This window comes from Sebastes umbrosus, chromosome 10 (genome assembly GCF_015220745.1).
Source record: "Sebastes umbrosus isolate fSebUmb1 chromosome 10, fSebUmb1.pri, whole genome shotgun sequence".
Lineage (NCBI taxonomy): Eukaryota > Metazoa > Chordata > Actinopteri > Perciformes > Sebastidae > Sebastes > Sebastes umbrosus.
Genome location: NC_051278.1, coordinates 22,285,345 through 22,357,433, shown reverse-complemented (window position 1 = coordinate 22,357,433; position 72,089 = coordinate 22,285,345). Strand labels below are relative to the sequence as shown.

The window sequence follows — 72,089 nt, the reverse complement described above, 5'->3', positions numbered from 1 at the left end:
CATATGCACAAAAATGAGTGGATACACACACGCGCGCACACACACCCCTACACACACATCAAAGATGTGTCCTTTAGTATGGAGATTCTGACTCCCCTTTTTCCTTAATTGCTCATTAATGAGATGGAAATATATTTCTGCCGCAAAGTTTGAAAAAAAAAAAAAAGACACTCATTGAGAAAGCCATAAATCTAAACATTTGAAAAGGATATAGTAACGGGAGCCCCCCATTCTTGTTCTCTGAAAAATTAATGCGGCGCATGTTATATTTATCACAAGGCCGACTGTCATTCATTTTGCCCGAACTAACAGAAATTAAAAGTGACAGCAACCTCATCAAGAATGAATGCCATTGTATTCTACACGGAGCAGAAAAGACAGGAGAGAAAAAAAAATAATAAAAACGCAGGCATCCACAGCGCCTCTGTAACGGGAAAACCAAAGCTCGGAGAAACACTGTGAATGAAGGAATGAGGGCAAAAAGAAATCATGAAATACGGAGCAAAATACAGCTTTATAACTTTTACTTCACTTTTTATTTCTGCAATTTTGAAGTTGAAGAATTCTGACACAAAAAGGCCATAAAGAAAATCATAATAATTGAACAAAATAAACAAACACTAACAGTGACTTGTATGCTGAAATATTATAAATAAATATTTTCCAAGATGTGTATAATTGCCGGCTTCACTCATTAAAAGGAGAGGGGTTCTGATCTGAATATGCTGCAGCTAAATGGTCAGGTTCCCATGTGAGGGAAATAAATGAAATATTAGTTTATTACATATTTAAATCTCTCTCCCCAGGCTGTCTTCCACTATCTTTTTTTTTTCTTCCTCGGTTGCTTTGCATTATAATGTTCACCAAACAGTTTCCCCAACTAATGGCTTGCAACAACGTGGTCCTGCTTTTCCCCCCTCTGCTTTTGGTCTAGATTTTCATAACAAATTACTGTGGCGAGGGAGGGAAGGGAGAATGCTCCAACTTCCTGAAGAGGCAAAAGGGGGAAATTCATCTTTAAGCGGTACAAAGTTGAGCGTCGCCTGCGGAACGCTTTCTCAGTGTGTGTCCGTTAAACATTGAGTAGACGGTCAACTGCAGATAATAAGTCAACGTCGTCAGGAAGATGACAGCGGCGTTTGGAAATAGAAAATCCATATTGCATACGGCTTCTTGAGAAGCGCTTTTTCACCAAAAAAAAAAAGAATGCACTTCTCTCTGACGAACAATGGTTTTATTAGTCTTATTTGCATGCCGGGTCCAAGGTCACGCTTAAAATTCCCGACTGCTTTGTAAGTTCATAATCTAAGTCCTATCCATCAAAATGCTGATGTATCAAAACAAACAGAGGGGCTGAGAGCAGAGATACGGCACGGGATGGGCCCTCTGAATAATCGTCGAGGGCAGCCCCCTCGCTCTCCCCATCTCAGGTGTGTGATTAAAATCAATTAAATCACTCCTCTAGTGTCAACCGCCCCAAATCTCCTGACAAATGAAACGCTGCTTTAGGAAGACGAGGATGTTCCTGGTCCTGTCGTGGCTCGGCTCATATTCACAAATGAGATTAAGATTGGGCTGCTGAGGGATTTCAAAGGCCTGTTTTCCATAAGAGCATGAAACAGCCTGTGAAGCCCGTGTAGGCTACATTAAGTAGACTTGAAAGTGTCTGGAGCAGAGATCAGCTCCCAGCCCACAGTGAGAGTAACTAGCTGGAAAAAAAAAAAAAAGAAGGGGGAGATTATTTACCTGCATCTATACGACTTTTTACGGAGGGAAGTTGGATCTGTATCACAGCAGGAAAATAATCCAATATTCCATAAATTCTTAAAAGCCCTCAATCTATTTCTGACACAGTATTATGATTTGTCTGATGCATCCAGTAATGAGTTGTTCATCTAATATTAATATGTATTAAATCATGTGTTTTGAGTCAATACAGATTTCACCACAGCACTGCCTTTGCTGTGTGTCTTCAGACAAATTAAGCCATTTACAGAGCATCAATATGGAATCATTAAATGCCCTTTGTGTATTGTTCTCTATGGTCTACGGACCACCCCTCTTTTCCCTCACTCTCTCTCTCTCTTTCTCTCACACATGCACGCTAGCTTGGCTCGCGCATCAGATGTGAGGCGAGGTTTGAGCCCCTCCGCAGGCTTCTTTATGACGACAGTCGGCGAGATCTGCTGATCCCATCTCCAGTGGGCCTCCGTTAACCCCCCTTTGTAACATTAGGCAAAAGCGCTAAATCAAAGTGTGGAGTCAGCCCAGTGTGTGTGTTTAACGTCCCCCTGCTCTTGTCACCAATGACCAGGGGCGGGCCGCCACGTGTCCTTGCCCTATCCCCCGGTGTCCTATCACTCCTTTATCTGTCCACAAGGCATGGCCGCTCTCCCAAAGACAACCACACATGCATGCTCAAGAAGGGCCCTTTTTTTTTTTTTTTATTCATCTCAACACCCACAGAGAAAATCAGACGTCCCAAATTGTTCCCCCACAGCAGTTGTTTTATTCATGGTCGCATTTGAGATCCTTTATTCCCCCCCACCTTAAGCATATATCTATAACAATGATCATTATTTACATCAAGCTGGGAGATTTTTGAAATTTGTTTAACCAGGTTCTGTATAAAAAAAAACACTCGAAACTAGGGCTTTCAATCGATTAAAATATTTAATCGCGATTAATCGCATGATTGTCCATAGTTATGTGTGATGAATCGCAAATTAATCACACATTTTTTTTATCTTAACAGATTTGTCAAGTATTTAATACCCTTATCAACATGGGAGTGGGCAAATATGCTTGCTTTATGCAAATTAATGTTTATATTTATTATTGGAAATCAATTAACAACACAAAACAACGACAAATATTGTCCAGAAACCCTCACAGGTACTGCATTTCGCATATAAAATATGCTCAAATCATAACATGGCAAACTCAAGCCTAACAGGCAACAACAGCTGTCAATGTGTCAGTGTGCTGACTTGACTATGACTTGCCCCAAACTGCATGTGATTATCATAAAGTGGGCATGTCTGTAAAGGGGAGACTCGTGGGTACCCATAGAACCCATTTTCATTCAAATAGCTTGAGGTTGGAGGTCAAGGAACCCCTTTGAAAATGGCCATGCCAGTTTGTCCTCGCCGAAATTTAGTTTTATTTAACCTCCTTCGCCGACAAGCTAGTATGAGTTTTTTCTGGTTTCATATGATACCAGTATCTTCACTCTAGCTTTAAAACTGAGCCCGCTACAACCTTAAAAAGATCGATTGCGTTAAAGAAATTAGTGGCGTTAAAACAATTTTATTATCATTTATTACCGCGTTAACTTTGACAGCCCTACTTGAAACGCTTTATAGTGAATTTCAAAAATTTAGCAAAACTTTAAATATGATGCAGGAATGTTTTCGAAAACTGCAGCAAACTTATGTAGGACACTGACCTGCATTTCATTTTGAAGAGGAAAAAAATATACTTTCTTAACTCTGAGGTTCTTGTGGGAAAACAATAACAGACAGTATGTTTATTTGCGATGAAGCTACACAGCACAAAGAAAGAGCAGCCATACCGAGGGGATTTTCCTGACTCTTGAGAAGGGTACAACCAATATTCCCAAACCCATGCCAGGACTTGTGATTCCGCTGTATGCTTTTTTTTTTTTCCTCCTTTATGAAGGATGATCAAATCAAGCATGGAAGTGTGTTTCATCAGTCTGTTGGAGGGTAAAGAGAGACTTTCAAAATAATCCCTTAAGTAGATGAGGCTTCTTTATGTATTGCTTTTTATTGTAAGATGCAGCGTGTTTCAAGATAGCAGAGGAAAAATGACAATTATGTTGAGATACTACCTTCATGAATGGCAGGACCTTGTTCTGGAACCGCGTGCACGAAAATATTCGCATGTCCACGCGTCTGATCCAGCTGCGTTATTATTCAGTCTCTTGACAGGTCATATTTTGTCAAATGAAATGCTGAATTGCTTCATGCTCGGCGCGGAAGCTGAAGTGATACATGTAAGTAGAATTAAATTACTCTATAGCATATTACAGCCTCGGTGGGATTGTGGCTGTTCCTCCATTTTTAATAAGTGCTTATTTCCCAGGGGGCCTTGTTGGGCACCGTGGGTCAACAGTGTCCAAGAGGGCAAAGCTTGTTCACCACATTCTAGAGCCCTTTAATTGCTTGAGGTTATGTGTGCTATTATCTTCCTTTTTCTCTTTCATTATGGAGGTGCAGAGGTTCGGATTGACCCATCCTCTCAATTTTGAAAGCGCTCGCCACGTTTAGCGCACTTCAATTAAGCGTGCAGAGGAGGAGGAGGAGGAGGAGGAGGAGGAGGAGGAGGAGGAGTGCAGTGATGAGATTTATTTAATTAATTATTCCAGTTCTGTTTTGGCCCATGCATATATTCCTTTTTTTTTTTTTTTTTTTTTAAATCTTTCCTTGGGTGTCCCGGGGTCCGCGCTCTTATTTATTCTGTTGTGATAATGTTACAACTGTAACAGCAATATTTTCGGCGCTCCCAGGAGTGCTTGGTCTGACTCAAACATAATAACCCACGGCAGTGTCTGTCTGACTCTCAGCCATTCTCATTCCTGCTTGCAGCTGATGCCGTAACCCCGGCCCCTTCCCTGCAGGCTGTGCTGACGGCTGGCTCAGAGCAGCCACACACACACACACACACACACACACACACACACACACACACTCACACACACACACACACACACATGCATAGAAAAAGACCTGTAGACCCGCATTTGCATGGACACAAATGTTCACATGCATATGCAAATATACACACATGCCAATGTGAGCACTAACGCACAAACATGTCTCCGTTGTGCTTTTATTGCACTCTACTCTCGTTTTACTTAATTTCCCCCCTTCCCTCTGTTTTTTTTAAAGGGGACCTATTGTGCTCTTCCCCTTTTCCTTTAGTGTGTTATATAATTTTTTGTGCATGTAAAAGGTCTGCAAAGTTACAAAGCCCAAAGTCCACGCCAAAGGGAGTTACTCTCCCTGACAGAAACACTGCTCCTGAAACGCCTCGCTCAAAGTCCCGCCTTTTCTTCTGTAACGTGGTGATGTCACCAAGTAACACACTTTGTTTAGTGGCTAGTTTGGCACGCCCTCAAACAAAGCAAGTTCAAGCGGAGCTAGAGCCCGAAGAGTTTGGTTCGGTTGACCAATCACAACAGTAGGCCGGGTGACCAATCGCATGGACACAAATGTTCACATGCATATGCAAATACACACATGTGCACATGTCAATGTGAGCACTAATGCACAAACATGTCTCCGTTGTGTCTTTTTTTTGTTTTACTTGATTCCCTCCTCCCCAATCTGTTTTTAAAGGGGACCTATTATGCTTTTTCCTGTTTCTTTAGTGTGTTATATAGTTTTTTTTGTGCATGTAAAAGGTCTGCAAAGTTACAAAGCCCACACCAAAAAGAGTTACTCTCCCCCACAGAAACACTGCTGCTGAAACACCTTGTTTGAAGTCCCGACTTTTCTTCAGTAACGTGGTGATGTCACCAAGTAGCACACTTTGCCTAATAGTTAGTTTGGCCCGCCCTCAAACAAAGCTAGTTCGAGTGGAGCTAGAGAGGAGTCCGACGAGTTTGGTTCGGGACCAATCACAACAGAAAGGGCCAGCTGACCAATCAGAGCAGACTGGGCTTTTTCTGTCTGAAACAGAGCGTTTCAGACAGAGGGTGAAAAGAGGTGCTGCAGCACAGCCGGTATGAGAAAAGTAAAGCCTTTTTTTTAACATTAAAGCATGTAAACATGTTCTAGTAGAAACCCCAAATACAAGTAGGTATTTGAAAATAAGCACAACAGGTCTCCTTTAAGTTGTTTAAAATTAAAGAGGTACACTATGGTGCGCAGTTGGAGCTTTACATGCTGATCAGTGGAAACAACAAAAAAAGCTGTTGCACCAAAGTTCAATGGTGGAATTTGTTTTGGTGCCCATTTAACTCCACAGTGTAGCACTTGCGGGCAAACATTGTTCCCAAGCAAAGGATTTCGCACTACAGAGCTGTGGCTTCATAAGGGGATTTGATCACTTGTTACCTGTGCTGACAAGTCTTCCCTTCAGTTCAAAAGGAGGGAAAGCGGATGACTGATCAATATAAACGCAGGTGTTTGGAGAGAAGCTGCGGATTGATCAGTAATAGTCCCTCAACCCGGGGAGAAAAAAAAAGAACAAATCACAGGAAAGAAAGTGAAAAGTTAAGTAGGACACTGTCAGGGATTCCCTGGGTGCGAGTCTTGGAAAAACTGCACAGCACAAATGAAAAAGAACAGAGGAGAGCTGGTTGGGGAATTCAAAAAAGAATAATTAAAAACTCAAATCGGGTTCTTAACTGTGAGAAAGAGAGAGAGAGAGAGAGAGGGAGTGAGAGTGGGTTTTTTAAATCCACCAACAAGAATATACTTGGATGATAACTGCCTCAGCCGTAGGCTATTAAAATATTAACCACCGCTGTCCGAGCTGGGACTTTCCAAGCGGTACTGAGCAGTATCCTCCCCGGATACTGGGCCTGAGAGAAAGGCTCTGCTCCCGTTCGCTGCCCTGTGGGAGGCTCGGGCTTGCATGAGGAAGTGTTTTAATGTTTCTCAGATGCCTGGCTCACTGAGAGAGCTTTGACAAGGCAACTATCCTGGGTGTGATTTAAAGGTGTGCACAGAGGGAACCAGGTACTGGAGCTGAGGGCCTGTTAAGCTACCGGGTGCCTTTCTAGAGGAAAAGGAGCAAACTTTTTTTTTTATTCCCCTGTTGCTGAGCAGAAACTCGGTCCCTTAAGTTTGAATCGTTATTATAATATGAAACCAATGTTGCTGCTACCTGACATTGCTCACTTAACACTTGAAAATATACAGTGAATACATTTACACTGCTTGTTGGAAGAGATAGATATGGGAAAGACTGCAAAAAAAAATGCTCAGAAAATGAGAAGCGACCACGGCGTTGATGTGTGAATTATTTTGGCACAGAACCAGACTGCAGAGTTTGTTTCCTTGTTATTTAGTTCAATGACTGATGCTTCCAATAGCCTGCAATTGCCTGGAGCTTATTACACTCATAATGTATAAGCAGATACTTAGTGAGTGTATATCTAAATCATTTAGTGGGACTTCGTTTAGGGGAACACATGGCAAAGGAGCGCACTCTTATCTCAAATTGTGCAATTGTAGAGGTTTTATTGACTCTAACAGATAACAGCAATTATTTCTCCGAGTGTGCTTTCTGGTCTCTGCCAAATGTGAGCTGGCAGATTATTAAAAAGACAAGTGGTCTCTTTGATAGCGAGACAAAATACAAGGGGGGTTTATTTTTAGCAGCCATAAAAGGGATGCCAGCTTTGTTTCAGGTGAAATTTCCGCAACAGAAAAATAATGTACGTTCATGTGCTTCCCGTAGCGAGAAAGTCACGGATTAAGACACGGCGGCGGTGGTGGTGGTGGTGGTGGTGGTAGTGGTGGTGGAGCGTTGCAAAGTTGCTGAATATTCAGAGTGGCAGGTTCTTTGAATGTTTCATGAGATTACAGAATCACGGCATGTATCATGGCATTGACTGAAATTGTTAAAGTAGCCTGAAGTTCATGGAAAGGGTGAGGTCTCTAATCTTTAATTCGCCGTACTGTACAGTAGTGTGTCTCTGTCTACCCCAGTCAAGTCCTGCTGTCCTGTCTGCGCCTTCATGTTTCTGACGCCCTCCCCTCGGCCCAACTCCCGCTCTCCGGGTTCATCCTCTGTAGTCCGCCTCGTCCCAGTTCTTCCCCCCTTAGTCCCGTCCTGCTTTGTCTCCTCTGTTGTCTCACATTCCCTTCTCCCCCTAATGTCCCATCCCTCCCTGGAATCAGGGAGGCTGGCTGGCTCGCTGGCAGGCAGATGGGACAGATGAGGATGGCAGGGATTGGCTAATCCCTAATCTGCTGTCTCCTTGCCACTCTGGACCACAGAGGAGAGAGGGAAGCACGAGAGAGAGAGAGAGAGAGAGAGAGAGGGAGAGGGGTGATGGAGCCAGCTAGATGGAGCCAGCTGTCAGATGGAGAGTCTTTCATGGTCCTGCGCACACAACAGCTGCACAGGGCCCGCCTGCACGGCTCTGCATTATTAAGCATCTTTTTAGTTGGTTCCAGATGCAGACCTAGCTGTGTTTACCCAGGCTTTGTGCTTTCTTGCACCCCCCCCCTCCCTCCAACCCCACCCCTTGCTCTCCACCTCCACTTCCTACTTCGCCGATCCCGTCATTTCCTCGTCGCTCCGCGGCTTGATGTGGTCAAAACCATTTGACTTCTCTCATGTGTCTTTGCTTAAGTGTAATGTAATGTTCAAGCACGTGACCTCTGCACCCGGAGGTAGCATTAGCACCTTAATAGTTTAGCCTCATTACGTATTTCCAGTCCAGAAGACAGAATCATTTAAACATGTGGGGACTTTTTTTTTTTCTGTCTTTTTTGAGCAGAAATGAAAGTTGAGCCGTGGTGTAGCTTTTCAATACTCTGCCAAATGGTTACAATGATATCTACTGACATCGGATGAGAGGAAATCTTTTTTGCTGTAGAACAGATATGGCAATGGCAGAGAAGTAAAATGTAATTACAACATAATTAAATGGCTTCATCGCTGTAATTACATACCATTTAACGTGTCATCACGACTGCACGCGTCTGCCTATAGAATGTGCAAACAGGCAAACTTGTTTAAACACAAATGCACAGGCGCGTGCAAACACAAACATATGTGCACTGCGCACACACCGCTTCACACCCAACAGTCACATATTCACGCGGCAACCTTTTGCAAAAAAGCCAGCTTTTGAGGGGGCTAATCTGTGCCTCGGTCCCGTCTCTTGTCAAGTTCAAGAGGGTTAACAAATCTTTACCTCCAGAACAGCCCTCCTCTTCCCCCTTTCATGTCCACATTTGTTCGCTGTATGTCCAAAAATCTACAGAGGCCCGTCCCGACTCAGTTGGGATTGGTTTAGCTGAAGAGCTGGAGGCTTTTCAGTTGCTGGCATCTGTTGTTCCTCTTCCCAGAGCTGCTGGCAGTCAGTTAATGGCCATGCTTGGGACCCAGAGAGAGAGAACAGTGGCTGATTTCCCCATAGCCATCGCACCAATCCCGGCACACCACCAACTGCAGATGAGCCACCAGCAGCTAGAAACATTCAGGCTAATGCTCCGCTTCTCTGAGAGTTCGGGGCAGATGTTCCTCACTTTGTGCGCTTCGTCACATAACTCAACACTGTCAAGTTTGCCTTTTGATTCAGGGTGTACTCCAGTGTTTAGAGATGCTATATTCTGGGTCACCTAATGAAAAACACGATTAAAAGCACATTTGAAATCTGAATTAAACAAGTCCCCCGTGACGGTGACAGTTTTAGTTTAAAATATGACTCAGATCAACAAGTTATTTTTCTGATTTTCATGACCAATACGCGGTTCATCTCGACTTAGTGCGGATCATGCATCTTATTATTGCAGCCACTCCAGGGCTCACTCCCCGGCATCTGCATAATACCGAAGGAGGTTGCTACAGTTTAATCAGTATCTTGTTACTCTAGAGAGCAAGGCTGGATATGTTATCACTAAGGAGGAAGTTCAAATGAAGCTCGATAAATAAATTAATGCCTTGATGATTAGCCGTCACATAAGCAATTAAAATGACTCCAAATTATTCATTTTCAAACAGGTGCAGCGAAAGGCAGGGTGTGATTGTTGTAGTAATTGTCAAAATCGAACAATTTGTTTTGATGAACCTTCCATATGCACCTCTTATGAAAAATTCAAGCTGGCGCGCGGAAAATAATTCAAAGTCATTTAATAATAGAATCCCATATCGCATGTGTATCAAGGGTGTTTTTGTCTCTTGTTTCAGTGTTGCCTGGGCCTTTTTTCTCTCTCTCTCTCTCTCTCTCTCTCTTTCTCACACACACACTGCTGAACGTTCTGGGCTTCTGGAAATCGCCACAACAAAACTGTGCATAAAACTCAATCACATTTCTTTTGGCAAATTATTAATTGTGACTGTCATAGTCGCAGCATCCTTCTGACAACCTCACAACTGCCTCAGAAAAATACACTTGACAGCTCAGGACCCCCAAATCCCACAATGAATTCGTCCTTGACACATCCTTAATGACGATCATCTTGATGATTGTAAATACATTATCATATCAGATCACGTCTGTGTTGCAATCATCACCTCCATTTCCTTTTAATTAAACAGCAAAGCTGACACCACATCTGTCAAAAAGGAAGTGAGACTTTTTTTGAAATCGGTGTGAACTTCGTTGCTTTCTTCCTCATTCCTGCTCCGCAGCACAACAATAGAGAGGGAAAATGGCTTTGAAAATAACAAGCTCCATCAGTGCCTATCTCCTCCTCTGCCCTCTCTCTTCCTTTACCCCCTTTTCTCTCTCCCTCTCACACTCTCACCCCCTTCTCCATCTCTTTTCTCTGCGTCTCTCCCTCTCTCCCACCACTTGAAAGGCAGGGTAATGAGACAGCTAGAGAGCAAAAGGAAGGTGTCCGCGGAGCATCAGTTGTGCATGGCAGAAGTGAAAATTTACTGCAAATGAGACGATGCCAGTAAATTCATTTTTATTCAGATTACTGTCATCATACATTACGGCTTCCCTTGTAAACATTTGGCCTCGGTCTTTGTGATGAGGTGTCATTATTTGCCAGATTACGTTATTAAGCTATTAACACGTCAAGCGCGGCGGGCAACAATGCAGGGGCACGCTTAAACAAGCTGAGGAGAATGGAGGAGGTGTCACTGGCTTGACATATGAAGGCACTTAATAGCTACTGCTCTGAGGACAGACGAGAGAAATTAAATAGACAGCTTTCAGCGGAGAATGGAGAGAGCTATTCACAAGTACTCAGAGCTGACTGAACTGTCTTTACAGGGTGATTATTTACCCGGCCAGTAAATAAAATGCCGCAATTTAAGTCTATGGAAAACATATTTTGTCGCACATGCATGTTTATGGCGCCTATTTACATGTTATTGGTGTCATTATTAAAAAGAGGCCTGTGTTTGTTTTGAATTCGGAGGCCCAGAAAACTGCTTTTATAACACTGTAAATGACACATTACAGACAAAATAGTTTTTAATTTCATTCTGAAAAGTTTCCGAAGATTTAAAGTTTGGAAACAGTGCGACGAACTAAAAAAAAGTTTCTCTTTGTGTGTTGTTGTTCTGGTGAACTTTAATTTTTCATCAAATCTCCTCAAAAAAAAGTCAGCATTATGAAATAAACAGGCGTCCCACTGGTGACATGAAGAGGCTGCGCGCGGACAGCCAAGTCAGCGGTTTTAGAGCGGATAAATCCGTGGTAACCTATTGAAATGGTTCAACCACAGCCAAAATCAGCCGCGACAGCCGACGGAGCCAGAGCCCCCCGTTCAGCCAGCGCAGCAGCTTAGCAGTCTTAACAGAGAATCCACCACTTATCATCATCGGCATCCAGCGCCACAACACTCCACCATGAAGAGGCTCGAGTTAAGCCGGTTAAAATAACACGAGACAATACATCAACAACAGCTTCCTCTTCCCTTTTGATGCCTGCTTAATTTGAATGGCACAATGGGCTGAATCCTGTTCTGGTGCTCGACCAGAGGACCACAGAGCTCTGTCCATCTCTCCCTCACATCAGAGGCTGCTGGAGGAGCGGGGGGCCCCCTGATACTGTGTGGGGTTGGCTGATAAAGGCCTTATTTCAGGGTCTTCCAGTGAGGGGCTGGATTCTACTCCCCAGCAGGGACGGCATGGGCCGCGCCGGTTAAGGCGGATGCTGGAAACTGCAGTCAGAGCTGAAACACGGAGAGTGAGGGAGTGAGAGGGGAGGGTGGGATGGAGAAAGTGAAGGAGAAAGTGGGAGAAGAGATTGAGTGAAAGAGAGAGAGGTGTTGACTGATAATGGAGGCTACCTAGAGAGTTTACCATGCATATGACACCTTTAAGCTATAAATTGGGGAGTTTAAAAGTTCAATCTTTTCGCTTTCCCTTTTGTTTTGGGAGGCTATAAATGTGGCCTCGTGGTATTTGACTTTTCTTCCAGGCGCTGACATGTGACTGAGGTCCCATTACCGCCAACCCTGTTTGCTATTGAGGCAAACGATACCCATTGACCGGTACGGGCCCTGCAAAGCATTTTTACCTTGGGCTCATCCAGGACTTGACATGACCCTTGAACCCGAGGAGCACAGCTGTCAAATGTCTCCCCTGTCATTCCCTTTGGAGGCGCACTGATTCTTCACACACACACTTTCACCACATTTGTTGCATTGAAGACGCTCACACACCTCAAGCAGCCAATTCAAGGTTACACACTCTGCTATCTCATATGGAGAAATAACTTTTAATGCCACGCTGAAATTCTAGGATTAAAATAACCCGAACACACGCATGAATATGGATTCACTTTTTCTTAATTCTTCAGACTATGTTGTAGTAGGGCCTCATGAATATCCTCCGTCATCTTATAAACATGTACATGTTGTGGGAGGAGAAGACGGGGATCAGATTATGAAAAGTGGGAGTGAGAGAATCTAAAATTAGTAACAGCAAATACAAGTTTCTATTGCAAAAGAGGAGGAAAAAGAAACAATTTCTCCAGCATGTCTTGATATGAAATCTAAATTTGCATCATTGTCTTGTGTTTTCTCCTACAGCTCCAGTTTCAGCCAAGAGTGGATTTATCTGAATCACAGAGAGAGCCCGGCTTGTGAATTCACTGTGACAGGAGCACCACCAACTGGTCAAAACATGCCTCCTCAACACTAAATACCTGCCTCCTCTCCTCCTCTGATGTGCATTGAAAGATTAGTCACATGCATCCAGTTGCAACCTCTACATTTAAACAGTCTTGATTTATTCTTAGTGTGATCTGAAAAACAAGCAGGGTTTTTTTTTTTTTTCCACCTTAAAAACCCCCTCGGAGAGGTTGACTTCATGGTATCCATCATCATGCATCTTTAATGACGTCAGGCCAGGAGCATGGGGTAAAATCACAGTAGTGGCCCGAGGCTAAAACCAGCTAAAATGAGGTTCCTCTTACCCCTTCCCACGCAGAGAGAGCTGCACACGGGGCCGAGAAGGGAGGGTACATCGCACCCATCGATCGCCGAGCCGGCTTGGCGGCTGGCGGCCACTCGGTGGAGTTGATGGATACATTTGTGCCGTAAAAACTCAAGAGTTGGAACGCGGCGGGCCCAGGCCGCGAGCTGGGAGACAGAGGTGTGACAAACGATGGATGCCTTGATTTATGGGTCCTTCTGCGAGACTGGGGAAAGGACAATCTCCTCTCACCTAATTTGGTTTAACTGTAAAGGGCCTTCGGAGACCCACCGCACAAAAGCCTTAAAAAAAAAAGTAGAGAAACTTCACTCTATTCAAAACACATGTCAGAAATTGGAGCAGCGGAGCAACACTGTGCTTTTGTCCCAGTCTAAACTCTGTCGCACAAATCTCCACATTTCCCATCATCTATAATTCTATTAGTCACGGCACATCTCACAGACTGAACAAATACTGTTTTTCACATTATAGAGATGAGAAATGGACTCGAGCTCAACTCAATTACATACAGTAACCCTCAAACAAATAAGTCAAATATAGCTCAGGGCCAAAATGCATTTTATGTCACAAAGAGCAAAACAAAAGAGCAAGCAATAAAAAGATCTCCCACATTTCGCAGCATACAGTATTTCTAAGCTATTTCCTGTAAAACTCTATGATGGTCTGAGTGTGGCTTGGAAACATCTTTCAGTTGCCGAGCCCCCAGCCTTGACCTCGGGGGTCAAAGTCAGTCAGGCTCTTCCTGTCTGTGGCTTTTCCCAGGATCCCCTGCCTGTCGGCATGTCAGCACCTCTCCTGTCTCCTCACCGACTCAGGATGTTGCTTTTGCCTTCCAAGAGTTTCCTGAAACCGGAGGAAAAAAAAAAAAAAAAAGAGCGCGGATCGGTTTCCATGCAGGGGTCACTTGGTGTGAAAAGAGAAACGCCATTAAATATTGCTGTTTTGTATATTTGACTCAATTTCGCAAACTCGCCGCCCTTTGACTTGTGCCTATTTGTGGATGTGAGGATGCGTCAGCCTGTGGGGAGCCAAAGAGAGAATCGTTTTTACGAAGGGTAAATACAAGACCCACCTTCCCCACTTTCCATCCATTTTTTTCTCCACACAATAGCATCTCATTCAGTCGTGTTTCAACTCGTAATATGCAATGCAAATCATTTCATTTTTATCCTGGTGTTTGCGACAGGATGCTTTGACATTTATTCCGATGAAGGCCGTGCAGAAAGCCTCAGTCGGGAGCAGCTTTTTCATCGCTAGCTGCTAAGATAATTAAAGTTAGCACTAAAACGGGGTCACGTTCTTAATGGTCTGATTAGAGGGCATGATGGACAATTAAGGGTGACGTTGCTAAAAAAGCGGACTGCTTTTTGAGCTGACTGGAAATGGGGCACATCATTAAATGACATGTAGGTGCCCCTCTCTCTCTCTCTCTCTCTCTCTCGCTTTCTTTCTCCAGGTACTGAAAGGAAAGAATGAGGGCTAAATGACAAGGTTGCACCCCCGGCAACAGACGTCCTGATTACTTTTTGTCTCAAGCCACACAGTAGCTCCAAATAAACCAAAAGGCTCTACACTCAATTAACATCCGTGTTTATGATGCAGAATTTAGCCATACACACACACCTTTGTCTAAACTTTGATATTAAGTCTGTCATGGATGCTTAAAAATTCCTCCCAGCCCCTGCAGTACACCCGTAACTCTTATTCCCTCGCCGAGCAGCCCAAAGAGTACGTGTGTATAAATGGAAGGCCTGTCTTTTCACATTCATTAAAAGTGAAGTTCCAAAATTAATAATGTAAAAATATGGGTTTTAATTAGTCTTCTATTCTGCCCAATGTACTTAAATTGGATCATCTGGTCCCTGATGCCCTTTCACTTAATAAAGAATTAGCCTGTGATGTTCTGAGCCTGACAGGTGGGATAAAGTGGAGAAAATCACTGCTGTTATATAAAGGATATATCCGTTTGTACGTAATTTGCAGCTTAGTCAATTTGACAGGGGGGAGGTTCCCCGGCCATGGATCCCGTGCAGGTTTCCATTTAATGCATTTCTATCATGTTATGGCGTGACCACACCATCGCCTTTCACCGCTCATTTCTGTCACATAATTAGTGACATTAATCCAATTTGATTGGATATCTGCCTCACTTTGGTCTGAGCATTACTTCGGAGTAGAATCCGCACCTACATAGTCAGCTAAGTGAGATCGAGTCCAATGAAGTTAATAAGTGCTATTTGAATTTTTACATTTCCTTTTTTTTTTTATTTTGCATGCTATATTATACCTGATCATTTTTTTACTTTAAAATTACATCTCTGTTTGTGATGTGCTTATGGGAGCTGTGCATTTTTTTTCTGCTTTGAACTTGTACAGATAAAAAACAGCTTTCCCTCATGATCGTCCAAAGCTCGAAGCTGGTTGTATCTTGGAGGTTAAATAGGGGGGTTTAAAAGGAGGCTTTAGTTGAAAGCATATGGCATCCATGAGTGATCCTTTACATTCAGTGGCCATATACTGGTGTTTGTGTGCGGTTGAGTGGGTGTTGTCGCGCTGTTCTCAGGCAACGAGCCCAGACAGCCCTCACCCTCTCTCTCTCTCTCTCTCTCTCTCCTCTCTCTCTCTCTCTCTCTCTCTCCCTCGCGCGGGACAGGCACAGCTGTCAGATCAAAATCAATCGCATTTTAAAGGACGTGCGAGCTAAATATTTCATTCTTGCCTTGGGAACCAATTAAGTGCTACATATGAAGTCAGAAGGACTGGTTGAGCCGGAGTCGTACTGGTGCGTACCAGCTGCTCCATTGCTTACACCAACCCCCCCCCTCCTTTACCCCCATGCAAATGTGTCAGTGTGAACGTTCGAGTTCAATTACCTAGTGATGTTTTAAAAATGCACCAAAGCCAGACTGGCAGTCCGGAATTGGAGGGGATCCACCCCAGGTATGTTGTTTATTTAGTTGTTGTCTGTTGTGCTGGCTGTAACCCATTTGCCCTGATTGCAGATGTAAAGGATCGCAGCGATAGGAGGGACCGGGGCCTTCAAAGCGCCATGTGTCAGAGAACACCTCACACCGGATGGCGGGGACAACTGGCATCTATTCCTCAAACTATGACCCCTGACTCCATCTCCCGTTACACTGCATCATATTCACAAAAAAAAAAAAGAAGTTATCTTCAAACTTAATCTTTGTGAATGTTTCCTCTGGGTGTCCTCTATATATTTTTTTTGCTGATTTGCGTTTTATTTGCTCTTTTGTCCATTTCTCCGTTTCCTCCACACTTGAATCAAGACTCCCTGGGTATGATAAATCACGCTCTATGTATTCCTTTTGGAGTTGGACCAAGGAATCACGTCCTTCTAGAGCATCTGCTTTGTCAATCTAAAGGACGAGTAAAAAACATTTTTTTTCGACTAAAAGTGTACTCTAAGACCGAAGGAAAAGGCAAGGGTGAAACAGATTAGAGGGCGGAAGAAAGAAAAACAGTCGCGCTAGGAAGGTTAAAGTGTGTATAAGCTGAAGGCGTGTGTAACTGAAAAGAGCTGAGTGGAAAAGAGGATATCAGAGAGAGAGAGAGAGAGAAAAGAAAAAAGTGAGAGGAAAACAAAAGCAGACAGAAGAAGAACAGGGAACGACAGAAAGTGAGAGACGGTGCAAAAAGGGAAACAGTGTGAAAGAGAGAGTGAGAGAAAGAAAAAGTGGGAGAGAGAGAGAGAGACAGGGAGGGAGTATGATTGATAACGGTGCTGACAGAACCCCTCTGGCCATGCTCTCTGTGGCAGTTTGGGGAGACAGGGCCTCCCCGCGTGAGACCGAGCTGCCCCTCGCCACTGTCCCAGCACACACTCCACATCTGGTGGGATCGCCCACGCTAGGTCAGAGGTCGCGGCACCATGGGGCTACTTTTCGGACTCACATCCCCAGAATGCTCAGAGAAAAACACAAGGCCTGTCGGGGTCCGCGCAATAATCAGCATTTTGGAAGTACAAGCATGAGCCTAATCACTCCTCGGGAATATTTTTTCGCTTTGCACTGACCTGGGGAAACGACAGAAGAAGAAAAAAAATATATTTTTTAGCTAAACTGTGATGACACGGAGTATCACAAAAACAAAAGCTTTGTAAGCAGAGATTAATGTGCTGAATGTGTGGTGTCCTATGTGTGTGTGTGTGTGTGTTCACAATCCGGATATGTGTGTGTGTGCATTATTGCCCGTGTGCGGGGAGACAACACTGATGAATTAGAGATAAATAATGAAGTAGCTCAGGGACTGATTTGTGATAGCAAGAGGGCCCATCAACAGAGAACACTAATACTTTTGAATGCAATGCCGTTTGATGTTGATCAAGTTCAACTCGGCTGACAGGGCTGAGAAGACTGTGGGGAGCGCAGGGACCGTACTAGAGAACCTACTCAGACAGGTGAAAGAGGAGAGGGACAATACCACTCAGACGCACTCACGTACGCAGCCAGTCACACACGCAAAACACACACCGAAACACACACTCCGAGGAACCCTGATCCAGTTCACAGAGTTATTTAAACATTTTACCTTTAAATGAGAGGTTAACACTATACTCGAAGGTATTGTATTCACTTTTAGAACCCACTTTTTTGATAATTAACTGGGTGAAATTTTTCAAGAAACACACATTAAATGACATACAGCCCCGCCAATTTGTGTCTATAGACATTCATGACATGCCACTGTTCCTCCATTGCTTGGGGCACGGGTCATTTTGAAAGTGTCACCATTTAACCGGGGGGAGGGTTGGGTCTCCATACCTCCAGCATTAGCCCATGTGGGCAGAGTTCGGGTGTGTGGAGAGCGTGGCCTCATTATGAAGGAGATAAAGACCGTTAAGGCTGTTTGGTCTTGGGCCGGCTCCAGCCCCTATGGTGAAACACACCTGCTCCCCTCTTTAAAAAGCCCTGCTCCAGTTTAGCTCTTGGCCACGGACGAGTAATGACCTATCCAGGGGGCCGTAACGCCCGCTTCGTTTAGCCTGTCGTTAAGACCCAGAGTCAGCAGCATACTGCGGCACAGTACCGTGCCAAAACTCAGTACAGGGTGTCCTTGCCAAAGATCTAACATCAAGCCTACTCCGTTAGAATATGGATAACTAACTAGCTAACCGCATTAATGAAATGGCAGAATGCATTTGGCAGCGTTGCTCTCCACTTGAAGAATTTCTTTTAGACATATTGTCAGTTGGGTTGGACACTTTGATAATTCAACTGAATCATCAACATGAGTATAAATCAAAAAATAAGCCCTTGTATCTTAGCCAATAGGAGCGCACTCAAGAATACAGTATCCACTTAGTAATTAGAGAACATAAAGTTGCAGCTTGACACTGCTTGGTTTCCCATTGTTGTCCCGTCTTTGTTGTTACACACACATACAAGCACTCGCAGACACACTCGGCGAAGACACGCAACATGCATGTGCACACATACAGAGGCACGCGCGCGCGCGTTCACACACACAAACGCACACATATAAAGATTTCCCAGTTTCCCAGTTATGTTTTCATCAAAGCTTTTCTTTGGCACTACAGAGCAGCGTCAGTATGGTAATGTGTTGTGCTGCCTGGAAAGCTGTCAAAAAGCTCCCACCTTGGATGAGAGACCACGGTAATTCAACTGGGCTCCTGTCTTCTGTGTGTTCAGGTCTCCTCATTATTCCGCTTTGCAGGGTAATGGCGTCTTGCGCTGTTTTATCTGTCAGCTCACAGCAAACTATAGTTTTTTAGCCCTGTATATTAGATGCTAACATCAAAGGCAGCTGTCTTGACACAGGAGAGAGAGAAAAAAATTTTTGTTGCGTAAAAAAAAAAAAAAAAAATGGAAACACTCCCGGTAGGCGAAAATTGAATCTCTTTACGTCTGGGGTGATGTGTGTATTGAGAATAGATTTGCTGGTTGGCGTCTATGTGTTTGTTCTCAAGTAAACAGCGAGGCTTGTTTGGGTGTAACTGTCAGGTATACGTGTGTGCCCCGTGTGAAAATGGGTTTGTTCGCAAAGTGGGAGTTAGAAAAAAAACAGCAACACAAATTCACTCTAGCTGTCTGATCAATGGGGATTTAAGTTACCAGTGACAACTGCACAGCAGATGTCAAGAGACATAGGCCCCCTCGCATACCGCAGCAATGCTAGCTGCATATTCTATCAGCAGGTTTTGTGACTTGTCTCTTTTTACCCAGCTGAACGCCTCTGAGAAGTGATTTGTACACGCACCGGTTAGATCATTTGAGCACACATTTTTTTTGTTTGGAGTTTTATTCAAGTTTCAAGAAAAGTGTGTGCTTCCACAACTAAAAGTCTGGCACCATCCTGTTTCCCCCCTCCTGCACTCACCTCTATTTGGGCATGTGGGGCTTTTGCCCCCTTGGGTGGTGTGGCAGATTTGTGTGTGTGTTTATTGCAAGTGTGTGTACGGTGAGGTAAGATCTGTGTTTATAGGAGTAGATGAATGTGTGTGTGTTGGGGGGAGGTGTGGGGGGGAGAGGTAGAGTTCTTCAGAAGACGCGGGTAGAGCAAATTAAAACTCACCGCAGGAAATGAGCGCCCTTGGCACTCCTCTTCCCAAGCAGCTGCACACACCCCAACCATCATCTGCCATTTTGACACATCCACGGGGCGTAGCAGGCAGCGACAAGGGGGGAGCGAGGGGTGCCAACGCGACACCCACGGCTGCGAGCATCGCCGGGCCGCAGCCTCCAGCCAAACAGGTGTGTGACATCATGCCGCTGGTTCCTCTTCGGGGGCCCGGGGAGCAGGCTGGGGGACCGGAGCGGAGAGGGGGGTGGAGGAGGAAACAAAGGGAGGTTAGGTCTCTACCTGACAAGCTCATTGATAACGTTTGGGACACGAGCCCTGAAGTCGATGGCAAATTGCCTCTAATGTCTCCCGGAGATCACGGGCCAAAGTCAGGTGCTGGGCGCTAAATGGGCTCATTAGTTATGATTTTTTTCCTTTCCCTTTTTTGGACTTTGCAAGGAGTTTTACACACACACACACAAACACCATGTCAGAGATGGTTGAAGCCAGAGGGCTTTTGCAAACTTGGGACGTCATCATAACTCAAGACAGGGTTATAGTTGAGACCCAAGTGTTGAGACCTTTGCCTCTCAGCTCTTGTAGCACATACAAAACAGGACATCTCTGGTTTGGAGTTTGACTATTTCAACAACTGAGACGTGCCGAGTTATCCGGGGAATACACGAGTCAAATCGAAATGATCTGAAATCAATCCCGCACAGACGATGAGCGCTGTAATTTTTTTCAAATCTGCAACCGGAACAAAACTTAACAGGGAAGACAACAGATGAAATCAGCACGTACATATTTAGAATTCTCTGCACGTCTCCCACATACACCCCTCTTCACACTTCAGTCGAATCCCCCAGCGACAGATCCTGTAACAGAGGAGAGGGAGGCTGTGAGTAGCCTGGGGGGTTCCTAAAGGCACCCGTCTGGGACCTGCTTCATAATCAGTGGACAGAGAGGATAGTGGTGGTACGGCTTCCCAGAGCCACTCTCTCCCCCTGGCTGCCCGAACTCTGGTAAGCACCCCAGGGCTACCTGTTAAGGTGTTCCCCCCGGTCCAGTCTCTCTTCCTGGGCAAAAAACTCACATGCAGTCTGCTGTCTCCAGACTGCGGTGAACAAGATCTGAGTGCTGATTGGACGGAGGGCGCAAGGAGTTATGTTTGTGTGCATTTGTACACAAATTGATGTTGATGGGCACATTATTCAAGCAGAACCACATGTGTGTGCATCTGCTAATGCATGCACACGCTGGTATGCATGTACAAACGTGGTGCACGATTTCTTGTGCTACTAAGAGGAGGTAATATTATTGTTAGTTGTCAAGGAGACATTGCAAGGGAGCTGGAATTACTCACCCACATGGACATAACTGTATGCCAAGTAACAGCCTGGACAATACGAGTCTCTCTGCAGACCTCTTTGGCCCTTATCAACAATAATGCTTGTTAATAATGTGAAATGCCTCTAATTAGTCTGCAGTGAAATTAACTGCTGTAGCCTAATAAGAAATTATCTTCCCGATAATAAAAAAATTTAGCAGCTCAGAGATAACGGGCGCTGAGGTGAAATACGGCTACTGATGTGTGTTGTTGGGTTTTCTGGCTTTTTAGAAAAATACATTATGACATGTTGTCTTGGATCTGTTTTATCTGTCTGAGTTTTTATTGTAGTTATTGTAGGTATATGTAACATTGGCTGTGTTTCTGTTTCCATAGTCAGGAACAATATTCCCCTGACTGTGCCTCGGGGTATATCTCCTCCTTTCCGCTGTTCTACAGCAGACCTCAACATCACCACTGCTGTTGTAGATGTAGAAAACAGCGTTGTGGGAAGCAACCAAGGAGGCAGGTCTGGGGGCTGCAGCCGTGGACTTTCTAATTCAGGCCCCGGCCAAGGGATCTGGGAGACATAGTAGATTTTAACAAACACACTGGCCATTTCCAAATCTGCCGTGTGTGCTCAGCCGTCCATGGTTCTCCAAGATATCTGGAGGAGAGGGAGGGTGGGCGGGAGGCTTTGGGGAGGTGGGGTGTACAAGGCGGAGAGAGCCAGGACTGTGCCGTCTCTCCAGTTTGGTTTGGTCCGAGCACAGAGCCAGCTGGCCTCATTAGGACTTGATGGGAGGCGGGCTGGCATGAGACGTGCACATGCATGCACACATCAACAAATGTAGTGTGAAGCGTGGCCTGATGCCCGTGAAAGACCCACACGAAAGTTTTTTTTTTTTTTTTCCTTCATTTTTTTTTTTTTTATTGAGTGCACTGTGGCTCGTGGGCAGAGGGAGTGTGTGATGTGGGAAAACATGATCATTAGTTTATGTCTCTCTTTAAGGTGCTGTCTTTACCTGGCTCACCTGAGCTACTTCAGTGCGCTCCAGTGCTCGTGTGAGGAAAGAGCGAACCATGAACGGGGGCAATGAGGGGTTGGGGGCTGGATGGAGTGGAGCGGGTATAAAAGGGACGAGAGAATATGATTCATGGTAGGGTGGGTTCATCACGAGAGACGGCCGCTGACCTACAGTCTGAGGGCCATTGGACCGGAACCAAGGCCTTGTTCCGACAGAGCGAGTGTAGCGTGAGCTGTGACGGATGGCGCCGGTCTGTTTGAGAGCCCCTGAGCAGGTGTGTGTCTCGCTCACATCTGCAGGCAAGCACAGTGAACCGAGACCAAATGGCAGACGCACGGGGCCCATCGGGTACCTGTGCACTGAGACACACTAATGATTATGGATGCAGGCCTATTAACGGTCACATCTGTAAGGGAGAACAACAACCAGCGCGCTGGGAGTGAGTCAGCAGTTTTAACTCCCCTCTGGAACATAGACATGCTGGTGTCAATGCTGGGAGAAAAAAACTCAAGTCAAAACGCCGCCACTCCCTCAGTTCGGGTCCAGCTATATGGACCTCGCCGCTCTGCTCGGGCTACATCGAAAACGACGAGGCGCTCCGGTTCCTTGAGGGAAGACTTCAGGAAGTTTACTTGTTGAACTTGAAAACTGAACTTGTTCTGGATTTCAGGACAGAAACTGAAGGACACTCTGAGACGAAAAAAAAAAAAAAAAAAAACCCTGCTGTTGCAGCTCAACGCTAAATTATCTAATGAATTCATCAACTTAAAAACAGCGTTAAATATTCATTCTAAGAGTATAGGTAATAAATTAAATATAACTCATTGACTTATTATTTAAAAATGCATAATATGATTTGCATAGTTTTATCCTGATAGGAAATAATAATGGGTAGTTGTCTTGTAGCGTCTTTCATGACGGATGAAGCTCGCGTCTTTTTGTTCCCTCATCATCCCTCTCTCCTACTTGCTTCTCATTAAAGTTTTAACAGAGGCTGTTTTAATTGTCAATCCTTTGACAGGTTGATAAAAGCAACTTGACAATTAAGTTCATTGGCTCTGCTATGCATATTAATTAGGTCTTATTTGGGTTTCTATTGTTATTGGAAGGAGCACTCGTGGTGTAGCAAAATGTCATCCATTAACTTCCCTCCTCTCAGAACTTAATGTAATTAAGCTTGCTATTGTACGACTACGAGCGGAGGCTCGAGAGAGGGGAACTTTTAGTATTCATTGTGTAAATGAGTAATGCCATTCCTGTGACGCCGCAACAACGCCGTTTCTCCCCAAAAATCTGCCATTCACAACTTTATTATCTGTAACAAGTGCTGCCTTCTCTTGTTTGGTTAACAGACAAAGGCTTTCATGTCGTTGTGTGTACACACATGCGTGTGTTGGTGTGTGTGTGGGTTTGTTTATGTATGTGAGAAGCGGAGATGAAGCGAGAGAGGGAGTGCGTGTCGGAGAGGAAAACGAAGCAGGACATAAAAGGTGCAGAGAGGCTCAGCGTTGGGAGGGAGGGGAAAGAAAAACGAAGGAGTGGTGGGGTTGGAGGTGGTGGTGGTGGTGGTGGTTGTGGGGGTGTGGGGGGTGCGTTCTAGCAGATTACCCAGTGCACCTTGCTCAACTCTGCAGGCCCACACACTCACATCAAAGTGGTACCCCCTATCTGCCCGAGGCTTAGTCGGCCCCTGTCCACCCCCCATGTCACTCCATACATCCTCCCGTTCATGTTGAATAATTGACAGTTCTGTTTTACATGCTCAGCATTTGCCAGGACATGGAAGTGTGACTCCAAACAGGGCATGACTCCGAGAGGTGCCGTGCGTTGGGTTGACTTCATTATTGTGCCCTGCTAATGCTCCGCGCGCACCCTGAGCTGAATACCACCGAGCATAATCCGTGGAGGAGTTTGTGTCTGTTGAAACAGAGAGGCGGTTGCGGTGATAAAGATTTTTTTTTTTTTTTTGCTGCTGCGGTTTTTATCGAAACTTAATTGTCCACATAGCTTAAAGAGTTCCCCTTCCCACGTGTGAGTCGACAGCAGGTTTCATTTCCAAGCCAGGTTTATGAAGGGATGCAACAACTCCCTTCGTTACAATGGGCTCCTTCTTTGAAGACACTATGTACTGTCTGGTGTGCACTTACATTCTGAATCTGCTGAACTTGTTGGATGTCACTCAAGACCAACAGAATGGCCGTGCATAGCAAAGGACAATGGCCGCCATGGGTATGTGGAGGGGCTAGAGTGTTTGTGCCAGGGCGATCTCTGAAGTCAAATAAGCCATTATCAGTCTGTCAAGCCAGGTCTCATTTGAAGTCTCTTAATAACAGTTAGGCAGTTTGGTGAAGTCTCTATCAATGCCCGGGTAATAGCTTTTTACAACGACTGTAGAGAAATTAGACAAAGAACTGAAGTGATAAAGTAAGGCTGCAACAGGGTGTTGACTTTTTATCGTTATAATACCCTTTTGTATTTGCGCTGGGATAAGGTAAATATCAAAATATGTCTTTGCACCACATAGGTTTGTATCTTTACTGTAGTGTAGTATGGTATAGTGCTTAAAGCAAGGGGAAGAAAGGCCTAGCTGTTCATTTGATAGTTTACCTTGACCCCTGAAGTGTGTCGCTCGCACCCTGAGGGCTTGGGCTGGCAAAACCTTTCTCGGTCCCCCCTGGGAATGATAATCTCAACGTGGGCGTTTACTATGGACACCAGACACAACACCATTAGCCACAGCTCCGCTGCTGCTCATTAGGACCCCCGATCGATACAGGCGGCCACAGAAATCGCCAGTGCTGCGGAACCAGCTATCACTCTTCAGAGTTATTATCGTAAACAGCGCCGGGCCAAGATTTAGGGCAGTACCCCACTTTTGCTGTTTCTATCGGAAATAGAGGGTTGGGAAGGGCAATAACTGACTGACTGGCTGACTTCTGAGGGCATTATATTGTATCGCTCGTTCTGAAACTTTGTGCTGTGTGGAGTCATTCCCTCGCAATAAAATTAGAAGCAGTCAGGAAGCATTACCGCGTGCGCTGCTCTGCTCTCTGGGGCTTGGTATTATGACATGGTCGGAGCAGAAAAAACACTGACACAGAGGAAGTTCACTCATTACTGCGGAGATATTTGAGTGCTGATGTCTCCCTTATTGAGTGTCAAAAACAAATGAGTAGGTTCAAGCACAGCTACAGCATTCGCTGAGCTTGCAAAGCAACTCTGTACACGACATAATAAAAGTGTTATGGTAAAAAATCTACAGGGTTAAAATGGGAGCAACTAAATGCAGAATGACCACACTGTTTTTAAAATGTCTCAGCGCACACAGCGGGATCTCTGCCTGATAAAGATAATTTAATTATTTTCCAATTCTTTCCCTCCAAAACACTTTGTGTGGAGACGTAAGTCACAGGAAATTGTAGATGAAAAGACAAAAAAAAAACAGGATAGTCCATTGGTTTCTGGCAGAGGAGAGAATAATATTGAGGCAAAATTGTGAAAATAAGAAAAAGGGGAGATGTATTGATTTTTGGTGGAGCCGGGGAAAGAAAAGAGAGGGAATAAAGAAGTGCTCTTTGGCCGATGTGTCCAAATGATGTCTCAGGGGAGGTTCTTAATGGTAGGGGGAGGGGTGGAGGGGGGTTAAGGGGGTGAGGTGGGGGTGACGGGGGCAGGTGCCTACCCTGACTAAGGCATGGAACTGCCCTTAGGCTAGGGCTAATGGTATTGGCTGAGCTTACTTTAAGCAGCTCTTTCCTAATGGCCAACTATGAGTGTGCCACAGGATAGACAGGTATTGATTGGTTCAAATGCTCTTGAGTTGACAAGAACTGAAAGTCCCTCAAGCATATACAATCTTGCAGCAAATTATGTCACACGAAAAGGTGATTAAAAACAGAGGCTCGGGGCAGGCACACTCATTAAAAGTGTATATGATATTTCTCTTGTTGTCCTTGCATCGCTCGGATCGCTTCTTTGAGTTTACTCCTTTTTTTTTTCTGCCGAAGCCTTTGTTTGTTTTTTCAGTTTTTTCCTGAGTGAGAAATGTCTGTTTACACATTGTGAAATTCTACCAGTCTTATTTTCCATAATAGAGATCCAGCGCATTGACTGTCCATTGCATCAGTCAAACGCTGTAGTTATGCACTTCATCAGTGGTGCAGATTTGCCATTTGAATAGAGTCAAATGGTCTGACATTTTTTAAAAATGAATACAGGCTGTGATGGTTATATTGTCTTTAAAAAAAAAAAAAGGTGCAGCATACGGCTATAGTATATAGAGAACAATGCCATATATTTGCTTTGTTGTCATGCCCCCCTTCCTCATACACACATACAAAAAAATGCTGTGTACAAGATTTTCTCTTATTCACATGGGGCGCTTTCTAGACTGCTTGAGGCATCTGCTTTGATTGCATAATTCCCAAGAGGCGAACAACACAAAACAAAAATACTGACTGAATTCAGACTTATAATATACCGAACAAATAACATACCAGCTCCACTCTTCAAAACCATAGTTCTCTAAAGAAAAGGAATTGGAGAGTAAATTCAAAGTTGAAAGCTTAGCTCTTTTTCGCGGCGAATGTAAGGGGGATGAGGGTGAAAGATGAAACAAACTTTTTTTTTTTCTCCTCTCCTGGCTGAAAATGTGCAGCATTACCGAAACAAATAGGCAATAGCATACGCGTTTAACGTACACTTTGACTTAAGTGGCACATATCGGAGATGCTATAAGCCATTTTTTAAGCCGTAAACGCTGCAGATATTTCAGGAAATGGCTGGCGAGGAAACGTTTTATTATGCGGCGGGTAATACAACAGGTCCCCCACGTCATCTGCTGCTTTGCCAAGTGTAGCATGACAGTTTCAAGCAAAGTTAACAGCGTTGAACAAATGAAAGTTAAATGAAATGACGGGTCCTTTTTCCTCAGGAAAACAACACGCACAAAAAAAGGGAAAGATTTTCTGCATCCAAATGATACGGCTGCACTCAAAGCTCACAGTTTTCTTCTCTTTCGATTAAATGCTCTTTCTCTGGCTGTTTGTGCTTTACAGTGGAGTGTGCTACATCGCTACTTTCTTCTCTACAGGGGCCCCTGGGCTCCCCAAGCAATAGGAGTAAATTAGAGTGCACCTGTTCCAGCTCCAAGATAAGCCATCTCCAGAGGATTTCCTCTGAGTAAAATGAAGTGAGTGAAGAATAAACAGAATATCACAGCATTACTCCGCCAAGGTGAAGTTGCTGCTGCTCTGGGGACACGGTTCGTTTTGCACAACACCCAGCAAAATATCCTCTATAAACCTCTGTATGTAAGACTGTAGGAATGGTCTCTGCTCACAGCGGAGAGAATAGGAGCTGCACTTTTGTGTTCCAAACCGAGTCTCTGCTTCTCGACTGCATCTACTCACAACCTTGACTTGAAATGCTCTTATTTGTGGTCTGGGTTTTGTGGTTTGTTTCCAGCATGTTTTGACTCCGTGTCAACACATCTGCGATAGTCAAACATCAAACCACATTACTTCCCCTTTTTCTTTTTTTTTTCCATTCCTGTGCCGCTGCCAAATATTTCTGAAAGTATCTAATTAAGTCAACTAAGGAAATTGTCAGTGCATTTCTCCCCTCTTCCCATCAGCGTAGCCACATGAGTAACTCCTTGTGTGTTTCTTAGCCGGAAATAAAAGATGTAACCCCAGTGTGATGCCCAAAGACCGCTGACCGTAGATGTCTAGAATGCAAAATTCACTCAGTTGGTTTACACATAAAAGGCACGGATAATTAGAGGAAAAATGTAATTCATCATACGTTTGATAATCAGTCTGATTTGGTCTCCTATCTGCACCAGAGCATTCAAATAACCCCCCTACTATTAGCACCCCACTCTCCCTCACACCAGTAGTCTGTTTTACCCTCTCTTTGTTCCCCTACAACACATTATCATTATTGTAGCTAATTGCATGGTTCGCCTTGAAGTTGTGCTGGAGACTCGTGATCTGGGGTTGAAACGTGGACAGGGATCCAGTCTTCTCCACAGCTTGCTTTACACTGCTAATTGCCGTTACCACAGGATAAGGCATGCGCCTCGCTGTGGCCAGCCGGACGAGGCTGGAACGGGCGCGGGGCGGGTTGGGTGGGGGGGATGCTATCACACAAGGGTGGTAAGACGTGGGAGGGAGAGCCAAGGGTGGCATAACTGAAGTGGGATGGGTAGGCCAGATTGGGGAGGGAAAGGATAGCGGTCGGGGGTAAGCGGGGGGGATGGAACCGGCGTTAGATGTAGGTCAGCGGGAGTGGAGTACCCTAAAGATTACAGTTGGTTAGTGCGACCCCTCTCTGACAGGATCTGAGCCCTTACTCCCAGCAGAGGTGGACCGTGGCATTTGGGAAACCCAGCTATTAGTGAGGCTAATAAAGCCCGGGCAGAAAGTTCTGAACCTCCGGTAGTCCAGAGACACTGTCCTGCCACAGGTCCAAAGGCTGGATCTTAGTTAATATAGTCCTAAATGACTACACAGAGCCTTTTAAATGACTGTTAATAAGACAGCAGAGCTGTGATGTGTTGTTAAAAGACATCTACATAGGCGCCCATTTCCATTTTACAATAATCTCTCCTAATGATTGTGTTTTTTACGAGCATATCTGTTTTATTATCTTTGTTTATTAAAGAAGTGTAATGCGAGAGATGAGTTCATCTAACTCGGAAAAATCGGAGATTTGCGCGAGCTCTGATAGTTTCTTAATTCAGATGGGAGTTTTACACCACAGTATCAACTTCCAACTTCAAAATGAGTCACGGCTCCCCGATGGGGTTTTAGAAAAAGGAAATGGAATCACAGACATAACTGGTGACAAAGCCTCCATCACCTCATAGAAGATCTCGCTCCATCTGTGAGAACTTTGGGTCTACCCTAGAAAAATAATAAATACCCTCCTCTCATGGCTGCCGCTCGTTTTTTTGTTCAAAAGGTGGTTTCAAGACCAAACAAAGGAAATGGTGTCATTAATGATATATATTATGAACTGGGGCCGCTTTAGAACAGCTTCCTCCAAATGCATGGATACGGGGTTGATCTCTCTCCTAACAAAGGATCTCTAAAATATGAAGTGAAAAGCTACCCAAGATGAAGCTGGTAAAGAAACAAGCGAGGAAGAGCCTATTTCCACAACACAAACAGATTTCCTGGCCTTTAGCAGTCTCTTACTGGGATACTTTGAGACATATCCATCAAAACACAGCTGTATTCATTCATATTTCATACCTCCTCCTTCTCCCAGTGCTTTAACACTGTTCTTTGATCAAAGGAGAGAAGTCGGATCACAACAGGAAGGTTCCCTGCCAGCCAAGAAGGAGAAGGAAGGCCAATCCGCTACTGTACTGTACATGCTACCGTATAGCTGGCTGTACTTCAACTTCAGTCACCAAAAAAATGAAATAAAATAAATTAATGCCTTGGAAATGCAAAACTAAGACCACGTGAGAAATTCATGACTTTTCCACAGATGATATGCTTTTATATGAATTTCCACATTTTATAATGAGCTTGGTTTCAGGCCATATACAGCTCTACTGCAAAAAACTGTACAAAATACTTTTTTTTTTGTTATAAACACAAACTCCATCAGTCAACGTGCAGGGAAATTAATTATTTTTTTGCAGAGCTAGAGATGATTGATTGAAGTCTTTGTTAGATTTAGTGGAATAACAGTTTCTGCAAACTTAAGTGATGGAATTGCTGAGAGAGCCGACGGCCAGGAGCAGATTCAGAACACGCAGCTCAAGAGTGTCACCATGTGGACGTGTGCGGATATGACAAAACAGTAACTGGAGAGCAAAACCTCAAGAACGCAGCTCAATAAGAGCAGTCGTATTTCTTCTGTGAACCCCCCTTCCTTAATTTTTTTTACATATTTTCTCCAATTAAATTCGATGTCAACTGCTTTACATTAAGCCTTCTGCGTCCCTCTTTACCTCACCTCCACCATATCAATTCCAAGACATAGCCCCTTCCAAAGAGCCTTTTCAGCAAGGCTCTGGGAGAAAAAAGTGTTTGAAGACCTCCCTGACATTTAGACTCTCTCTGAAGATGACTTTGCCTTCTACTATAGCCTGCGGGAACATAGTAAGACCCACACTAAACTTCAATTGATATGCAGGGCCAGATTCCTCCAGGGGAAATTATCATTCTGTTCATAATAAGAGCCACAACAAGCACCTGGAAAATGACTTTATTATACACTCCGCTTCAATAAAAGTTTCCTATGACCCGTCGGAAACACACACACACATGGTGCGCGGGAGCGTAATCGCGATGAAATGAAAACTGTATTATGCATATGATAGAATGCTTATTTGATGGTGGGCCGTGCGAGGATGCACATCTGCTCGGGCGCGCTTGATTGGCAGGTGTGTTAATGCAGCGCCGTAGCCTTGGATGGAGGTGCTCTGAGACCTCGTTTTTTTTTCCTGAAGCCATTATCCAAATATGTTCTGTTTTTCAAACAAATGAATGGCACGAAAATCAAAGTATCAAAAATGTATTGCCCTTCATAATGGAATTCCCTCTGAGCAAGGACACGTAACAATGGGCCATTCTCGGCTTCCTGTGCTTTCCCTCTCTATATGCCAATGGACGTGACCTCCACAGCTCCAACAATGGGGCATCCAGCCGCATAAGCACTTGGCTTCTCGCCACAGCCACATACGTGCGGCGGGGTTTGCTTTCATCCTTGTTGTTATATTTAAGGATGACATCCTAGCCTGTCGGCCTCTGCTATTGTCTTCGCCGTGATTATTTTCTACCGTTGTTTAGCCCCAGTTGTGGCTCTTTGATGAAAAGGTCGCCACTCAATTGGAAAACAGTCATTAAAATGCGGTGGGTACTATTCACCAGAGTGCATGGGGGAACCAACTCAACTGAGCTGGTTAATCAAAAGTTAATTATATAATTTTCATGCAGATGAGGGGAACATTCAAATGAATCCCAACTCTACAATCATTACAAAAAATAAATAAAGAAATAATTCTAAAATGCTATAAAATGTTCAGGGACCGGGAGGCTGTAAACAATATGAAGTTTAATTTGAGGTAAACAAAGTGAATATCCACCAGGGGGTCTGGGAAGGAGAAAGTGAGGTTAAATCAAATTTGGAAACATAGATACCAGCAGGTTTTGTTGTCCTGATATACGTGCAATTAGGCAGGTCCTTGATGAGGACACTGGGAGGGAGAAAGTTTGCTTTCACTGCAAATGCTTTGGGATTATTTAAAGGGAATTTATGGGAGTTTGTGCCTTTATCTGTAAACATTAATTATTCTCGCACAAGTATACCAAATTGAATTAAAACCATATTTTAGGAAATGTTATAAAAACACAATTATCCTTTATGGGGATGCTGCAACATTATTGAAACCTGCATAAAGATAAAGATAAATCAACTCAATGAAGAAGAAAATTACCTTTTCTTCTGTAACTTTGTCAAAGAAGGTGAAGTATAGAATATAACACTTTAAAAAAAAAAAAAAAAAAAATTCTTTCCTCGTCAAAGGAAATGATTGTGTTATGCAAATTGCAAGCATGAATATTAAACCGACGATGTGAAGTATCACAAATGAACAAGCATTGTTCTGGAAGTGCAATGGAATGTGGTTTAATTTCTTTTTAATTCTATGTGCTTTTATAGTGTTCACCTTTTCCCAGTTGTGCCAGCGGGTTTGGGTTCATTGGCGTGCATTACAACCGCGCTCTAACAATGCGGGGCCTCCACGGTGTCAGCACAGTTCATGAATCCTGGCCCCTTATGCACCAGGCGATTAGTATGGTGCTCCGTCTGTGGGGCTTTGCCAGAAAATGAGTTCTCTTTAAAACATATGCCCCCTGCTGATTCTTTTCCTTTCCTGATATGAAATTCCAATTTTTTATAATGAACACCAATTTCCTGTACGGAGAGGAGGGGAGGAAAAAAAGTTTTCTGTTTTTTGGATGGTTGCAGTTAGATCCTTAAATTAGCGGAAAGCCATATTGTGGACATCACATAAGCAAAACATATTTAGATGTTCAGTTTTGGGGGGGGGGGCTAATCAACATTCAGGTAGGAACACAAGAAATCATCTGGTGTAATTCTCCACATCACATGTGCACATGACCGGTGTGGCAGAAAATGGAATTACCAAAACTGTAACAAATTCAATTAAGCCATTGATTTCTAATAAATTGGCTTAATCACCAGCTGTTGTCATGCTAAGATTGTTGTGTCACAAGTTTGTCATGCTTGTCGGTCGTGGCTGCTTTACAAAGGCAATTTACAGTAATCTAGTTGAAGGCAGGGTGGGCCATCTTGAGAAAACTAGCAAGAGTACACAAGATTTTTAAAAATGATAAAGCCGAAAAACTGAGCCCAGTGTTGCCAACTCTTTTCCAATGAAACTAGCTAGCAGCACTAGCTGCTAAATAGCTTCAAAAGCCCCTAACTCTAGAGAGAAAGTCGCCAAGTCTGCAACACTGACAGTCAGTCCGTTCAGGCCTCCCTCCAAAGATACTCCCCCACTGTTATCATTACAATATAATGAACGTAAACATATCATAATGAATTTTAACATATCACAATGAAAGTAAACATATCATAATGACCGTAAACATATCACAATGACTGTAAACATATCATAATGACCGTAAACATATCATAATGAACGTAAACATATCATAATGACCGTAAACATATCACAATGACTGTAAACATATCATAATGACCGTAAACATATCATAATGAACGTAAACATATCATAATGACCGTAAACATATCACAATGACTGTAAACATATCATAATGACCGTAAACATATCATAATGACCGTAAACATATCATAATGACCGTAAACATATCACAATGACTGTAAACATATCATAATGGACGTAAACATATCATAATGGATTTTTAACATATCATAATGAACGTAAACATATCATAATGACCATAAACATATCATAATGGACGTAAACATATCATAATGAATTTTAACATATCACAATGAAAGTAAACATATCATAATGACCGTAAACATATCACAATGACTGTAAACATATCATAATGACCGTAAACATATCATAATGAACGTAAACATATCATAATGACCGTAAACATATCACAATGACTGTAAACATATCATAATGACCGTAAACATATCATAATGACCGTAAACATATCATAATGACCGTAAACATATCACAATGACTGTAAACATATCATAATGACCATAAACATATCATAATGGACGTAAACATATCATAATGGATTTTTAACATATCATAATGAACGTAAACATATCATAATGGATTTTTAACATATCATAATGAACGTAAACATATCATAATGGATTTTTAACATATCATAATGACCGTAACCATATCATAATGACCGTAAACATATCATAATGGACATAAACATATCATAATGGACGTAAACATATCATAATGGATTTTTAACACATCATAATGACCGTAAACATATCATAATGGACATAAACATATCATAATGGACATAAACATATCATAATGGACATAAACACATCATAATGGACATAAACATATCATAATGACCGTAAACATATCATAATGGACATAAACATATCATAATGGACATAAACATATCATAATGACCGTAAACATATCATAATGGACATAAACATATCATAATGACCGTAAACATATCATAATGGACATAAACATATCATAATGGACATAAACATATCATAATGGACGTAAACATATCATAATGGATTTTTAACATATCATAATGAACGTAAACATATCATAATGGATTTTTAACATATCATAATGAACGTAAACATATCGATGGATTTTTAACATATCATAATGGACGTAAACATATAATGACCGTAAACATATCACAATGAACGTAAACATATCATAATGACCGTAAACATATCACAATGAACGTAAACATATCATAATGACCGTAAACATATCACAATGAACGTTACAGTGACAAAGAGTGTAATGCATTTTTTCTTATTAATTTAATTTTAATTCTCGTGAAGTTCCACATTCACAAATATAAATCTACCAAAAGAAAGCCTAATTTCTTTGTATTTATGAAAGAAATGGATCTATATCTGTCAGCAATTTCTTCCTCACAAAACAAAAAAGCAATGAAAACAATGAATGTATGCAATATCTTTAAAGTTTTTAAGTGAAATTATTTTCATACTCTCGGGTGGTCTTTTTTTTTTTTTAATTTTATGTTGGTTTTGTTTCATTTCTGTTGTCCTTTTATGTTTGGTACAGCTCTTTGATTATGTTTTCGCTATGCTTCTTCTGTATGTAAATGTTCTTAATGTTTTCTGCTGTTACCATGTATACTGCCATTTTGAAATAAAAAAAATAAATAAAAATGAATAAATAAATAAAATAAATAAATAAATAAATAAATAAATAAATAATAATAAAACAAATATCACAATGAATGTAAACATATCACAATGACCGTAAACATATCATAATGGACGTAAACATATAATAATGGACATAAACATCATAAAGAACATGAACAACAAACATGGTTAGTGTTAGTACTCACAGCTGTCCAGCTAGCAGCTTGTGGAGGACTCAGGTGAAGAGCAATGGGTGGACGCAGGTAAGCAGGAAGGTGGGTCCAACACAGTCTCACAGCAATTCGTGAAGTAGTCACAAAATTAAACTCTATTTGTTTCTTGTACATAGACATGAATTTACCTTTCTTTTTGTGACTCTTAGCTCGACTTTCAACAACGTATTTTTCGTGCCTTTTTTCTACGCGTGTCCAGCAACACGTGTCAATTTCCGCTCCACACCGGAAGTGACGTAACTTAAACCTGCAGTAGGCAGAAAGGTTTTTTGGCATCATTGGGTAGAAATTCTATAATAACCTTTCTGCATTTTGTAATTCAAGTATCCTGAGAGAAAACTAGACTTTTTTTTTCCACAGTTAGTTTATTTATTTATTTCACATATATATAAAAAGACAGTAAAATACAATTCACATGAAAGGAATGCAAAATACGTGTGAGGGTGTGGTAGAAACCTGTAATGGCTTATATAAAAAAAAAAAACACGACTTCTGCACCTCCTCTTGGCTCTGTTTTCAGGCTTTAGAGAATCTAGCCCGTGATGGAAGACTTTGGCCAATCACAGGTCATTTCAGAGAGAGAGCGTTCCTATTGGCTGTTCATTCAACAGAGGCAGCTGTCAATCACTCGCAAACTCCAATCAAACGGTCAAACTAGGCAGCGCTGATCAAATATGAATTAATAATATAAGCAAGAAAAAGGCATTACAGTAACAGAATATTAATTCATATTTGATCAGCGCTGCCTAGTTTGACCGTTTGGTCGGAGTTTGTGAGTGATTGACATCTGCTCAGAGACGGCAGGCTCCAGGCTCTGATTGGTTGTTTTCCTCCGGTCTGTGAAATCTTGCAGATGCCATCAGGAGCACCGGAGGACACCGAGGCACATGATTTTGCACTACTGTCAGGATATGTACTATCTTTACACTTTCTGATAATCTGACTGAACAAAAGATTTGAGCATTTCATCAGATTTCAAAAACTTTATTACAATTTTGATAATGTTAAATGTTACAGACATACATGTAACGATCTGTGCAATAAATATGGTGATTCGTTGAAGTCCTGCGATCCATCACTGGTGTTGACGATGATGCAAATAGATTTTTTTTTTTTTGTAGCTCTTCAATTATTAGGGAACCTTCTCTTTCGGTCAAAATGGCTGTAATCATCATTAATCTGAAGAGATTGAAATGAAACCTCAGTGAGCAGTTTGATCTGCTGCTTGAATATTTAACACAACAAATGGTTCAATCTTCATTTATATATACAGTATAAACACAGTGTGATACCAAACAAGTCTGAGCAAATTAGCATTACATCTGCCGGCATTCCAAAAAGATAAAATTAAGCATTCAGATGTTCACTCATGCAAAAAGGGACAAATAAAAACAGTCATTGAGCAGTTTGTATATTGTCATTGCTGCTCTGGAACACAATGGCACACAGTGGTGTAGTGTACATTAATATTGTACAATTGAAGTAGACGTTGGTGATAAATTATGTATAATAAGCACTTACTGCATTGTATGGTCTAAGTCTCTCTTGGGTCTGGGCACTCGCCTCTTCGGGAAGAGACACCACTCCTCCTGTACCCATCATCTAAGTACAATAAAATAGAGGATTTAGTCGATGAAACCAAGGTGGGTATGAAACCTGAACCCAACAGAATGTTTACAGCATTGTAAAAAAAAAAAAAAGAGTCAGGTTTAAAGTGGCAGTAGGCAGAATGTTTTTGGCATCATTGGGCAAAAATGCCATAATAACCTTTCAGCATATTGTAATTCAAGCATTCTGAGAGAAAACTAGACTTCTGCACCTCCTCATGATTCTGTTTACAGGCTTTAAAAAATCTAGCCCGTGACGGGAGGCTTTGGCCAATCACAGGTCATTTCAGAGAGAGAGAGCGTTCCTATTGGCTGTTCATTCAACGGAGGCAGCTGTCAATCACTCGTGAACTCTGATCAAACTAAGCAGCGCTGATTAAATATGAATTAATATTCTGTTACTGTAATGCCTATTTCTCGCTTCAAATGTTTTCAGAAACATCTTACAGTAACAGAATATTGATTCATACTTCATCAGCGCTGTCGGAGTTTGCGAGTGATTGACAGCTGCTCAGAGACGGCAGGCTCCAGCTCGGCTCTGATTGGTTGTTTTCCTCCGGTCTGTGAAATCTTGCAGATGCAATTAGGAGCACCGGAGGACACAGAGGTACATGATTTTTTTCAGATTACCTGTTTCATGCACTACTGTCAGAATATATTGACCGTTTTATAAAAATAACTTATTCTTAATAATATTAATAATATAATATCCAATTCTACACACTGCTGCTTTAACTGACTAATTATTTCTGTTAGGTTTGCTTTAAATTTCATAAAAACATAAATCCTGAAACTCATCCACATAAAAAAAAAAAATCACTCACCCTGATGGTTGCCTCCAGCTCTCCCACACTTCTCTTTCCACCTGGTAGCCATCCATAGGACCAGTGCTGGGACAGGGTGACCTGAACCACCAACGCCAATAACAACACCTGCACCACCGCTCTGCCGCTTGCTTCCATTAGAGCTGCAGAGGAAGCCAGATTTGTAATAGAAACAATAATGTCACAGTCTCCTCTCTCGCAGACGAGGGGTTACAAAGCATTGCCCAACATTAGCAAACAGCAATTAATAAGAGGAGCAATTCTAACTTAATGAACATTGAGGACTGACTCACCTCTGTATTTGCCTGGTGTGCATGTGGTGCATTAGCCAGAGGGGGATTTTTATAGGCGTTAGAAGACTGCATGTCAGGATTATAATCCCCTCTCTGCAGGTGTGACACATTTACTGACTAATGGAACACAAAACACTACTAATGGAGCTGGCTAAGTGCTCCAATACGCTGGCATCACCGCGAGGGTTCAAGCCGCATGAAATATATATCAAAAACATCATTGTGTTTGTATCATCTGTGTAGGGGCAAGGCAAAAAAGACAACATTAAGACGAAACCTGTCATTTCTCTCCATATATAATTTATTGGAATCAGCTTTTAGCAAACAAATAGTGGTTCAAATCCATACATGTTCAAAAAGGCAGAAACATCGTTGAAACGAGATGCTTGTGCATTCATGTTACATCGGCTGCAAGGCCTCGCTGTCGTCGCCCTTATTTCTTGTTCTTTCAGCATGGCAATGCTTTAAAATGAAGTCTACAATGCAGTTGGTGATGATGAATGAGCACAACAAGATTTTATGTACAGTAAATAAACAAATCAGTGTGTCATGTATGAACCCATCTTGTGATTTACAGTATGTTCTTTACCCAAACTTAATACTTCCAAGCTTACTGTTCTACAAAGAAGCGAGCAGAAGCCTTGCAGAAATAGATGCTTTTGATTTTGCAGCAATGTTGGAGTTTCCTTGTTTAAATATGAATAACAAAATATGATGCCTGTGCATGCATATTTCATATTTCTGGCTGAGCACTGGTTCTTGATATCAGTGCTTTTTACACTCCCAGACAAGGTGTCTTACACACTTATTTGCAACAACTGGAACATTTTGTTATCCTTATGATATTCTGAGAAGTGTTTGTATAAACGATGATCCATACAGGAGGCCAGCATTCAAAAACAATGCACTTTTAAAAAAATGTGTCTATTATATTAAATGAAACATAAACATCTGGCTTATCTGTATTAAAATTGTGTCACTTGGTGACAAGTTTTTTCATGATTAGAAAGAACTATCTTTCTAATCAATATGGCACTGCTTTATGCAAACATGCAAGTGTATAAAAATGGACGATGTGATGCTTGGCTGTAAAACATTTTAAAAAGAATGATACGATCGGATGTAATAATACATTATTTTCTGCCCGTTCCAATGTGGGCTAATTGCATTTTGCAGCGTCAGGCACCAATCCACTCAGTAATATTGCCACAGGCAACACAGGAAAGTTGGTGAAGTTGAATGGAATTGCAACAGGCAGCAGCTGTTATAAGTTATTCACAGACAGGAGTGAGGTAATCTGCAGCGTCTAACAGAGCGAAATGTATCTTGAGTTTTGTGTTTTTGTTTGAGCTCAAAGTAGATCATAAATACTATTCAAACATAGCAAAAGCAGTAATCATTTTTACCCTACTTATCAAACACACAATTTATTCCCCTCATAGCAATCAAAAATGAAATACACGACTAATGTGAACCACAGGCATCGTGGTCAGCAACGTCATAAAGCAGAAATAAAAGAGAATGCATGAACTCTACCACACATTAGTGATGCATTTCAGGTAGTGAGCAATACATACAATATCTATATTTGTATTTGAATATTTTCTTTATTGACCCTCACAATGTTGCAACATATGCAACATAAAACATGTTCAAGAACCCAACCAAAACCCCTTAATAATACACTATAATTTCTATATTTTACACTGGGATACTTGAAGATCAAGACAGACTCTCCTGGAGCACAGATGTTTTCAATTATATTACAGTATGTTACAATTATTTTTCTAGATCTGTAATCAAGTGCAAAATGTAAAAAGAGCTCGCTTTAGAAAACAACATTCAGAGAGAGAGAGAACATTTGACAGAAGTATCTGACGGGGTATTATTATTTAAAATTGGCGTAGTCTGAGTAAATGTCCACAAAGTCCTGAACCACTCGGTAGCAGAAGTCATATTGCTCCTGGAAGGAGAAGCAGAAGGTAAAAAGTGTTAGTGTGCATGCATGTGCAGTTTCAAACAACACAGACGTGAATAAACCAACAGTTTCTGCGCGGTGGGTTTGATTTTATCTCGTTTTCCACCTACCATGGTCTGAACCATGTGTGGTCTCTGCATGCGTAAACTCTTGACTGTCTGGAAAACGTCCAGGAGGCCTTCGGCTTTCACCCTCTCCAGAATGTTACTGAGGGCGATGAAAGTGCCGGTCCGACCCGCACCGGCGCTGAAACGTGAAGGACAGAACTATCAGCAGCCAAATCACATAACATACACAGTGGACGGCCTTGGAAAACGGTAGTAGAATAAGAACATTTCAGTTTCTCAGCTGCAATGAAACTAATCTTAGCATCACATCCTTTTTTCACATTTGAATGAAAAAAGTTTGCGAGAGAAAAGGTGACCTTTGTGTAATAGTCCTAATAATCATCCCCACTTAAAGAGAGGCTAATCCAAACGCTAACACTAATCAGTTTGGAAGCTCAGTGTTTGACTGAGTCAATGTTTACAATGACGGCGGGATGGAGAAAGAGAGAGACGGCGAGAGCGATGTGCGATTCGGAAGAGAAGTGTTGAGAGACGTTGGGGATTGCAACGGGTTAGCCCCATCTCCCAGGGGCAGAGAAAAAGCTTTAAAAAGCCCTTCTTAGACAAGTGGTGATGAAGGAATAGGAGAGAGTGATGACACCATTTCCTGTCGTTAGCTCATCTTATCAGATTAATCATAGTGGGAGTCAGAGGAGATTTCACTTTGAGAGGTTTTAATTGACTGTGAATCAGTGGATTGGATCAATCCCACCGGGGCGTGCTGCTTTAGAATCACTTCACCTGAAGCTAGGTTCTGATCAAAGCTTTCACAGCGAAGTCTTTATAAGGGATCACATAAGTGGTTTAGGCATAGAACACCAGGTCTACTGAGGCAAAATGTACAATTTATTGTTAGAGACATTTGTAGGGAAGAAAAATGTATTTGTGAAAAATGAAATTCCTTCCAATATCACAAAGAGAGATTCAGGTGCATCAGGTGATAAAAGCACTGTGGAAATGAAAGGGGGTTGAATTAAAAAGCGCGAGTGGACGGAAACATTATATGATTCGTTAATAGGGCTGTCCCGAATACCATTTTCTGGGCTTCGAAGCTTTGGTTAGAAATATTCGAAGGTGTTTGAATCTTTACGGAGCAGCGCGGCGCAGCAGAATGACGTGTTCTTCTGTCTGTCTCCATCTCCCCAGTTTCAGTGCCACTGCTGCACTACTGTACACACATGCACCTCTACACACAACAAACATATCCGTCTGAGAATAACTAATCATAATTAATGTTGAATATGAATAATGAATAATGTTCTGGAATTATTCCTTATTTCATGGGCTATTTGGGGGATTTATGTATTATTATTATTATTATTATTACAGGCTTTTATATGAAAAATAAGACAAATAAAAAAAAATGAAGCTCTCATATTGATTTTGAGGTTGAATACCGTGGCAACGGTCGAAGCTTCGAAGCATTCGGGTCAGCCCTATTCGATTATCATTTTCATCTGAAGATGCACATTACACTGCAGATTTTCCTCACCTGCAGTGCACGATTATGGGCCGGTTTCCAGACTGCTGCTGCTGCCTCTGCACGGCGGCGATAATGTCAATCATCCCTCTCCCCTCGGCCGGTATTCCGATCTCAGGCCACCCGTGGAAGTGGAAGTGTCGGACGTGTTGCGACTGCTTTTCCTGGCAAGATGATGATTTAACTGTTATTTTAATGCAGCTAAAAAATGGGTAGATATGATGACATTTCATGAACTTTACACTGACAAAGAAAACAAGGAATGTCAATTTGAAAATGTCTATTTTACTGACTTATAATAAAATGTTACGCACTGGTCTGTAGGTGAGCACCATGTCTTTGAGAGTGAACGTTTCACACTGTGTGTCTCCAGTCAGCTCCACAGTGTAATCTCCAAATGTTACACTGCCCTCTGATGGCCAATACTGGAAACACTTCTCCTGGTTGGAAAAGGTCAGATGGAAATCCAATTAGGCTTCATTTGACTGATTCATGTCCTAGTCTTGTTTTTATATTTCCAGCGCGCACCACAAAATCAATATTAAACTTTTAAATACACACACAGACTGTCAGGAAAAAGAAACAATATGAAATAATGGAATAAAAACAGATTGTTTAAATGTGCACCCCGAGCACCGCGCTGTACTGTACCTGCTCCCTCTCTTTGAGTTCGGTGAGCATAACGATTGAATGACACCTCCACTCCCACACCATCCTCCAGAAGTCCTCCACCGTGTGAGACAGTGGGCCCTGGGTTGCGATAAAATAGTCCTTCTGCCTGTAGCCCTGGAGGGCAGATCATCCGGTAAACAACACTTGCGAGTGCAGCAAACATAATATTTTTTTGCATTGTTTGTAAAGGAAACAATGAGCTTTATATATACTTCTATGGGAAATCTATACAGGAGGTCGTGGGGGAGTGCTTACATCAATAAAGGAGGCATTGATGTAGTCGGTGAACTCCTGTCCTCTTTTCACTGAGAGTATTACTCGGTTGAAATCATCTGCAAAAGAAAAAAAAGGGAAACTTTCCACAAGTGATTCCTAATAAAATAAAAGTTTGATGGAAAAAAAGCAGCTAAGTAAAACTTTAGCTGTGTTATTAAGGCCAAACACGCCACAGCCTATATCAGTTTTCACTGTAAAAAGTTAGCTTTCCTTTTCCCACTCTACTCCCAACTTTAAGTCAACACACAAGCCCCATTTAAATGCCATTGATCATACATCAGACATGGACTGATTAGCCGGATATCTGTGTACTATGAAATCACCAGCAGCGCCATACTTTGATGTTACTCGGATGTGATGTATTATGAAAGAGTATCGGAGTATTGGAGCGGGCCTTACACGGAATGATCTGAAGCACACGGTTCTTCTTCATGTTGGCGGGGAGGTTCCCGGTTCTCATGTTCTCTTTCATTATGCGCACGTTGGTCAGCTTCTGACGGGAGAAAACGTGAGTGGATTGACGTAATCAAAAAGTTTTGTTTTCATCAGTGCAGGGCAGGACAACGCTAATAAGTATGGCAAGACAGGCAATATTATTTAAAAATTCAACAAGTAAAGCACAAGAAGATGAAGAAGAAAAAGAAGAAGAAAAAGAAGAGACGATAGGGAATAATTCCATTTAGTGTGCAGGGAACTGTGGGGGACTCTTTGCAGCAAAAATGAGAGTTTTTCACCAAGCTATAGTAAATCCTGTGTGGATTTACTATAGCTTACTAATACTAATATGTCTCTCTCCAGCTCTCCTATTTGAATTCCAACCATCACTATTGTCATTACTATTTTACTTAACGTTATGATTTATTTCTTCTTCTTTTTTTTAAAGCTAAATCTAATATTTTATTTAAATAAAATCTCTTTATAATTACTATATTTTATTCATTTATTTATTTTTTCTTTCTTTTGTGTGACCAAGACCAACATGAGGTGTGGGGGTCCTCTTTCTATGTTCTTATTTTATGTCACGGACACTCAGTTATGTTCTGCATTTGATATGATGACCTTTGCCATGTCTGCAAAAAAAAAAAAGATTTGGAAAAAAAAAGTATGATTTCATCAGTGCAGGGCAGTACAATGCTAATAAAAATGATAAGACTGACATGTAAAGAACATAGAAGCTTGACAAAAACAAAAGAAAAAGAAGAAGAAGAAGAAGATGAAGAAGATGAAGAAGATGAAGAAGAGGCAATAGGGAATCATTCCATTTAGTGTGCAGGGAACTATGAAGGACTCTTTGCAGCAAAAATGAGAGTTTTTCACCAAGCTATAGTAAATCCTGTGTGGCAGATGGTGGTGCCTTATAAAGTTTTAGTTGATTCAAAGCATTGTTATTTATGTTGCTACTGCCAAGAGTGGCACCCTGGGCAAGTTTTCCATGAAAAACATACCCATGCAGGGCGCCGGGGTGATGGGGACGATTCATTACTGACTGAAATGTTGAAGAGTGAGCTGCTTTCTTCCTACCCTGAACTCCTCCTCCAGGCCCAGCCTGTCGTGGGGAGCCCTGGTGTTGTGAAGCCTCTGCAGATGGCCCTCCAGAGAGCACACATCTAGCTCCGTGTCTCCATACAGGTAGTACTCCAGCAGAGCCTGGTAGATGAAGGAGTACTGCATCTGAAGAGGAAGGCAGAGGTAGAAGTAGTAGTTTTAGTTTGCCAAACTATTTCCTACTGTTTTTCCTATATCATAGACGCGGTTGTCTTCCACGTCCGGCAGCGAGGTTGAGCTATCAGTTCGAAGGTACAACAGGTCGGAGAGGGTCAACACTTACATCTGTCTGGATGAGCTGACAGCGCTGTTCTCGTATTCGGCTCACAGAGCCAAAGACGTCCAGCCTCTGTTCCATGTGCATCATGTCGATCATGCTGTCAATGACAATGAACGTCCCAGTCCTCCCCACCCCGGCGCTGTGGAAACACAAACGAGAAGAAGGTCTTCTCTGTAACAGAGTGTAGCTACAAAAGAAAATGTGTCGTATCTATAAAGTACAACAGCAATAGAAGAACATCATAGTTTCACCTCACACAATACAGAATAATGGATGTGACATATTAATATAAAAATGCTTTTGCATTCTTGTTACATATATTGCCATGCTATCCCGGTCTTCTTTAACATAGATGTCGATTGTCTCAAGCATGTGTAAAAGTGCTTCACCTCTGAAGCCAAAACACACTCCTAATAGATTTACAAGGGTCATTTCAGCAGACGGCACCACTGGGAGCTGGGATTCCTCAGCCTCCTCAATGGGCCCCATTCAACAACAACAGTCCCTCTCCCTCAGCACCTGTTGCAGCAGTCGCTGCTGGTTTCTTTAGTGATGCTTCACACCGATTGGCCTGACAAATATATGCACATAAAGTGATGCTTCACTTTAGTTTTTATACATTTTACCTCCAATAAAGTTCACCTCTAACCTCATCAAGTATAACTTTATGAAATAATAAAGACGTTCACCTTATTAAACATAACATTATCGAATTATTATGTTTTTTTACACAAAAACAGGACATATTCTGACACAAGCACTGTTAAATATACTAAGAACTGTTGATTTTTAATGCAGTAATGCGTTAACGCAAATTTGTTTTGAACGCCACTAATTTCTGTAATGCATAAACGCAACTTGCGGACACTATTCGATTCTTTGGAGGTTGTAGCGGGCTCAGTTTTAAAGCTAGAGTGAAGATAGTGGCAACATGTTAAACTATAAAAACCTAAGGAATTCATTGGTACCAACAATCTCATACTAGCTTGTTGCGAAGGAGGCAAAATAATGCTCCAAACTTGTGCTAAATTTTGGCAAGGAAAAACTGGTATGGCCATTTTCAAAGGGGTCCCTTGACCTCTGACATCAAGATATGTAAATGAAAATGGGTTCTATGGGTACCCACGAGTCTCCCCTTTACAGACATGCCCACTTTATGATAATCACATGCAGTTTGGGGCAAATAATAGTCAACACACTGACACACTGACAGCTGTTGTTGCCTGTTGGGCTTGAGTTTGCCATGTTATGATTTGAGCATATTTTTTATGCTAAATGCAGTACCTGTGAGGGTTTCTGGACAATATTTGTCATTGTTTTGTGTTGTTAATTGATTTCCAATAATAAATATATACATACATTTGCATAAAGCAAGCAAATTTGCCCACTCCCGTGTTGATAAGAGTATTAAATAGTTGACAAATCTCCCTTTAAGGTACATTTTGAACAGATACATTTTTTTTATTAATTTGCGATTAATCACTATTAACTATAGTCACTCATGTGATTAATCGCGATTAAATATTTTAATTGATTCATCGATTGCCCTATTTTTCACATAACCATATTTTAGTTTTGCTCATATATTTATTGCAAAACTGGTTATTCGAAAAGTGTTTTCTCCTCCTTAATAATGAATTGAATCAACTCTAACTCATAGTTATTGGCATGTCTTCTGGCCTCTGTTATACTACACATTTTACCTGCAGTGCACAACAATGGGTCCAGCATACGACGGATTGACAGCCTTGACCTTCTTGAGGAATTTCAGCATGCCGATGGGTGAGAACGGCACCCCGAAGTCTGGCCAGCTGGTGAAGTGGAGCTGGGTGACCAGCCGCGGAGCCCGCGGACCATCGCTGCCCTGCTGTGAAGCACAAACACACAGAGTTTATACCATATGTGTGAATAATGTTCACTGTGCAGACACGTATCAGTCAACTAAACACTGCTACCTACTGGAAAAGTAACCACAAATTAACAGATTTTTTTGTCATTTTGCTACTTGTGAAAGAATATAATTATTAAACATGTGTACCGGTTTGCCTCCGCCTCGCTCTCGTGTTCTCATGAACGCTCTCTCAAGAGAACGTAATTTCATTCTCTTGAACACTCGGTTGTTCTGTGTTCAGAGAGCTGAATGTAAAAGTCTGTCAGCTTGTACCGCGGCGCTGCAGCAAAGTCACAGTTTTCACAGAGTCAGAGAGGATATCTGCACTCCTCCAGCTTCAAATGGGAAGGGAACAAAGTGAATTTTTTGCTATCTGAAGGCTTGGCGGTACACTGAGACGGCGCCCAACTCGGCAGTCGAAAACACAGGAAGAGAAATACAGACACTGTGTGTGTGTGTGAACCTCTAAAGATGACACATCTGTGCAGTGTTTACCGCACGTTAACTACACCTACATATTGATAATTTCATACTGCGTCTATTACACACATCCTTTAATATTCCTTAATGTGTTTCCATACTGGTTTTCACTTATTTATTATATTTTGCATCCTGTTATAGCTTACTAAAAATGACTCCATGGGGAACATTACTTTTTTACACCATCTCAATGCAGCGTTGTTTCATGTTTTAATTTTTAATAAGAATCTAGCTATTATGATTATAGATTTTTATAGCAATTAAGAAGTATATTAAGAACAATATTGAAAAAGCACACCATTATTTTTCAGAGCATGTGTATGTCTACATAAAAGCAGCATTCATCTCAATTCTAGGTCCTGCTGTACAGTATAATTACATTTTTGCTTTGAGGTAAGCAGTTGTAAAAAAACAAAGTGATTCAATGCTGATAATGAGCTTTAAAAGTGCATCCCTTATTAATATCATTAATATTCTGATATGTACAGTAGATTCACATATTTTACTTACATATTGAACGCAAAATTTTCGAATGGTGTAGTCCACCAGTACAGTAAAGTCCTCCATCGCCACCCTGATGTTCCCGTACATCCAGCAGCCTTTTTCTGGCCAATACTGATAACATTTGTCCTGGTAAGAGAATCACAACAATAAATAGATTATTCTTCTCAAACTAGAAGACATAATATGTCTATATAAGAACACACAACGGTATTATCATTGTAAGTTACATATCAAATGGTTGTAGAGCAGCATCTGTTGTGTATATGTGCACGTATACAGACGTGTATTTGACGCGTGCATTTCAAAATCCAATCCAGAGGCAATCACAGGGACTTTGTGCGACTCCGTCAGTCAATAAGATCTTCACGGTGACGTTTCAACTCATTAACTAGATTCTCAGACTAATTATCATGAAGCCTCTTAGGATCTTATCAACAATTATTCCGTCATTGATCCCCGATGCCTCTATTCCGCCCTATCAAACCTGCAGTTGAGCTCTCAATTGATCATCCCTTTGAGGCGAAACTTAATGCGATGCTAAGTAATCTGCTGGGGTGACACTTTGTATAGATTCTCAGTTGGGAAAAGGGTCAAATAAATTATGCCTATGACTTTGGGTCATGAGAATACAAAAGGGTTTCTCTAATGGTGCTTTGGAGCCATATAGATTGTATAGGTTCGTTCTATAGCACGTTCTTCTTGGTTGCATTATTGCAGAGGGAGAATACTTTGTAGAATACAAACCTCTTTCCTTTCCTTCAAATTCGTCAGCATAACTATAGTGGCTGTTTTCTGTTCCCAAATCATCCGCCAGAAGTCGGCCAGCGTCTCAAGCTTTGGGCCTGAAGCAGAATCAAGAAAATAATTAAAAATACAGTGCAAATGGTCATAAACTCAACTACTTACATGTGCAAAATTAATTAGAATACAAAACCAAGCTAACGCCTCGTTTCCACACAGTTTTGTCTTGTGCCTGTAAATCCATATAGTATACTGATTACGCCCACTGGTGTTCAACGCAATGAAATGCATCTCTTTACAGATGGAGAGGAACGCCACCGCATGCTCCCCCGAAAGAAAATGTTGAACATTTTAAAGTTAAATTCATCAATATGGAGCACTTTGAGAGCAGAGGCTAGATCTATGAAGAACTTGGTGCTCTAGTAAACAATTTAATCATAGCGGTTGTATGATTATGAATGCTGATGGCAAAAAGTCACACAGCACGAGCAAGATAAACGAGATAGGGTGCCGACATCGCCGCAGACCCCTCGCACTGAGGACAGTCCGCCCCTGACTTTACTTTTTACCGCGTTGCAATATAGGGGCATTTGCAGAGACACAGTGATTCACACCTTAAAAAAGAAAGTGAGATAGGGCCGTAAAGTAGGGAGCCAATGGCCCCTTGGCCCCCTACTTCCGGCAGCCATGTATGGGGGATAAAAATAAATGTTTAATTTTTTTTTTTCGCCGTCCTGTCTAGATGAGTCACATTACATGCAAATTACGGACCGAAAAAAACCCTGAAAGGAGGAGATTCGCAAACACATCGCAGATCACGGAGGTTCACGAATGAATTAACGGACTTCCGGTTGACTATAACGCTTCGTATCCACTAGCTCTGTGTATGTGTTTGCGAAACTCCTCCTTACATTTTTTTTGTTTTTTGGTCCGGTATTTTCCTTGACTATGAAAAATGTGAACTTTAACAGCAGATTTCGTATAGACCATATACACTGTGTGTCACAGGAAGTTAGCATTGTATGCTGACATCCTGTGGAATTAGCAAATGAATAACTGATTAATGAATGAGTATAGCTCTATTCATACATTTTTTTCGAAGTGAAAAGTTCAACTGCATATTTAGCTAGCATTGGTAGCTAGCCAGCTGTGTAACATGTGTTATAGAGTGCATGCATAGCGGTTCATACGCCTTTTAACAAAATATTTCACAAAACGGCAAAAATTAACTGAGTAAACTTCTCTTCCATTTCTGTGGTGGCGTTTTATCAATCCGGAAAAAGATGCATTTGATTGCTTTGAACACTAGGGGCGTACTCGTAAACTATACGGAATTACGGACACAAAACAAAACTGTGTGTAAATGTACATTTACCTTGAGCTGCAATGAATTTGTTCTTCTCTTTAAATCCCTATGTGATTAAAAAAAACACAGTATTAATAATAGCTTGTCAAAAGCCCAATCATTCGTATTAAAAAGCTTAATTGCACTCACATCTATGTAAGATGCATTGATGTAGTCTGAACACATGTGTCCATCAAGATGACTTAACAGCACTCTTGAATGATCATCTGTGGAAGAGAGAGAGGGAAAAAAAGAGCCTGTAAATAAAGCCGCTTCTTATTTTTCATTCCGCCCGCATCACCTTTCCTTACGATTTAGAGATCAATAAAACCGCAGGTCTAAAGGTTACATTAATATTGTCTGCTGCAGAATTTTAGATCCTCACTCACATGGTAAAATGTTTGGGTATCTGTTTTTCTCTCTGTTGTGCTCTCTGCTCGCCTCCTCAAAGGACCCGTGGTGGTAGTAACACGGCAGCGACTATAAAGAAAGAACCCCCCAATCCTCGTGAGATCAAAATAAAGCCACAGGTACACTGGCCTACTAACATAACATTTTATTACTATTTTCTGTGCTTGTTCTGGGCTTGCAGGACAAAGATCTTAGTCAGATACAGGCTGTAGTGTGTAGTCCACGCCACACAGACACGTGCTTACATTGAACTCCTCTCTGAAGAGCTTGCCGTCGTCTGCGGAGCGTATCCGGTACTCCTCCTCCAGCGAGTCCAGGGGGATGGGGAAGTACCTCTTGGATGGCGAGGGAGATCTGGGAAGGAGGACCACTGTCTGCTCTCCTGTGTTCAAAGGAATATATAGCGGTCAGACTGCTAATGTTTCCCAGAAGAGGACATTACAAGCTCTCATAGCACCTGCAAAAACAAGCCTGATGGCCATTAAGATGTCCTACTTTTGTGGGTACATGACAGAAATGATTTCTTGTGTCATAAACATGGTGCTGCTGCTGCTGCACAGAACTGTCTTAACTCAGAGTTTGGCCTTTCCGTTAATTTATTTATTTTCTACTTGGAGTGAAAGTTTATATGGCTCCCTACGTGCTAGGAAAGCCAAGAAGAGCCTCCCAAAATCTTGGACTTCAGATCGTGAAACTATTCCAAGTCTATAAAGAATGTAAACCTACACTTGAAATAAAAAAGAAATAAAAAGTAAAAGGCTGTATTATATTTTCATGCACTGGCTGTTATATTGAGTACATTGCAACAGTACCTTGTTCCTCCAAGAAGCCATTCGGAATCTTTTTATCCACCGAGGTAACCAAAGCTTTCCTGTGGTTTTTGAACCTGCAGAGAGAGAAGCAGAGAAAGCAAAACCGTCAGAGAAGATGAAGGGCAGATATCTGTGTTGAAGAGGCAAAAAAAAAAGAAATGTCTAGAACAGAGCTGTTAAAGCACATAAGGTAAGCAAACAACAAATACCAAAACCAATATCAACCATCTGAGAGAAGCAAAGCTGTTCCTCCTCATGGCGTCGTCAGGAAAAGGAGGTCGGAGCTGGCTGGTCAGTGAATGAGTGTCTGCGACCTGACCTGACCTTGCTGTTTTTGTTTGCCGTCTTACTTGAGGTGCAGCTGTTTACCCATAAGCCACTTCTCACCGCCTGTTTCCAAACCACCCCCACCCCGACGCCCCGATGCCCTGACCCGACACACTCACTCTCACATGCTGAAAGGGAGAAAGAGAATAAAGAGAAAGCAGAGATTCACTCAAATAGAGTACGTTGTGAATGTGTGCAGGTTTACTCACCTCAGACAGTAGATTGTCAGCAGGACAACGATGATGAGGAGCAGAGATATGACCAGTGTTGAGGGCAGCACATGAGCACCCTGATGGGTGGGGTTTTCTGGATAGAACACACAGCGATCATGATAGTTTTAATCTCAAAATTCATATTGAAAGCAATTATTTGACGTTTAAGGGAAATACACATATTTGTTTTCTTGCGATCTGTCCATTAAATACAAAGCATGCTAATTTGTGAGATTTAGAGGTCCTGATAGGCAGATTGTTTACCTTTGGACAGAGAAAGGTTCGCAGTTTTACCCGTTTCCAATCTCTGTGATAAGCTAACTAGCTGCTGGCTGCAGCTTCATCAATCTCTTCATGCAAGAAAGTGAATATGCGTATTTTCCAAAATGTCAACTACTCCTTTAAAGCAAGAGTATGTAACCCACAAGTGGTGGGATAATGGTAAATAGTAATGTAACAGCAGAGAAAGTAGAAGTCATAAAGTCAGCAAACTGACTTAATAACATCAGTTGCATAGCAATATCTGTGTAAAGTTTGCTAACATTAGCTACTATATCATAAGGCAGTGGTTCTCAACCTGGGGGTCAGGACCCCTAAAGGGGTCTTGAGATAATTTCCAGGGGTCGCCAGATGGTTGTGAAAAAAAATTAAAATAACATATTCAAAATAAAATAACTTTAGTTAAAGTTATTTAATTTATTTTTAAGACTGGGGAATGGTATTTACATATTGCCTGTACCAGTTATATAACTTGCCTTTAAATAGATTTTATTGAGTGTATTTGTGAGAGTCAAAGTGTGCGTGCACATGAGTTTCTGACGGGGAATTTCTGACGGGGGTCAGGGGGAGAGAAAAAGTCACGGAATACATCAGAAATCCACAGTGCCTGGAGCACATGGGAGAACACCGATGTGCTAGGTGTTAAAACTAAACAAAACTGTCATGAAAAACTAAGTATTATTTATTTAGCCTACGTTTATTAATCATCATAATCATGACAATAATAACCTTTTTTTTTAACTTTTTTAACTTTTTTATATTTGTCATATACATACAGGTACATACATGAAAAGGTTGACCTCTGCATTTAACCCATCCTAAGTATTATTTTTAGGAGCAGTGGGCTGCTGTTAAACACCCGGGGAGCAACTTGGGGGTCAGTGTCTCACTCAAGGACGCTTCGACATACTGACAATAGGAGCTGGGGATCAAACTGCCAACCTTGTGGGTGAGGAACAACCACTCTATCCATTGAGCTATGGCTGATCCTTTTCCATTTCCAATGTTGTAAAATTGCTCTTAATTCATTTCAACAATTACCTGCAGTTTGGTTCTCATGAGATGAATTGTTCACAGCAATAGAGATCCCGATCAGAAACAACACCATTGTCACTGTGGGGAAAAAAGAAAAACACAACATCACATCACTTAAAACATGAAAAACACATTAGACCCTGTATTTCTCCACAAAGTCCACTAGAAGGCGCCAAATCAATATGAAACGCAGCCTGGTGAAGCATGCAGAGGGCAGAGAGGAGAGCAGAGCTTTGATGAGGCTTGAGAGTGATGTCTGTCTCTCTGCTGAGCAGTTAAAGTCCTTGTGGGAAATCTGCTCGCAGGCTTGTCCTGCCAGGCGGACTTGAAAGAGCAGCCGCATATCAAATAACCTAAATATTCAGACATCAAGCCGGAGAGGAGGCTTTAACCCTCAGGTGACAGTAACCGTATCCCCCGTGGACCCCGCGGATTTGACACTTGAGTTGAGCTCAGCGTAGTATTTGTTAGAAGCCGTCTCATTTTGCTGCGTTTGTCTTTGATGTGCAGCCTGGCAACGCATCCTGACAATAAGACACTGTTCCTCAATGTAGAGGCTGCTATTGAATACAGTGGACATACTGTTAGTGTGATTTCTCCCCCCCCCCAGAGGAATAGTGATATTGAAAAACAGGCTTAAACACAGTGTAAAAAATTATGTATGTTGGTTATACTGTGTTGTTTTGCTGCAGCTTCTCCCTTTCTTCCTCCACCTCTCTCTTTCCCTCCCTCTACAGTGAACCATCATTTTATCCCGAACCACATTCTCACTTTTCCCTTTTATTTTATCGCTGGAAGCCATTAGTGATTTATTCGGGGCAGAGCTCTGCAAGTATCTCTCCAAAAAAGAAAAAAAGATATGTCAAGTTCCTCGCAACTACACCAGAATTAAATCGATTCTGACACATTATCCCTCCGTCTTATTATCTCTAAAATGTAGCTGCCAATTTCTCCAAACTCACATCCATTTTTCCTCTTTTTCTCCCTCCCGTCCTCCCAACGAGAGGGTAAGAAATCACAGAATAAATTGGGCGAAATCTGCCTAAATGGCTTTGATGGAATAAATGAGAGAAGCAAGAAGCGAGCGTCCTAATTTATCCTCTGTTCCAAGTCCCCTCCTCGTTATAGAGGCCACAAGACTGGATGGAATAATTCATTGTGTCAATTTAGTTCTCCTAGAAATGGGTCATCTAGGGGCCTAATTTGTGATGTTTGAGAGAATTTCTTGCACATAACCCTAGGGGGGCTTCGTCTAACTATGGCTCCCAAAGCTTTTGTAGAAAGCGGAGCCGCATGATAACGCTCTAACAATGTGCTCAAAACTAAATTTATGTCGAAACTTATAAAGTATTATTGGACAACAAATTAGGGGCTCTGTGTTTTGCACATTAGACAGTCTCCTTCTCTGCAGTAACACACACCCAGGATGCTGACATGCATGCACATTTGCACACGGTGTAATCAAGGCGGCACAAGCTGAACAAAACTCCTTTTATTTAACGTTCACAGTGGAGTCACGTGGCTATTTGTTACGCTAATAATCACTGGACAAATTCCCCTTACACCCATTTAATATACCAGAATCATAACTGTGCACACACACACAGCCTTTTCTCACTTCCCATGTATGCATGCCTGCACATACGTCCCACAGCCAAAGGCTATGTGTTGCATATGTGCCGCACTCCGTCGGAGGAGCCAATTCTCTCCCCGGTGTTAACAAGCTGACAGTGTCGGCACCTGTTCCCCACTCTACCCCACTGGGCAAGTCACATCCACTCACACAGAGCCATCCTACAGCTCTATGCTGCAAGGCACGCTGTGCGTACGGGTCACAGCACAGGTCAGTGCATATCTGTCATCTCCTGGCAGCTACAGTATATACAGCGCATGGGCCAGGAAATGAAAGAAACAGAAGGGAAATATAAAAAAAATATGTCAAATGTCACCTCAAGTGACTTGATTAAATGTAAAAAGGATTCTCAGATCTGGATTGAATATTTTCTTGTAAAAAGAAAAATATAATAGAATTGAGTCTTCCTATGTGATGATACAGTATGTATTGCAGTGTGGCCGTTTGACCAACAGAGGGAATGGATGAACAGGACTGGACAGCATGCTAAGCAGAGGAAGAAACAGTGGACATCTTATTGAATGGGAAGGCACCGTACTGTAAGCATTACCAGTGAGACCACATTAGTTTAATTATGGAATGCATGTTTTGTTAGTAGGCAGCCCATTGTCATGGCTTGCTCAGTGGGATAGCATCTGATGATTGAGGGGTATGGAAGCAGGTTGAAAGACAGTTCGGAAAAGAAACCAAAGGTTTGTTTGGTGAGGGTTAAAGATATGTCCTCACGGTGAAGGCTGATAGCGTGTATGTGTGAGAGTTGCATAGAGATGAAGTTAATCCAAAAAATGCTTTATATATAATATTGAGTATGGTATTTTAATGATAGGATAGTTCGTATTCCATGACATGCACCTTAGCACAAGCCCAAACGAATGTGGTCAGTTCATTTTAGTTTACTTTTACTCTCTAAGAGAATTGCAATGAGATGCATATTTAACAAAATCCCACCTGATTTGTTCAGAACCCCCATGGCCCTTTTAATTTTCCTTTTCAAGAGTGATAAACTACATATTTCACTTCATTTTCAGACCAAAGGAAGAAGAAAAGAGTTTTGTGTTGCTGACAAAAGCATTTCGTAAAAGAAAATCATGGTGATTATAGGTCCTGAAAAGGCCTTCAGTATCATCCTACATTCGAGGAAAGAAAAATCCTTCATTATAAACACAATCTTTATATCTTCAGTTCAGCATCAGAAGGCCGAAAAAATTGTTTCTATTGTTTTATGCAGGGCACACACTACACGAGAATCAAGCACAGTCGTCACATGGGAAAGAACGAAAGCAAATTGGGAACTAAGCTGAATGGAGAAGGAAGTACAGCAACCGCAGACAGGGCGGCAACGGCTAATGTAAAATAGCTTAAAGTCGTAGTAAGATGGACCTCAGAAATAGAGGACCAACTTGTTGATTTGCGGCAACAACACAAGTGTTTATTTAACGTATATCCATAACTTCATCCATATTTGTTTCTTTTTTATCCATGAATTTTCAGTAAGTAAGGGTCTCTCTCACATTTTCAACATCTCTTAAGATTTGAAAAATCTTTTAGAATGAGCCAGCCTTAAAGTCATGGTGACTCTGACAGGACGTGACTTGAACTGTTGTCTCTTTTTAAAACTAAAAATCTGCATTTATCTTCATGAAACTTGCCATGATTCATTAGGAGATATTATTCGTTATGGCTCATGCCACTTACAATACACTATTTATATATCTTAATTAGCATATGACATAATCTGACCCTCATATGAAAGGGCTTTGCTGGAGAGACCCATTTTAGACAAGGAAAAAAAAAGCTTTGGTATAATTGGCCTCGCCATCCCAACCAGCTATTTCATCATTCCTTCCAGATCTCTGCTTTCCTGTCTGCTTAATGAAATACTAACAACAGAGTGATAACTTCAACCTCCTGCACCTGCTTGACATAAATGTTCACAGGGAATTAAATTATACTGCATGGGTTGAGTCGGGAGTGCAGAGGCAAATCATCCCACCCATGCATGATGCAATACTAACATTCAGAATACATCACATGCCGGTTGAACCTGGAGGGCAATGTTAATATTTTGAGCACGAATATGCATTATTCAACATCAATCCGCTTTGCTTTTGTGAGCAGAGACGAGATGAAGATCAGCACATGACTTTGCATTAAATGTGAGGCAGCTATAGAAACTTGAACAGTGAAAAATAAAAGTCTGTGGTATATACTGCAGCTACATCTCTCAAACTCCAAGACTCACTGCAGCCTAAAATGAATCTGTTCTGCTTCACTTCAACATCTCCCTCACCTTGGCTCTCACATGAAAACCTGAAAGCGAGACTCGCAGAAAAGAGACATCAGAAATAGAAACCCCAAACACAGAAATGTGTCTTTCCTTTTTACCAGACCTGCAGCCTGTTCACTCACGGTTATCATTAATTCAAACCAAGCTGTGCAAGGGGAAGGTGATGCATTATCCATTTCCAACCCGAAACATCAAAATATGACTAACCCAGGTGAGAGTTTTTCCCCATGCTGTTTTTAAAATGACCGTACTAACAGATTTAAGCACACAGATGTGACTAGAACACAGATTTTCCTTTGCAATAACCCAAAAATCAGTTGTATCAAACAACGCAAATATGTCTGAGTGCTGAGTAAATGTGTTTCTGCCAACATTTGTGCAGAATTCTAAATACTTAGACTCCATGTTGACCTCCTGGCCTTAGTTAAACATCTCGTATAAATAATGGATTATATGCAAACTTCACTGAGAACAATACGTGGGGATGTGCATGTTTAGTGCAAGTAATAATGAATAATGAATAATGTTAAAGGTGTTATTGATAACATTGATAATGATTAGAAGTTGCATTCTTCCTTCCCCGTTCCATTCCATTCACTTCACAACAAGTCGTAGCCATGCACTTAACATCAATCTCAACCGTTTATCTGTTTTTTCCACTAACTGATGACCCAGAGATACCATGTGATATCAACATTGTTATACTATTGGCTCACAAGCCTTGTTAGAAGTGGGAACCAAATGTCAAGTATCTTCCACAGAGACAAACAAAACATTCATTTTGGACCCGCCACAATTTCTTAAATGATTAATTCACAATCCTAATCTTTTTTTTTTTTTTTCAGGAAAAGCCATACGTTATTCTGCACCTTTTTTAAAAGCTCTGCTATTTAAAAGAAAAATATATTCATATAAGTGCAAATGTTATCAATAAGACCTTTAAGTACTGTATAGTGTAGCTTTAAATCAATTTTAGAGATCTTAAATATCTAAATATCTTATTAGATGCTAATAGATCGACTGGCAGTTACAGTAACTTCAAGGTGATTTGTGTCATATTCAATCTCTGTGGACCTGTGTATCATTTATAAGAGTGCATATTGATTTTTGGACTCTATCTATTAAATATCCTGTTGCCATAATAATATAATCTGGATGGAGGTTGCTGCTCATAATCATTGGGAGGACATTTCCTTTTTAATATTGACAACTAGGTAGAAGTGCGATAAAATATCGAGTATTGAGTATAACACACAGCCCTGCACTTAGTTGTCTACATTTAACTCTTAAATTTCATAATGAAGACGCATCCACTACTACACTACATGAAATAATCTCACAGGCTATGGAACATTAAATCTATTATCATAGTAGAAATGTATACGGTTTTGTTGTGTGAATCCTGATCCTGAAATTGTACAACTCAAGGTTTTTATTCTTCCTCCTTTTCGCTTTATGTTCCTTTAGTATATGTACTGTCACAGTGCACTGGTTCAATACAACCCAATCAATTGCAACCATGTATTTGTGGGCAATCTATTTCAGCTTCACCGCCAGGAATCTCAATGAGGAGCTTGCACAGCAATCCTTCTTTACATCTTTTTTCCCCGAAAGCGTATGGATGGATGAAACATGGAAAATGCAACACGTACACGTTTACTGAAGCGCTGCAATGAGGTGCCAATAGCAACCAGCTGGCAATTATTACGGTCATGTTTAAAGGTAGTCTTTAAATCTGCAAATTAGAGAAGAAAGTGAAAAGTGAAAGCGCTGCCAGTCATGCATGTTTTACATTAGTACTTGGCATTATTAAATGGCACCAGCACTAACTCACTCGTTTGCCTTTATGCTATACGTATGTGCTCATTTCATTTAAATATCAAACACAACCTACGTGCTTAAATCTGCTTTTATACTCACAATCTATCCATTATCTATACCTGCTGCTTAGGGTTTTGGGTGCATAGCCTATCCCAGCATGCACTGTGCTGGAGGCTTTATATTATAGGCTACAGTAATGATCTATCTCTATGATCCATCTATCTATATAAAACCACACCTAGCCCCATTAGCAAAGCCAACAGTTGAGTTATATGTCTTCTAATCACTATTAATAAATTCTGTTTGTTGTGAATGTGGGTAAAATGATCTTCTGTGTACTTCCGTTTACTACACAGTTAAACCCCGCTCAGCACAGTGCAATAAAACAAGAGCCTAGAACCAGGCTGAGGCTGCGTTCAGGCACGGTAATGATTTCAGCTAAAAGTGCTCATAATGAACATGCTGATGTTTAGCAGGTATGATTGACAGTTTACTGTGTTCCCCATTAGTTTAGCATTATAGCATGCTAACATTTGCTGATCAGTACTAAGCACAAGGCACAGCTGAAGTTGATTGGAATTAGGGCTGCACAATTAATCAAAATCATATCAAAATTGCAATATGGCTTACAGCAATAATAAAAAAAATCACAGCATTTGTTAAAATCGCAATATTTGTTAGAGGCGAAATGTCAAAATACCATTTTAAATGAAATATTGTTATGCTGCAGAGATGTCCTGGCCTACACATCATATTCTAGAGGCTTCAGAAAACATCTTTGTTTGGTACAGATCCCTGTAAAAATCACACCATAATCATTTTAATATGCTCTTCAATGAAAATGAGAATAATGATGTAAGAATTATCTCTCCCTCTAATATCGCAAATCATATCGCAATTGCAATATTAATCAAACTAATTGCAATTAGATATTTTTTTCTAAAATGTACAGCCCTAATTGGCCTGTCATTAATTTTTAAGTACTGGATAAATTAAATTGTTGACATGATGATGGAGCTACATGAAATCAGGGGATCACCAACGTTATTAGAATTAATCCTGAGGGGGACATTAAATGTCTGTAATAAATTTCATTGCAATTCATCCAATAGTTGTCACGATATTTCACTCAAAAAACACAAATGTCAACCTTGCGGCGGCACAGGAGGTAAAGTGAGTGGACACGTCCTCTGGGGACATAAAATATCTGTAACAGATTTCGAGGCAATCCATTCAATATTTATTAAAATGTTTCAGTCTGGACCACAGTGATGAATCAACGGGCCGACAGACAACACACTTTACCAAATGATGCACCATTGTATCACCACACCGCAATGCAACATTACATGTAGATTGATTGATGTTCACCACAGTACTGCACTGTAGCTTCTGGGCTATAATGCATGGTCAGTAAACAAAGAGGAACCTCACTGACCCTGCTAAAAGCTTACAGCTTTTGGGATACCCATTGATTTGAAAAATGCATGATTTCTAAATTATTCAACATGTTCCATCAGTCGCACTGTGTAGAGGATATTCATGGATATTTGCCAGATATAATGGTTATTGAACTATGATTTCTGATCTAGAACAACAGGAGCAATATGGCTGAGTTTGAATGACTGCAACACATTTCTCTACAGACATAAAGTATACTGTTAAACATATGGATAACATTTGTACTACAGGATTTGCGTTATATGCAGCCTTCAAATACATACAGATGGCAAATGGCCATCTCTGTATGTCTGCAGACTTTCGCATTGGTTGGCTCTTATATATAAATCCCTCCTTGGACTGGTTACTTCTTATCTGTGTACATATGTGTAAAAAACAAAATTAATATGGCCTGCACTCTCACAATATTCTACAGATGTTGACCCCAAGGTTAGAACAGAACTATGCAAAAAAAAGCTTTTAAATACGCTGCCCCTTCTTCCTGGAATAATGTAAAGAAGGACCTGAAATTGTCAGAGCTGATTACTATGAGGGAATTTATGTCCATTTTTAAAAGATTGAGAAAATAGCACTCTTGGTCATTGTGATTGCTTTTAAATTTCTCACTGAAATTGTTTTTAAAATTGACCTGTTTTATGCATCATAACTGTTTTTGTATTGCATACTAACTGGATATTGTGCTCCTTCACTTGTAGTGTGTGACAGTTGTATTTGTCTGCTTATATTGTTTGTGTTTACTGTAGGGCTGTCAAAGTTAACACGGTAATGATGACGCATAACGCAATTTAATTTCTTTAACGCATTAATGCAACTTGCGCTTTTTAAGTTCTAGCGGGCGATATACTGGTATCAAATGGAACTAGAAAACCTAAAGAATCCACTGGTACCAACCATGTCAAACTTGTGCTAAATTTTGGCGAGGAAAAACTGTCATGGCCATTTTCAAAGAAGTCCCTTGACCTTTGACCTCAGGATATGTGAATGAAAATGGGTTCTATGGGTATCCACGAGTCTCCCCTTTGCAGACATGCCCACTTTGTGATAATCACATGCAGTTTGGGGCAAGTCATAGTCAAGTCAGCACACTGACACACTGACAGCTGTTGTTGTCTGTTGGACTTGAGTTTGCCACGTTATGATTTCAGCATATTTTTTTATACTAAATGCAGTACCTGTGAGGGTTTCTGGACAATATTTGTCATTGTTTTGTGTTGTTAATTGATTTCCAATAAGAAATATATACATACATTTGCATAAAGCAGCATATTTACCCACTCCTATGTTGATAAGAGTATTAAATACTTACATTTTGAACAGATAAAAAATGTGTGATTAATTTTCGATTAATTGCGATTAACTATGGACAATCATGCATTTAATTACGGTTAAATATTTTAATGGATTGACAGCCCTAGTTTATTGTTGTAACAATGTTTGTGCTGCCCACTTGGCTGGGTCACTCTTGAATAAGAAATTTTAATCTCAATGAGACTCATAATGACAGAGGAAAGAGATGAAGCCGTTGGAATATCAATATTTTCCTCAGACATATTATAAAATTATGAAGAAAAAGTGTATACGACTAAAATTATAACATATCATCCACACAAAACATGAACTTCAGTGGCCTCCACCATTTCTGACAACGTCTTCCAAGGTCGTGAATACCACAAGAGACGGACGCTCATATGGAGTCTTCTCGTGAACACGGTAAACACGACCCCATTTGAAGGCAATAATAATAATAATAAAGGTAAAGAATGCTCTGTTCACAGGGGAATCTCAAACAATAACAAAAAAATATATCAAATCATGTCTCAGTTTCTTCACAAATCAATACAGCCTCACAAAGACAGATCCGCATCTTGTGCTTGGCACAGAATAGATGGCATGTCTTGTACACAAAAAGATAAAAGATTTTTTTTTTTGGTTCCAGGGAGAGGAGGAACAAAGGCTGAGCAAAAAAAAAGAAAGAATACCAGAAACAGCCATTGTCAAGTGCCAAGGAAAAGGATGGGACGAGAGCACAAACACATGTCAGTAAAGTGTGGCAGCAGAGAGGAGAGGAAGGATGAGACGAGAGGAGTTGGAGCTGGAGGAGATGAATGTCTAGATTCTGGGTTCTGAGATAACAGCCATAATGGTAGACATCCTTAGTACACAGAGGCAGTAAAAAAGATGAAGCTGTACTGTCTGGTAAATGTTCGCTGTATTTCATATAGGCTTTGTTGCTACATGGCTGCCTTTCAAAACACACACCACAAAAGCACCACATTGCACACTGGGAATGCATCTATAGCTCATCTCCTCAATCCTGTTTACACGTCTCCGATCACTATCTGCTGCATAATTAAGGTCAAAACAATCAATCTGGAAAGGAGACACTGTAATTATTAGATTATTTCCCATTAATGGATTGAATTTCAATTGATTCCCTGAAACAGAATTGACCTGGTCTGTGGTCAGACGGATTAATAAAAAGACTTACACTTCCAAGCAAAGCCAGTGTGATCTGGTATCAGTTGACCCGTCGGTCCATAGCAGCCATGTGATCCCCCACTTCCTGTCTTGGTTGAACTTATTGAGGTTTTCTTCCCTCAGTCCTTCTCTTACTCACATCCTCTCTGAGATATCGATAATAGCGCCGGGTGAAGAGATGACTGAGGTTGGCGGCGGGGCCTGAGGTCGTTGTGAGAGCTTTAGATTGGGACCAAGACACAGGGGATCATGGGAACCTGAGAAAATAAGCAAAAGACAAGAGTTAGAAATCAGGGCTGTCAATCGATTCAAAAATTAAATTGTGATTAATAACATGATTGTCCATGATTAATCGCACATTTTTTATCTGTTCAAAATGTACCTTAAAGGGAGATTTGTCAAGTATTTAATACTCTTATCAACACGGGAGTGGGCAAATTTGCTTGCTTTATGCAAATGTATGTATATATTTATTATTGGAAATCCATTAACAACACAAAACAATGACAAATATTGTCCAGAAACCCTCACAGGTACTGCATTTAGCATAAAAAATATGATCAAATCATAACATGGCAAACTCAAGTCCAATAGGCAACAACAGCTGTCAGTGTGTCAGTGTGCTGACTTGACTATGACTTGCCCCAAACTGCATGTGATTATCATAAAGTGGGCATGTCTGTAAAGGGGAGACTCGTGGGAACCCATTTTCATTCACATATCTGGAGGTCAGAGATCAAGAAAATGGCCATGCCAGTTTTTCCTCGCCAAAGTGTAGTGTACGTTTGGAGCGTTATTTAGCCTCCTTCGTGACAAGCTAGTATGACATGGTTGGTGCTGATGGATTCCTTAGGTTTTTTCTAGTTCTATATGATGTCAGTATCTTCACTCTAGCTTTAAAACTAAAGAAGTTAGTGGCATTAAGACAGATTTTCATTAGCGCGTTATTATTGTGTTAACTTTGACAGCCCTATTAGAAATGTATAAAAGTTCAACCAAACCCATTCTACATATTATATTGTTAAGTTATAACAGAGTTAGATTTTCTGTGACTCACTATTTGGGGCTGACGCAAAGAAAAGAAGAAAATACCCTTGAAATGCATGAATCCACAACAAAAGAGAAGTGGAATGAGTGGGTGTTTGCATCTGTTTCACAGTATGTCTGAGAGAATGACTAGGCACATTGCATTTAATCAGCTGGGTGGGGATGTGCAACCATTTGTACTGTATACATGCCCGATGTTTGTGTGCTATTTACTGCAACAACCTACTTGCAGAACCCACTGTTGCAAAGCAAAAACATTAACAAGCTATTTATCCAACCATGCAAAACTAATTCTACACAAATTAGTCTTCCCAGACTGTGTTTGTGGTACACATGAAGAGTTTGCTTGCTTCTAACAATGCATTTGTAAAAAAAAATCACCTTCAAATTCAATAACAGTAAACAGGAGAATGGTGTTCACCCAATTAAAGCTACCACTAGCCTGAATTACACACGGCTCCAATGTGGCTGTACAAGAAAACCATTGCATAAGATATGTTGGAATTAATTCTTCAACATTTACACAAAGACTTGACTGTGGTGTTATTCTATCGCCTTGCTTGAGTTTGAGAACGAAAGCATGGCCCTCTTGCCCCTCACTCCTACTCTCCCAGAGTCCCACTGCCCACAGGTGTGAGACACAAAGCCATATTGTTAACACTCGGCCCGCTGTGACGCAGCCGAGCAGAAAGCAGAGGGGAAGAGGTGAATTAGTCACTAGACCCAGCTGGACGAGCCCACTCAGTCTGAGCCGGGATGAGGAGAGTGAATGGACGAGGAATGGAAAACACCTCTTTTCCCCCCGTACTGTGGGAGCTGTGCTCAACTTTTCCAAATGTTGCAGTCTTTGGCATTTGAACATAAACCTGTTTGCCATTAAAAGCACCGACTTTAAACCCGAAGACTGTAAACCTGGTCAAAAGATCCTTCAGTGTGAATGAGGCTTTGAAAATGTGCTCCTGCACTTCCATAATGTTGTGAGAAACAGGTTTTGTTTTTTTCTCCATTGTTAGAAACAGAAGCCAGGTTGTGAGATTATACTGGAGGTGACACAAACACCAAGATGGTCCATGGGCCAGACATGGTAGCACTCAATGTGGCAAAATCTAGTTAGCATTGCTGAGTATATGTCTAAACTCTATAGTTCATATTTTGATGTGATAACCAGTGCTGAATGACAGCTGTAACTGTAATCACCTCATGGATTTACCCACCCACCACTGAATATTTGAACTGGTGTGTATCCTTATTTAGGCTTCATTTGGACATTTGGACTTTTATTAAAGTTTTACTAAACTACAGTATGTTTGGTATCATTCTTAGCTTTCATCAGTGTTGTAGTCAAGAGCACATAAACCGAGACCAAGTCATGACCAAGACTAGAGTGTATCAAGACCGAGACAAGACCAAGACTTTGAGAGGTTGAGACCAAGTCTGGGCCAGACCAGTGCGAGTCCCAGTAATCCTGTGTGTTTTTAGGTAGCCTCACTTTATTACCAAAGATTTGGCTAACATCTCCTCCCAGACAGCCATAAACAGTAACAGTTAACAGTAACAACAAAAAATCAAATTGGAAATGGGTCATGTTATTGGTTGCATGAGTAATGGTGAGAATCAGACAATACTCAGGAAATTTAGTGATTTCCCCACAGTTGTGGCCTTGACTAGTTTTGAAATAAAATCCTGAGTCCTCTTTGTCCAAGACTGTACTACAACACTGTCTTTCATTAAAGTCCAGTCTGTCTGGCAAATAACAGAGCACAGTTGAGCTTTTTGAAGTCTCAATTTTTTCACAATTTGTGTCTAAATGATGGTGTCTCAGCACTGTGCAACTACAAACATCACAGGCACAAAATTAAAAAATCTGAATAATCACTAGACTGTAAGGATTCAGTAAATTTACCCACACTATCCAATTGTGTTTGGCAATTTTGGTCTTCCAATTTTTAATCTATTTTATTTTTTGCCTTCAAATGGGCAGCTCAAACCTGCAGTCATTCAGCGGTGATAAGCAAAACTAAAACATAAATTAGCAAAATATTTTAGACAATCTATTTGCTGCTCTCACCTGTGATTTACATCAGATCGTAGATATTCATCCACATCAAATTACAAAACAGAAAGGTCCAAATTGATGCAGCAGAGTTATCCTGACTTTTAGTCCCTAGTATGGTAGTATTAGATCCTGCACCTACCATAATATAAATCAGTAACGTCTTTTATAGAAAGTCCCTGCCTGGTTAACACCCATGTCTTTCAAACTACACCCCCAAGCAAAGATTACTCAACTGATGTCATTCCAGTCATTTTCCCCAGACTTGTGTAGCACTTGACGAAGGTAACGATGTGACGCATGGCTCCAATTTCTCTGATTCGAACAGCAGAGTGATGAGTTGCTCTCCGGTGCATTTATTCTATATGTGGAACTAGTGATTGCACGGATGATAGAAGAAGGTCAAGCTAAAAATATACAGTATACTAAGGAAAAACTGTCACGACACAGCTCATGTGACCTCTGACCTGACCCGCAAACGTAAATCTTGTTACTGAATCTGCCAATCAAAAATGAATCACAGAGTAAATCAGGCGCTGTTCTCTGTGTCTGAGCACTTTTCAGGTTGAACTCCATGTTAGTTTTATACAGAAAGAGAAAAGTTCAGTTACCAAGCAGTGGTACAACAATTTTAAAAATAGATAAAATAGGTAATGTGCTAAACTGAAGTAGTAATACACTTTGTAGAATTAGGCTAAGCTTTTTTCAACGGTAATATATTATATATTATTAATGTTAAAAAGCCTGAGCTAAGTGTATAAAATATGCCAAGTTATTCGTACTGTATTTCACTTGCGTAAAGAGTCATTTGGGAGACTGTTATGAATCCATCTTCATCTTTTCACACAGAGCATATTGTTCTCCTTTTCAGCCACGCACATTCAGCCAAAGAAGAAGGAGACATGCTTGCGGCATACGATTACTGCAGGCACAAGCGCTTCCTTTCTGTGCCGCTCTGCCCATTGACTAAGAGGGGAAACATGCAGGCCATTAAAGTTTTATGGCAGTGCAGTCATCACCCAGCACTCTGTGGTTCAATCATTAATTCATACCAAAACAGGCAATACTAAGTACTCTAGCCAGCTAAGCGTGGCTCTGAGGTAAAGCTGGGTCTTTTAATTACATACTAAAGAATTAAATATCACTATTGTTGTCTTTTTTAATTATTTGAATCATGATTTGTCAAAATATTTGAAATCCATGCCCACATCTGATGGTTATTCAATGATTTCAATGAATCTAGCAGTTCACATGCTGCATCCCTGACAAATACATAGAATATTGATGGTTTTCTACCCCAGAGGCGCACGTGGTTTCCTGAGATGATGAATCCATGGTTTCATATATAATGGGGTAAACGACTGTAGGCCCTTCAGAGAGCACGGATGCGTGCAGTAAGTTTCATTCACGATGTCAGTCAGGTTGGAAAATCTGATTTCACACTTGTGCACAAGTTCACATGGCGGTGAGTATTTGTAAATTCAATCTGCCTGCTGAAAACGTGTTTGGACATCAAGACAGAAATGCTGCTTTTTTACAGCATGAGATGAAGATGCTGAAAGGGTGGAACAATTGTGACTTTTGCAAAAAAAAAAAATACATTAAAAGACACGTCTTAGCGCTCAAGATCTGCCACTTTGAAACTTGATATAACTTCCTCCTCACATGAGTCCTGAACCTTACGTGACTGGTCTGCTGAGCGTGTCAGAGCCTCGAACACCCACGCTTGAAATAAGTGGCTATTGCCGAGGGAAATAGCCGGGGAATATTATTTTTTATGCCTTCATATCAGAGGACGAGTAGAGTAATCTCCAGCCTCAAGTTTGAGGACTCTGAAAATGACACTTCTGGGGCACAGTGGAGGTGAAGCCTGGGACAAGAGATAATAATCAGCGCAATTACAGCTTCCCCACTCGTTGTATCGCAGCTCAACCGAGGGTAACACGTTGGTTCCTTTCACTAGAGTCCAGTATAAGTGGATTGGAACTGTGAAACAAGCTGCAGCAGTCCAATCATGACTATTAAATATACAATATAATCACATTGTTAGGTGTAATATTTTAAACTATTTTGAGGCTTCAGTCGGACCCTGCAGCTGCATTCTCTGACTCCTTGAAACAGCTCGTTGTGTTTAAGGAGAAGTAGCATTTTCATTAGAATGAACAGTCACTGTCTTCCCTATCTATCAGACAGAGTGACAACATCAGCACTTCCTCTTCTCGCAGCAAGTTATACCACAAGTCATGGGTTAGGCTACTTATGAAACAGACCTGGCACGGCAGGCAGCTCGGCTTCACATAGAACTTTTTAAAACTGTGTTGTCATGATGAAGTGGACGCTTTTTTTTTAATAAAATGTGTATGGATGTAGTGGCTCAAGATTGTAACAGAGTAAAGCAACTCTGGCCTATCAATACCTTCTCATCCCAACTCGTCACATACTGGCACTTTGTGTTTTCTTTCACCATTTCTATTGATTGTCATTGGTCAGTGCACACAAGCAGAGAGTCCACTGAACATAATTCTCATCTGTAAGACCATGGCTAGGTTCCAAATCGCATACTTTTTCTTTTTACTTTTAGTACATACTGCAGCTGCCCTGACAAAGTACGTACTTTGGCATGCAGTGTGTATAAAATTGGGACATACCACTTCTTTATAACATTGCGCCTTGAACTTTGACCCTCTTGCTCATATATCCACTGTGCAAAGGATTGTGGGTCAGAATAGCCAGAAAATACTGCAAAAAATGACCAAATGTAGTAGGACATCCTGGTGTTTTTGGCATACTGCAATTGACATACTATGTACTGGGACATACTAAATATTTTTCTGGCATACTAAACAGTATGGTAGTATGGGTATTGGAATGCACAGTATACCTCTTATTTCAATGACAATCAGTAGAAATGGTGACAGAAAACAGACAAAGAAGGAAACAAAAGTCAGACAGTTCAGATCAGCAGACTATGAAGGATAATTACCCAGGCACCTCATGAGAATGTATAAGACCAAATTAACCTGAATGACTGAATGTGCCAGCCACAATAAAGGAGGGTAATCAAGATAAAAAAATGTTAAAACATAAATAAATCAGTTTTGATAAAAGCTTTTCCCACAATGTACAAATCCTCTCTGGCTTAAATATTTCTGCATAAAGCATAAACTCTCCAAAAAGATGCCATCTGTTTGAGTGCACTCAGACATGATTGTGAATAGGGAGAGAAACTCCCTGTGTCCTCCTGTGACTGCACGTTTGAAATTAAGACATTTGAGAGGACATCAGGCTATAAAATATCAACATCTCAACTTTTAAAGCAGTCATACAGACACTGCTCTTTCTCTATTCTTCTTTCAGCCCAGGTGTTCAACACTCATCTCATACCTGATGACACCAGGGTAGCAGTGTATTAGGTTTTATGACCGTCATGTGATAGAGCATTTATGGTAACCTCAAGCAGATGGACGTCATTTTAAGCAAGAGATCATGTTGACTCGACAATGACTCATGTTTTTTTTCTACAAAGGCTGTTGTCATATTATCATCCATCCATCAATTACCTGTAACCGCTTATCCTATTCAGGGTCGCGGGGGGGTCTGGAGCCGATCCCAGCTGACCTTGAGCGTTGGCGGGGTACACCCTAGACAGGTCGCCAGACTATCACAGGGCTGACACGTAGAGACAGACAACCATTCACGCTCTCATTCACACCTACAGGCAGTGTCATACTACTACACAGCTACGCTAAACCAGTTTAAAACTTATCAGCATCATTCTCACCCTAGGATATTGAAAAGTCATCCTCCAGAAATTCCTCTTCAAATTAGCATGTGTCTAACTATAGCTCATGTATTCCCCAGGTGAAAGAGATGTGGGTGATGTGGCCCAATATTCAGACCACAGATGAGGAGTCTGAGATGTAATGCTAAAATTAACTTCAGCTTTTATTAGGCCATTTAATCAGGGATGGAGCTGAAGGTGACGTTATTGTGAATGAGGTTATACTGCAACAATTATGACGTCTCATTGTCACCTAATTATCACACTAAGATCGGAGTCTGCGCTAACAAATTACAGCTATGGAAATTAAATTCTTCCTGCATGTCTATTACTTTTGTGTTCCAGATTCATGGGTCAGTCGTTGTGTCGAAGGGATGTGTATTTTATTTTGAAACCAAAGTGTATGCCCTTGTTTCAAAATAAAATGAACTGACACATTGTTATTCTTTAAAGAAATTATCTTAAACCTGCAGTAAGGAGAATGTTTTTGGTGTCACTGGGCAAAAATTAAAACAATAACCTTTTAGCATATTGTAATTCAAGTCTTCTGAGAGAAAACTAGACTTCTGCACTTCTGAGGTGAGGTAAAAAAATCTAGCCCCTGACGAGAGACTTTGGCCAATCACAGGTCATTTCAGAGAGAGAGCGTTCCTATTAGCTGTTCATTCAATGGAGGCAGCTGATAATCACTTGCGAACTTCGATCAAACGGTCAAACTAGGCAGCGCTGATCAAATATGAATTAATATTCTGTTTTGCTGTAATGCCTATTTCTTGCATAAAATGTTTTCTTAAACATCTTGTAGTATACTGTTTAGCTGTTAATGACAAGTGAGTGTGTGAGGTATTGACAGCTGCTCAGAGACGGCAGGCTCCAGCTCGGCTCTGATTGGTTGTTTTCCTCCAGTCTGTGAAATCTTGCAGATGCAAATAGCAGCACCGGAGGACACAAGCGGACACAGAGGCACATGATTTTTTCAGACTACCTGTCTCATGCACTACTTTCAGGATATAGTGACCGTTTTATAAAAAATAACATCATATTTGCTCCGTTTCTATCCACTTTCAGCTTTAATCAGGGATGGAGCTGATGGTGACGTTATTGTGAATGAGGTTATGGTAAATGAGAGACACTTACGCAAAATCATTCCCACCACTCAAATGCAACAATTATGACATCTCATTGCCACCTAATTATCACACTACAGAGTCTACAGGAATTATATTCTTCGTCTGCTACTTTTGTGTGTCAAATCCATGGGTCAGTCATTGTGTATTTTATTTTGAAACCAAAAAGTACGACCCAATTGCTTCAAAATAAAATGAACTGACATTGTTATTCTCTAGAGTCTCTTTAAGTAAAACTACCCATATTGTGTAAACTACAGTCTGCTTGTTGAGTATGCAATGTACAGGCCTGCATACTAGGCTACATGTGTACTATATGTTTTATGTCTAGATCAGTGAGAATACTGCAGATCCAATGCAAACCCTTCCCCATAACATTTGATCACAATTTCGATATGAAATCAACAATTTTCTCAGATGACTCAAAATAATCACATGGTGGCATCCCGGTGGTTGCAGCTAGGGCTTGTAGTGGATTTGCCCCACTAACCCATATTTACTATATATCTAAAGTCTCTTAAGTAAAGCGTACCCATATTGTGTAAACTACAGTATGCTTGTTGAATATGCAATGTACAGGCCTGTATACTATAGGCTACATGTGTACTACATGTAGGGCTATACTCTGGATGCTGCAGATCCAATGCTCCATAACATTTGATCACAATTTTACAATATGAAATCAACAATTTTCTCAGATGACTCTACAATTAAGGTAAAAAAAAACAATTACTGACAGAAGAGAAAATGATCACATGGTGGCATCCCGGTGGTCGCAGCTAGGGCGTGTAGTGGATTTGTTCCACTAACCCATATTTACTATATAGTCCAGGTTGTTTGTGTGCAGGAATGGCAGCGAATAGAATATCATGTCCAGTATCTAGTCTCTGATGGCCTGTATGCTGGTTAAACCCCTCTCTCTGGGGTGTTGTAACATTTTCTGCTTTTAGCGAAATGGTGTTATTCTAAGAGAGATGCATATAGACGCATCTCCAGTGAGTATAGGCCTACCTCAAAAAACGAGACTGCACCGACAGAAAACAGTCTGTGTTTACGCGTAAATACGCAGATGGACAAGTAACCCAGCTGTTTTTTTCAGAGCTGTTTTTTTTCCCCCTTCTCTCTTACCGTGCTAGATCCTCTGTGATGCGGTGACCTCGCCTCACACGATGATGATGATGATGATGATGTCGGCTTGTGTCTCCTCTTCCTGCTGCTGCTGCACGGACCAGCCGCCTAGTGCCTCTTGCGTTAAATGTCTCTTTAGAGGATAAAAAAAAAACACATGAAGTTGTCGAATCATCCGACCGGAGACGCGTTTGTCAATGTTCCCCTGATGATCATGTTTCTCTCTCTCCACGAGGATGCGCTTCCCTCCACCCCGCACCGCACCGCACCGCACCGCCTGCTGGAGCCGAGCTGAGCCGAGCCGTGTTATTATGGCAGCACACACAGAGTGGATGAGACTGTAGAGAGAGAGAGAGACCCTCCCTCGGGCGCAAAGCAGTGTATCAGGTGGACACACTCAGCATCCTTCACATTCCTGCATCACTGGATGATAAAGGGCAAAGGCCTAGTGCGTAAAAAGACGCAGTTTTGTTCTTGTTTTTCATCCCTTATGATGTTTTTGACATTTTAGTATGTGACGTTTTGTTCAATACATTAAGAGATGCTTGAAGCTGTAACATTCCTGTACTCTAAGGGGATGGGGGGTTACATTATGAATTGACCTTATCAAACTTTATATTGGGTTTTTTTTTTTCATGTTATTTATAAGGTTACAGACTTGCATTTGACAAACAGACTTTTGTTTTCTGTATTTTTTTTTATTAGCCTTAGTCGACTTGGAGCTCCATAGTAAAGTTAGATTATTTATTTATTATATTAAAAAAATAAATATATAGTTCAGAGTGCTTTTAGGTCATTACATCACATAACCACATGGATGAATTTTATAGTAAAATAAAAAAAGAAGTGGCTAAATGTTTTACTACTTTTTTAGAGCATGTATGTCAGTAGAGCCATCTGCTGGCAAATGGTGGGCCTCTCATGCTGCCTTCATGTGCTCACAGAAAGTTGTAAATAGGATGAGCCAAAAAAAGTCAAATAAGGTTTTAATTTTATATGTTAAGACCGTGGAAATTTCATGTTGACATATATTGTAATTCAAGTGTTCTGAGAGAAAACTAGACTTCTGCGCCTCCTCATGGCTCTGTTTTCAGGCTTTAGAAAATCTAGCCCGTGATGGGAGACTTTGACCAATCACAGGTCATTTCAGAGAGAGAGCGTTCCTATTGGCTGTGCTCCAGCTGGTGGGTGGTGCTTGGTATTTCCTCAACTGATCTCAACATGGCTGCCGGGTTACAAACATTTTCATTTTACAGCTAAACAGTACACTACAAGATGTTTCTGAAAACAAACCTTAGGAGCGAAATAGGCATTACAGAAACATAATATGAATTCATATTTGATCAGCGCTGCCTAGTTTGACCGTTTGATTGGAGTTCGCGAGTGATTGACAGCTGCTCAGTGACGGCAGGCTCCAGCTCGGTTCCTATTGGTTGTTTTCCTCCGGTCTGTGAAATCTTACAGATGCCATTAGGAGACACAGAGGCACATGATTTTTTTCACATTACCTGTCTCATGCACTACTGTCAGGATATAGTGACCGTTT

At 41.3% G+C, this 72,089-nt stretch overlaps 2 protein-coding genes across 3 annotated transcripts; both read right to left on the bottom strand.

Moving 5' to 3' along the window:
* Positions 1-35,596: 35,596 nt before the first annotated feature.
* gnrh3 (gonadotropin-releasing hormone 3) lies at positions 35,597-37,257 on the bottom strand. The gene is made up of 3 exons (XM_037782813.1): positions 37,060-37,257; positions 36,150-36,230; positions 35,597-35,807 (listed from the first exon to the last, which is right to left on the bottom strand). The coding sequence occupies exons 1-3, from the start codon at positions 37,195-37,197 to the stop codon at positions 35,754-35,756; spliced, it is 273 nt and encodes a 90-aa protein (XP_037638741.1). The 5' UTR covers positions 37,198-37,257; the 3' UTR covers positions 35,597-35,753.
* Positions 37,258-37,630: 373 nt separating this feature from the next.
* Positions 37,631-70,950, bottom strand: LOC119496077 (receptor-type tyrosine-protein phosphatase epsilon-like). 2 transcript variants are annotated; one of them, XM_037783141.1, is made up of 21 exons: positions 70,544-70,950; positions 61,418-61,664; positions 51,734-51,805; positions 50,411-50,507; positions 49,875-49,948; positions 49,308-49,444; positions 49,041-49,131; positions 48,802-48,878; positions 48,682-48,718; positions 47,310-47,407; positions 46,572-46,691; positions 45,394-45,557; positions 43,694-43,829; positions 43,387-43,536; positions 42,265-42,355; positions 41,845-41,921; positions 41,569-41,703; positions 41,232-41,357; positions 40,930-41,081; positions 39,441-39,576; positions 37,631-39,315 (listed from the first exon to the last, which is right to left on the bottom strand). In XM_037783141.1, exons 3-21 carry the CDS (start codon positions 51,798-51,800, stop codon positions 39,241-39,243), a joined length of 2,040 nt encoding a protein of 679 aa, XP_037639069.1. In that variant the 5' UTR covers positions 51,801-51,805; positions 61,418-61,664; positions 70,544-70,950; the 3' UTR covers positions 37,631-39,240. The 2 variants fall into 2 exon arrangements, with proteins under 2 accessions (XP_037639069.1, XP_037639068.1); XM_037783140.1 differs by having other exon boundaries at positions 42,265-42,358; positions 70,544-70,945.
* Between the last annotated feature and the right edge of the window lie 1,139 nt (positions 70,951-72,089).

What these genes read in the sequence shown, in the direction of transcription:
- gnrh3 (XM_037782813.1), bottom strand. Translation starts at nt 37,197, where the DNA reads ATGGAAGCAAGCGGCAGAGCGGTGGTGCAGGTGTTGTTATTGGCGTTG. An exon ending in AGCTGGAGGCAACCATCAGG is followed by an intron (nt 36,231 to 37,059) that starts GTGAGTGATTTT and finishes TATTGTACTTAG; the next exon opens with ATGATGGGTACAGGAGGAGT. An exon ending in GACTTAGACCATACAATGCA is followed by an intron (nt 35,808 to 36,149) that starts GTAAGTGCTTAT and finishes CAATCTCTTCAG; the next exon opens with ATTAATGATGATTACAGCCA.
- LOC119496077 (XM_037783140.1), bottom strand. Translation starts at nt 51,800, where the DNA reads ATGGTGTTGTTTCTGATCGGGATCTCTATTGCTGTGAACAATTCATCT. An exon ending in TCAATGCCTCCTTTATTGAT is followed by an intron (nt 41,704 to 41,844) that starts GTAAGCACTCCC and finishes TCTGCCCTCCAG; the next exon opens with GGCTACAGGCAGAAGGACTA. An exon ending in CACACATGGTTCAGACCATG is followed by an intron (nt 39,316 to 39,440) that starts GTAGGTGGAAAA and finishes TTCTCCTTCCAG; the next exon opens with GAGCAATATGACTTCTGCTA.